This window comes from Podarcis cretensis, assembly GCF_951804945.1.
Source record: "Podarcis cretensis genome assembly, chromosome: 13".
NCBI classification, from domain to species: domain Eukaryota; kingdom Metazoa; phylum Chordata; class Lepidosauria; order Squamata; family Lacertidae; genus Podarcis; species Podarcis cretensis.
The window spans coordinates 6814450-6886538 of NC_137182.1; the positions used below are offsets into that span (position 1 = coordinate 6814450).

General features: G+C 44.0%; 1 long non-coding RNA gene across 3 annotated transcripts; it reads right to left on the bottom strand.

The window, feature by feature from the left end:
• Nucleotides 1-16613: 16613 nt before the first annotated feature.
• Nucleotides 16614-24997, bottom strand: LOC307201186. 3 transcript variants are annotated; one of them, XR_013832625.1, is made up of 4 exons: nt 24897-24997; nt 21186-21349; nt 20423-20653; nt 16614-17139 (listed from the first exon to the last, which is right to left on the bottom strand). It is a non-coding gene; the product is annotated as an uncharacterized lncRNA (long non-coding RNA). The 3 variants fall into 3 exon arrangements; XR_013832626.1 differs by lacking the exon at nt 16614-17139 and adding an exon at nt 19371-19419; XR_013832627.1 differs by lacking the exon at nt 16614-17139 and having other exon boundaries at nt 19911-20653.
• Nucleotides 24998-72089: the final 47092 nt, after the last annotated feature.

Below are 72089 nucleotides of genomic sequence, written 5' to 3' on the forward strand. Positions count from 1 at the left end.
CTATAGGTGGAATAAACCAGGTGCCTGGCCCAGAGGCAGGCCCCGGAAGGCCGGGGGGGGGAACCCACCCTCAGGCCTAATGTTTCGGGTTTAAAAATTAAAAGAAAATTAAAAGGAGGGAAAGAATATTAAAACTGGAGGCAGGGGAAAGGAACAGGGTAATGGAAGGCAGAAAACTGAAGGCAAGGCGAGGGGGAAAAAAGGGGGAGGAAGAAATCAATAGAGGCCGGATAATGACTAGGGAAAAAGGGGGATTTTAAGATAGGCCCGAAGCAAGAGGCAGAATACAACCGTCTCAGCAGCTCCTGATCCGATGCCAAACGGCCAAGAGGACGTCCCTACGTCTGGCCCTACTATTTATAACTTCTAACTCCTCCTCCGAATTGGTAACAATCAATGTTCCCCAGCAACCCAATTAACCCTTAAGGCTAGGTTGCTGATCAATTTTGCCTAGTCATGCCGGGGCGGCCTGCTCCCCAACCGCAACACGTGCTCTCAGTTAGGGAGAACACGCTTTATAATGTTGAATTTATCTTAATTATTTTTTCTTTGGGTCATTGGCCCTTAATATATAAAGGAGGTTTCCTGGCCCTCTTCCAAATCAGTGTTCTTTCACCAGCCACCACTCTGCAGAGACCAGTGGGCCCCAAGTTCTCATGACTTATTTCAGCCTTAAACCTTTAATTTGAAATGTGGAAGAAGAGGCTGAAGACAGACTTTGACGAATGACATCAATTCATCTCCAAATCCCAAGTTGCGTGACATGGCGTGTGGCTGCGGCTGTTTCATTCTGTTTCTAATCCCTTTTATAAAAATTCCTGCCTGATATTCACAGGCTTTGGTTTGTATCAAGAAGCTCTAGATTGCAGAGAGAAGGTCAAAGAGCTCTTGCTGAACACTGTGAAGCTCTTTATAAAGACTTGGAAAGGTCAAAGTAATTTTGTTGGCTATTTTGTTTTGAGCTGTGGGGAGAATGGTGTTTGCTCTGGAGGAGTATTAGTTCTGTAGTCAAGGGGTGAGAGGCTGACTCAAGTACATGATGATGGTATGTCAGTGGAAGTCACAAAAATAAAGTGATGGGCACTTTCTGGCACCCACATTCGCTAGCATTGGCTTCAGATATTCTGTTGTGTTTTAGATGTTTTAACCATTTTAAACGCTTAAAATGTGTTTTCGTTTTATTTTAAATTTTACTTTAATGACTTGAAGTGTTTGCCACCCTGGACTCCTTTGTGAGGGAAAGGTGAGATATAATTCTAATAAAGCAGATAACCAAAAATTCCATTCTTGTTGGAGTTGAGATGAATCCCTCTTTGAAATTGATCCAACTCTTCTGAAAAGTTTGATAACAAGTAAAGTTGAGTTAAGGGACGCAGAGGATAGGACTTGCTGATCAGAAGCTTGGTGGTTCGAATCCCCGCAATGGGGTGAGCTCCTGTTGCTCGGTCCCAGCTCCTGCCAACCTAGCAGTTCGAAAGCACGTCAAAGTGCAAGTAGATAAATAGGTACCGCTCCAGTGGGAAGGTAAACGGTGTTTCCTTGTGCTGCTCTGGTTCGCCAGAAGCAGCTTGGTCATGCTGGCCACATGACCCGGAAGCTGTACACCGGCTCGCTCGGCCAGTAACACGAGATGAGCGCCGCAACCCCAGAGTCGGCCATGACTGGACATAATGGTCAGGGGTCCCTTTACCTTTACCTAAAGTTGGGTTGAGTATGTATCCGTTGTTGGCATCTGTCTGCCTCAAGAGACAATGGAGTGCGCCTCTGGTGCAGTGGCGGACCATATGCTCGCGCTGCCCAGGCTGGGCGCGCTCCCAAGGGGGGCGTGGTGTGGAGAGTGCCCTCCCAGCGTAGGATAGCCACTCGGATGCCCGGAGTGGCGCACGCACCCTACAGCCGGGGGTGGAGCGAGCTGCCCACAGGGGTGGTGCAAGCCCCTCACGGGGGTGGAGCGAACCACTCATGGTGGACATTCAGTGCACTGCCTGCCTGCGACTCCCTAGCCTCCCCCAAGCTGTCAAAATGAAGGGGGGAGGGGGGAATGCCACTGGCAAAGCAGCGCAGCTCTCCCCTTTACCCCAATGGCTTGGGGAGGCTTGGGAGTCACGGGTGGACGGCACGCCAAATGTCATCCCCCCCCCTCAGTGAGGGCACCTGGGGGGGCCACCACCCCCTATAATCATAGAATCATAGAGTTGGAAGAGACCACAAGGGCCATCGAGTCCAACCCCCTGCCAAGCAGGAAACACCATCAGAGCACTCCTGACATATGGTTGTCAAGCCTCTGCTTAAAGACCTCCAAAGAAGGAGACTCCACCACACTCCTTGGCAGCAAATTCCACTGCCAAACAGCTCTTACTGTCAGGAAGTTCTTCCTAATGTTTAGGTGGAATCTTCTTTCTTGTAGTTTGGATCCACTGCTCCGTGTCCGCTTCTCTGGAGCAGCAGAAAACAACCTTTCTCCCTCCTCTATGTGACATCCTTTTATATATTTGAACATGGCTATCATATCACCCCTTAACCTCCTCTTCTCCAGGCTAAACATGCCCAGCTCCCTTAGCCGTTCCTCATAAGGCATCGTTTCCAGGCCTTTGACCATTTTGGTTGCCCTCCTCTGGACACGTTCCAGTTTGTCAGTGTCCTTCTTGAACTGTGGTGCCCAGAACTGGACACAGTACTCCAGGTGAGGTCTGACCAGAGCAGAATACAGTGGCACTATTACTTCCCTTGATCTAGATGCTATACTCCTATTGATGCAGCCCAGAATTGCATTGGCTTTTTAAGCTGCCGCGTCACACTGTTGGCTCATGTCAAGTTTGTGGTCAACCAAGACTCCTAGATCCTTTTCACATGTACTGCTCTCAAGCCAGGTGTCACCCATCTTGTATTTGTGCCTCTCATTTTTTTTGCCCAAGTGCAATACTTTACATTTCTCCCTGTTAAAATTCCTCTTGTTTGTTTTGGCCCAGTTCTCCAATCTGTCAAGGTCGTTTGGCCCTGAAATATACTCGTAGTCGAGAGTGGATTTCATGCTCTTTATTCAGCTCATAGTGGGAGGAGGAATGAAAGTTCCCCCAAAGTATCTGCTTTATATACATTATTTACACAAAGGGCTGCATATGATTGGCTAATTCTGGAATTCTCCTGTAGGCCAGTCAGGTTGTGGATTCACTTCCATCTGGAGCTGGATTGGATGGCTCCTGCAGACCAATCCTACTGCTGCATTGTTCTAGGACCAATCAGACTGCTGCATTCTGAATCCTATTGTTCTAGGACCAATCAGACTGCTGCATTTTGGATCCTATTCAACTCAGTACATAACACCCCCCTTCCTATGCCCCTGCTCTGGGGTGAAGTCAAACCATTGCATTAGCAGCAAGTGACCTCCCTGAGGACTAACCCCAGGCAGTATGTATGGCTCTAGGCTTTCCAGATGATAAAGCCCCGCTCTCGACCTCGCTGACGTGGTCCAAAGGAAAGCAGAGCAATACATTTGGCACCAGCTTGGCTGCAGGAGTTGCCATACAGCTTGCCATCCAATTGTCTTAGACACTCCACTCCGAAATTGTGTAGGGTTTACTCCTTATCCTTTTCTTATCTGGAAGTTATCCTGCAAGCAGCAGAGGTTCAGGATCAGAATCTTCCTTCTCCCAGATTGACAAGCTGCATCTCCGCCTCACTGCATAAACAGAAACTGCCTTCTTGACCGTTGGATCCACTCTTGGTCTCATTTACTTAATCTTCTGGAGCCTGTCTGTATCTGGGCTGATATAGCACAGTAACTCAGAGACTGAGCTTTGAGTAAGGATGTCCTTGGTTTGATTCTTGCCTCTAGCTGGATTTTAGGCAGGTGGTTCTTCCATTTAAGGATTACAATAAGGAGTTTTCTGAACATGCCAAAGAGCTGTATAACTGCTAAGTGTTGCCACTGATAGTAATAGAAGAGAAGAAGAGTTTGGATTTGATATCCCGCCTTTCACTCCCTTTAAGGAGTCTCCAAGCGGCTAACAATCTCCTTTCCCTTCCTCCCCCACAACAAACACTCTGTGAGGTGAGTGGGGCTGAGAGACTTCAAGAAGTGTGACTGGCCCAAGGTCACCCAGCAGCTGCCTTTGGAGGAGCGGAGACGCAAACCCGGTTCCCCAGATTACAAGACTACCGCTCTTAACCACTACACCACACTGGCTCTCTAATACCACTGTTTTTAAACCCATATTGCTTCACAAAGGCAGCTTAAAAATATCAATGGTTACAATGTCATCAAATAATAAATAAGAACAGCATTAAAAACATCAAAAACATAAAACATAAATGAAAGGGGTGCCTTGCTTTTGTGGATAGTGCCATAGCTGTCAACTTTTCCCTTTTCTTGCGACGAATCCTATTCAGAATAAGGGAATTTCCCTTAAAAAAAGGGAATCGTTGACAGCTATGGATAGTGCTTCCACTCATATCTAGTTTTCCGCCATTTTCTCCTGCCTACTTAGGTCCCCCTCCACATCCCCTCCAAAAAGCTGCTCTCAGAGGGCTGTGGAGATAGGGAGCACAACTTAGTGAAACTTTCTTCTCCCTTTCACACACATTTGTGTATTTTACACTCACTTTCCATGGACATTCTATTGACCTACTTTTAACAATATCCGTTGGCAGAGAATCTTGAATTATTGACTATGGGAATGTTTCCATGTTCAGACAGTCAGGGGAAAAAATATGTTACAAAATTAGGTAAACTATCTCACTAGATGCAAATGAGGAACCTGATTTAATTCAGAATGTTTGTGATCAAGCCATCAAGGAAAACAGGCTGTGAGAGACTAACTGAATACATTTAAATAATGAATAATTTAGAAGAAATCACTGGTAGAAGTAGATACATTGGTTAATTGGCTTTTAAAAAAAGATAGACAGTCCCCCAAATTAGGTACAACATGCAAATATGATGAAAGATTGTCTTTTTAAAAAAATAAATAAATAAATGATATTTTCTTTACATTGAATAAATGATATTTGGAGCTTGATGCAGTCCAGTGTAGTTACAATGCCTATGTATGGGGTTTTTTTTTTCATAAACTAATATCACCTTTTCCTCATTCCTTATACAGTAGTACCTCGGGTTACAAACGCTTCAGAAGTAGTTGCTCTGGGTTGCAAACTTTGCCCCAGGATGAGAACAGAAATCACGAACTGGTGGTGCGGCGGCAGCAGCGGGAGGCCCCATTAGCGAAAGTGCGCCTCATATTAAGAACAGTTTTGGGTTAAGAATGGACCTCTGGAATGAATTGAGTATGTAACCCGAGGTACCACTGTATTTGGAATGGGAGGTCTGCAAACATTTCCCATACAGTGGTACCTCTGCTTATGAACGCGATCCGTTCGCACCCCAGAAAGTCCGTAAGTAGAGTGCCACTACTGCACATGCACGGGGCACAATAGATTGCTTCTGCACATGCGCGAAGCATGCCGATAGCTTCTGTGCACGCATGCGCGCCAAACCCGGAAGTAAACACTCCCGTTTTGCCGCATTCGTAACCTGAAAAGCCGCAACATGAAGCCAATGTAACATGAGGTATGGCTGTACTTGCATCTCAGTCAAAAAATATGGACTCTATGGTGCAGTGGTCAAAGTGTCAGACTATGAGTGTCAGACATAAGGGGATCAAATCTCCACTCAGACAAGAAACTTTCTGTGTGACACTTGTGCCAGTTACAGTCTTTCAGCTTAGCCTACCTCTTAGGGTTGTTGTAAGGATAAATGGAGAGAGAGGAAAACCATGCCTATTAGCTTGGCTCCTTTACTTGGAGGTAAAATGGGATATAAATATGTCTTTTATATTTGGCTTCACTTAGCAACATTTTCTATTGGAATGTTTAAGATGTTTGGTTAACTTTGTTTGTGTTAAATATGTATTCCGTAGTTGACTTCCTTTGTAATGCTTTATTTAAATCTTTAAGATAATATTTTAGTTTCCTGTTAATTACATTGCTTTGGCTGTATACTTTACATTTGATTTTCTTCGGTAATGTTTTATTCTGGATTGTTTTCTGGATGTTTCAGTGTGCTGTAAACTGCTTTGACCAAACTGCGGGAGGCAGTGGAAGACCAGCGTGCTCTGGTCCATGGGGTCACAAAGAGTCAGACACGACTAAACAACAACAACAACAAAATGACTTTGAGATTTTTCTTAAAAATCTAAAGCGGTATAGAAATGAAAATACCGTATTTTTCGCTCTATAGGACGCACTTTTTCCCCTCCAAAAATTAAGGGGAAATGTGTGTGCGTCCTATAGAGCGAATGCAGGCTGCGGAGCACTCCGTCTCCCTGTTCTAGCTTGCGGACGGCTGCGCAAAGCCTCCACAAGGCAGCAGGGTTCCTTCACCCCGCTGCCCTGCGGAGGCTACGAAGGCTGTACAAAGGTGGGGGGAAGGCTGCAACGCCAGTCCCACAAGCTCGGAGGGCAGCGAGAAGGCGCACGACGCCTTCGCGCTGCTCCCTGACCTGGTTTTGAGGCTGGCAGTGGGGGAAAGCAGCGCTTCCCCCCCATCGTCAGCCCCACAAGTTCAGGGGGCAGCGGGAAGGCGCGCAACGCCTTCGCGTTGCTCCCCGACCTGGTTTTGAGGCTGGTGGAGGGGGAAAGCAGCTCTTCCCCCCGCCAGCCCCAAAGAGCAGGTCGAAAGGAACCCACCTTTGAATTTGCATAATTGATTGGCTTTCTTCTTTGTCACATCTCGTCAGAAGGTCAGTGGTGGAGGAAGACCAATTTAGAGGAAAGACACGGAGCAGGAAGGGTAGGTTAGGACAGTTAGATGAGCTCACTTGGCTCTGAGATACAGGATGGCTGTGTTGATGTGGCTCCTGGGGAGAATCAGTGGGACAACCAGCCCCCAGGGGCATAATGACATTGGCTCTCCTCCATCACTGGCCAAAGAACTGTTACTGCAATTACTAAAAGTTTGTACATGTTTGTTGGCCTCTTTGATAAAATTGTGACTTATTTAATTTCACTTATTGTGTCATTCTCTTCATTGCAATCAAAACTGAAAGCAGCAGCAAGAGCACATGGGTGGTACTTTGCTAGTCACAAGAACCCCAGGTTATTATCTTGCAACCTTCTTTAGCCAGATTAGCTAAGCTTGTATTGATTGATACATGATTAGGAAGGACTTCAATTGCCTGGAGAAAGCAGCACGTAAATTCTGCTTTAATGCTGTTCAGAGGACTTAAGGGATTTGACTTTCTTGTAGACTGCACACTATTAAACCCGAGTGTTGCTAAAGAGCAGTTTAGACATTCATAGTCTAAAGTCTGAGGCCTACATTTATTGTTGAATGAAGCCAAATTATTCTGTGGGCCAAATCAGACACAATGAAGGAGATATTTCTCAACAGTTTCTCTCTTTCTTCCTCCATTTTTTTTTTTTTTTTTGCTTTAATACACCTGTACAGACTCTTCAGTTTGATCAGAAGCTGCTTAACCCAATCACGAGAATCTCCCATAAATTGTCTTTCTCCTGAAAAGAGGAAACATACGTTAACCTGTAATCCTTCCTCACTGGGAGAGAAACAGCAGGACAGCTGGGAGATACACAGGAAAAGGACTGAGCACTCCTCATGCTGTTGCTTCAATCATAGTCAGAATCTCATTATTATTGTTTAATTGTCAGTGGACACTTCACATGTCTTTTGCACCTAGTCTAGTTCAGTCAGGAGTTTCAGTCGCCTCATCAAAGACCATTAAATTCTCCCTGTTCATTATCGTAAGTTGAGAGGGAAATCTAATCAAACAATCCCCAGTAACATTTGGTGAACACATACAGACATAGTCAAGTCCCTGTCCCCGAGATAAGCCAGTGTTCCTCCTTGCATGGAAGAAAACTTTGCTTATATGCATGCAGGACCCCTTAACACAACTGCCAAAAGGTGGGATCACCAAACACGCAATCAATCAAAGCACCAGTTCTGGGCATGTGCTCATGTATTCACCGAATTTGATGTGATGGACACAACCCTCCTAGTTGGCACATATCAAAATACTGTAACTAGTTTCTGGGATTGTCTATCACAGGGGTCAGGAAACTTTTTCAGCAGGGGGCCTGTCCACTGTCCCTCAGACCTTGTGGGGGGCTGGACTATATTTTGAAGGGGGAAATAATGAACGAATTCCTATGCCCCACAAATAACCCAGAGATGCATTTTAAATAAAAGGACACATTCTACTCATGTAAAAACACGCTGATTCCCTGACTGTCTGCAGGCCAGATTTAGAAAGCGACTGGGCCGTATCCAGCCCCTGGCCTTAGTTTGCCTAAGGTAAAGGTAAAGGTAAAGGTACCCCTGCCCATACGGGCCAGTCTTGACAGACTCTGGGGTTGTGCGCCCATCTCACTTAAGAGGCCAGGGGCCAGCGCTGTCCGGAGACACTTCCGGGTCACGTGGCCAGCGTGACAAAGCCGCATCTGGCGAGCCAGAGCCGCACACGGAAACGCCGTTTACCTTCCCGCTGGTAAGCGGTCCCTATTTATCTACTTGCACCCGGAGGTGCTTTCGAACTGCTAGGTTGGCAGGCGCTGGGACCGAGCAGCGGGAGCGCACCCCGCCGCAGGGATTCGAACCGCCGACCTTTCGATCGGCAAGCCCTAGGCGCTGAGGCTTTAACCCACAGCGCCACCTGCGTCCCGTTAGTTTGCCTACCCATGGTCTATTACATACACATTTGGGTGCAGAAATGGAAACAGTAAAGAAACTAAAATTATCCAGCTGATGCTGACTGGTGGCTTAGTTTCCCCTGAAATGTGTTTCGCTATCACAGCAAGTCTTTGGTTTTGATCATCGTACCTGTTTTCTTTTCCTCTTCTTCCATATGGTAAACGAAGTGACACATTGCACTGATACATGCTGCCACTAGTGCCAGAACATTAAAACAGGGGATATTATGTGTTTGTCTTCCATAAAATGTCCTAATTAGTTGACATTTTAAAGCGAACAGCTAAAAGAACAAATGCTTCCTGCTTAATTCAGTCTCACAGCTACTCATTCATTATTTTTTGCAATGACACAAATGTCAAAAATGCAAAAATAAAAATAAAGTACAGTAAAGTTACTGTATTTTAAATGTGTTTATCTTCCTTTATTTATTATTACAATTTTCAAAAAAACACACACACCAAATCCACAGAAGCGTAACATAGATATGTGTAAAGGCACATTTGCAGACAATGTTTTCACATTAGAAAATAACAAAGGGTCAGTTAATAACCTAACATACAAATACAAGAATTCAGTATAAGATTGGCATATTAGATTCATCAAAATGGGAAATTCTAGGATTTTCTATAGGTCAACAGTTGGAAATAAAAATAAGTGTGTTATTTCTAATAGAGGAAGAAAAATGGAGCACAAGCAGTGCTTGCTGTTTAAGGAACATCATATGAAATATTGTACGGGAATTATTAAAACCTGGCCCACCCTCTGGAGTATATTTTGGGTGCATGGGGGAGGGGGCGCTTCTGAAGAGAAGGTGGGTCTGTTACACCAAGAGTGCAGAGATTGTTGGATTTTACTCATTAACTTTGATTTACCGATTAACAAAGCTAAGTTGGGTGTGAAGAATGAGCACTCACACTTTACATTGTGGGTGCCCTTTGCGGGATCGCGCTTGGTGCTACAATTCCCAGGGAACTTACTGGCAAAACAGGGACTGGCCTGCCTCTCAGTGTTAATTTTTGGAGGTTCACACCCAGCCCCAGTAGTCAAGCTTCATTGCTGGGAGGGGGGGCAGTCCCATATAGCAATCACTTGTGTGATCCTTGGGTTCTCGCCAAACCATGGGAACCCCAAAAGGCATACTCTTCCGTTTTCCTTTTGTCCAGTCTCTAAGCATTTCCTCACAATTGTGACAAACAATATGCGGAGCCCATTTCTTGTCTTGGTCGCCCAGGGGAATTTCAAAACAGCTTTTATAGGTACGCCTCACAAATGCTGTTATATTGCGTCTTTGACAAGGAAATGTGTAGCAGCCACATACATAACAAAAGGCATCAGGCTTGCTTACACATTTTTGTCTACTTGAAGAAGCCATAGTCCCATCTGAAAAATGCAAATATTTAGGTTACAAAACTATAAAAATAAAGAAAAAATAAGTTTGCAAAACAATAATTACCATGTGTTTAGGGTAGATCAACGTGTCAGTGTCCACTTATTCCCAGTGTAAATATGACATATCGGCAAAAGTCAAAAATTGAAAGATAACTGTAGCATGCACACGAAAATTGATTTCAGATTTGAAATCAGCATTGAAAGAACATATAAGAACTGTTGAAAAATCTCATGCAACAGAAAATGAAAAAAAAAAAGATCTTCCCCAGTGTAATGGGTGTCACTGACCATACACCGAAAGGTTGTCAGTGAACTACCCTGCGTGTGGGGATAAGGTCTGGGCTGGGCTTGCTATACTTACATCTTGCAGAGCACGCCCATATCCCATTTACCCTGATGAGCCCCAGTTGCCACGGCTGGGGGGCTGGGAGAGGTACACGCCCAAGGCCTAAGCCAAGGTCTTCCTACATTCGGAAGTTTAATAAAGTTGTGACCTAATTTTAATTCCACATAGCGTTGTTAGAGTCTTTATTCCTTCCTTATGATCCCTGGGAGCTGGGGCTGTCGCCGCCTGGTCACACAAATGGTCACAGGAGAAATGGCACTGGTTTGTGTGCATTGCAACAGATAAAATAAATGTCTTCGCAGGAATATTATTTCTATTTTTGTCAATACCCTTAAAAATTCCACCAAGGATAATAATAATAATAATAATAATAATAATAATAATAATAATAAGCTTTTATTTGTATCCTGCTCTCCCCAGCCAAAACCGGGGAAATTCTGCAAGGTAATATTAGCAAACTTGTTTCTAACAGTGAGGTTTTCAGATTTACATTTAAAGCTACTCAACTGAAAATAAAAGATGATGGAATGGCCATACCTAAAATTAGGCAGTAATGTTAACTGCCGTGGTTCAATGGTCTGACCATTTTAGCTCTCACTGGGCAAGGGGTCAACAAGGAGTTCCAGCACTGCTAAATGAATGGATGTGGAATAAAAGGGGAGAATCCAATAGTTCAACCTAATGTAATTAGGGATTCAATAAATGAAGACTAAGGGCACAGTTAAAATGCCCTTAGGTCCAGGAGTCTCACCCCTCCTGCTCATTCCTTTAATAAATTCTTTTTGGCAAGCTAGGACGTACGGCTATAAAAAAGATTAACATGAATATATGTTTTCTTCAAACTGGTAAATTTAACTGAATGTGACAATCTGACTCACTCTCTCCGTATTTGATATTTTATGTATTAAAAGCTTCCTTACAAGAATTCTAAGATAAGGTGGCATATCAGCTCACTCAAAAGTATATTAATTAACTGGAATTCTCAAAATGGCCTGCAATCTAATATACACAATAGGTGGAGTATGAGAATGTTCAAAATATCATATTGATGTTGCAGCTAAGAAATTTTTTAAATAAGATCTTATATTTAAGGCATTGGTCTTCAACTGTGGAACACCCTCCCATCAGATGTTAAGGAAATAAAGAACTATCTGACTTCTAGAAGACACCTGAAGGCAACCCTGTATTGGGAAATTTTTAATGTCTAATGTTTTACATTTTTTTATGTGCTGTAAGCCGCCCAGAGTGGCTGGGGAAACCCAGCCAGATGGACGGGGTAGAAATATTATTGTTATTATTATTATTATTATTATTAGTGGGTCATGGCCTGATCCAAGGTGGGTCAAAACAGGAGCACTACAATCATGCAAATTTATTATTATTATTAGTAGTAGTAGTAGTATTCCCCTTTTTACTTCTGACAGAACTCAAGGCAGTTTACAGATAAAAACAGAACCACAAAAAGTGTGTGTGTGTGTGTGTGTGTGTGTGTGTAGTAGGGTCTGAAAAGGTTGAACACTACTGATTTAAGGTATTGTAAAGGTAAAAGTAAAGGGACCCCTGACCATTAGGTCCAGTCATGACCAACTCTGGGGTTGCGGCGCTCATCTCGCTTTATTGGCCGAGGGAGCCGGCATACAGCTTCCGGGTCATGTGGCCAGCAGGACTAAGCCACTTCTAGCGAACCAGAGCAGTGCATGGAAATGCTGTTTACCTTCCCGCCAGAGCGGTACCTATTTACCTACTTGCACTTTGACGTGCTTTTGAACTGCTAGGTGGGCAGGAGCAGGGACCGAGAAACGGGAGCTCACCCCATTGCGGGGATTCGAACCGCGACCTTCTGATCAGCAAGTCCTAGGCTCTGTGGTTTAACCCACAGCGCCACCTGCGTCCCTTAAGGTATTGTACACCACTTAAATTGCAAAAATGTATAAGTTCACAAACAGTGCACTCATATGAAAATGTGAAGCTGCCTTATCCCATTGGTTCGTCTAGCTCAGCCTTGTCTGTGCCCTAACTGGATGTTGCTCTCCAGGGATACAGATGGGGATATTCACAGCTTCACCTGCATATGCAATTCAATAAATTCAATAAATATGCAAGGAACTGAACCAAGGACCTTCTGCATGCAAAGATTATTGTGAGTGGAGGACCCGCCACCATATTCACCCAGTGCTTTTCCAGCTGCACTGGCTCCCGGTGGAGTACAGGGTCAGATTTAAGGTGCTGCTTTTGACCTTTAAAGCCCTTCCCGGCCTAGGACCCTCGTACCTACGGGACCGCCTCTCCCGGTATGCCCCACGGAGAGCCTCAAGGTCCATAAATAGCAACACCCTAGAGGTCCCTAGCCCTAAGGAAGTCAGATTAGCTTCAACCAGAGCCAGGGCCTTTTCAACACTGAACGCTAGTGGAACACTCTGCCTCATGAAACCAGGATCTGATTTCTTTCCGCAGGACCTGTAAGACAGAGTTGTTCCACCTGGCCTTTGGCTTAGAATCAATTTCATTCTCTCTCTCTCTCTCTCTCTCTCTCTTTCTTTTCCTTCTCCTCCTGCGATGAGGCTACATTATAATAATTTAAAGTTCCATTATTTTAATGTTGTATTTTATTTTTGTTTTTAAGTTGTAATCATTCTTCTTGTTTTTATTATTGTTTGTAAGCCGCTGGGGAGGGCGGGGTATAAATAAAAAAATATTATTATTATTATTATTATTATTATTATTAGAAAGACACAAGGACGCAGTATATTAGGTTAATGGGCTAAAAAAAGGCCACAACTTTATTGATTACAGCATGTGAGTGGTATTGGCTTAGGCACTGGATAAAACACACCCCCTCAGGAAGGGGTGAGTCTATCAAGGGTTAACCACCAGTAGGAGGAGCCTGTTGATGCAAATACAACTGTAAGCTCCCCCTGATGTCACCGGGGGAAGCCAATGAAACACAGCAGCGCAATGAGAGGGCAGCACTGCCGCGGCCGCATTTGAGCGGCTAAACCCCGCCCCCAAGCCTCCGCCTGATTGGTTGGCTGCCAGGGGGCGCAGCGCAGCTGCCGGGACAGCTGAGCAGGGGCCGAAACGCCCCCTTCCAAGGTGGGAAACGGCTCCTGTTCACAACTCCTCCCCTCTGAAAGGAGGAGAGGCTTTGCCTAATGTCTCTTCCCTGTGCATGCCTACTCAGAAGTAAGTCCCACTGAATTTAATTGGGTTCTGTCAGTGCTTTTTTTTCTGGGGGGATGCAGGGGGATGCATAACCCTAAACACTTTGTGAATCCAAGTTTGGCCTCGTTTTGGGGCAGTATTTCAATATGAGTAAAAATATGAGAGTACCCCTAAACATTTTTTTTTTTTTTGGAAAAAAAATCTGGGTTCTGTTGAGTTTATTCCCAGGTAAGTGAGAATCCAAACAGAGCAGTTCTGTGTTGAGCTACTCAGAAATTAGTCCCCATTTAGTGCAATGGAACTTACTCTCACAGACTTGCCCATTTAATTGGCGATCTGAATGAAATTATGCAACTTTTAGCATATTGGGTGGGATTGTACATTCCAAAAAATATTCTGGAGTGATGTGATCCATAAAATTTTTAAAATTACACAGAGCGGTTGTATCATTAGGGAGACAGAATACGGCACTACATAATAATAACAGAAAAGAATGGTTGGGAATATGTCGGCAGTCACCCGGATATTGATAGCTAAATATTGGAAGAGACAACCTACTCCTTCTTTAGATATCTGGCATAGAATACAAATGCATAAAATATCGTAGAATAAGAAACACTTGGAAGGTACTGCAATGAAAACAACTCATTAAAGTGTTAGTATAAATATAACTGGTTCTAGAATAAAACAGTTCAATATAAAAACATTACGCACAAAGTCCTGCAAGTGTTATAGGTTATAAGAAAGTAAATGAGAGCTGTGGTTATTATACAAACAAGCAACTGTAATTGTATCATTGATTATTGAAGAAATTATGGCATTACAGAAACACATAGTTGGATAAATAAAATTAGCTTCAATTTGCAATTGTGTAAATCCTCTGAAGGAATCTCGATATGAACTATGGAGAAAAAGGAAACTAGAGAAATCCTTCTATAGCAGGTCTGTTCAAGCTGTGAAATGGAGTAACTTGTGCAAAAGGTGGGGAAATGAAACTGGAGAGCTCATTTGACAACGGGTTTGCATAACTTGTGACCAACAAAGCACAATACCTCATCTTAACCATGTACATCACTGTCTCCCATGTGCAAGGCAACCCACATGTTTCTGTAATCATAGCAGAAATTGGTGGGCTGTTTTGTTTGATCACAGACGGGTGCTACAGCTTAGAGAAACTGTGGTTTATGCATTATTTATTATAGTGTCCTAGATTTAATCTCTGACTTCTGTAGTGAAAACATCTCAGGTAGCAAACTGGGGTGGGGGTGGGGGGTGTTGCAATGTTGCTAAGGCTTCCGTTGCCAAAGATATGAGTCTCAGGATTCATAATGCTCACATCAAAAAAAAGGTGAGCATTACAAACCTCGAACTCTTTCTTGGATCAGAGCTTAATCCAAACTGGGAAAGACTTCCCTGCTTCAATTTGCCCCCAACACCCATCAAATAACTGAACCTTTTGACAGAGTGCTGTCAAAGATGTTCATTAAAAAAAAAAACCAGTACAAGGATTTTGGCTTAGCCTTGTACATAATATATAAAGATAAGTCCCAGCTGTATTCATCTGTAACATCAGTACTTCTTTGAAAGATCTGTGTCAAATGGCAATACATTCTGGCTTAATATCCATTTTCATCTCTAGACTCACTGCCTTCATCATCTATCATCGTACAGAAACTGTCATTGACACTGGTGTCAGAACAAAGAGTGGAATCTCTAGGAACGTCACCCATCCTCAGGGAAAACACAAAACATTGTTGGGCAGTGGGAAGGGGCCAGTAATCCCATCAGCTGCAATCTCTTTCATGAGTTTTGATGACACAACCTGTTGGCAGGCCCTGTACTGAATCCTGATAGGAAGAAGAGGTGCAAATCCTGGGACCAATGTAAGAGATTTAAAAGCCTTCCCAAAACCTTGCCAGGCAGAAAGCAACAGCTTCTTGTCAAGTTAAAGAGCTTTGTCACACATGTCCTGAACCCCCAGCCTACCCAGCGGCAAGTGTCAGCATGGTGTAGTGGTTAAGAGCAGTGGACTTGTAATCTGGTGAACCGGGTTCGTTTCCGCGCTCCTCCACATGCAGCTGTTGGGTGACCTTGGGCTAGTCACACATCTCTGAAGTCTCTCAGCCTCACCTCACAGAGTGTTTGTTGTGGGGGAAGAAGGGAAAGGAGATTGTTGGCCGCTTTGAGACTCCTTAAAAGGTAAAGGGACCCATGACCGTTAGGTCCAGTTGCGGACGACTCTAGGGTTGCGGAGCTCATCTCGCTTTACTGGCCGAGGGAGCCGGCGTACAGCTTCCGGGGTCATGTGGCTAGCATGACTAAGCCGTTTCTAGAGAACTAGAGCAACACATGGAAATGCTGTTTACCTTCCTGCTGGAGCAGTACCTATTTATCTACTTGCACTTCGTGCTTTCGAACTGCTAGGTTGGCAGGAGCAGGGACCAAGCAACGGGAACTCACCCCGTCGCGGGGATTCGAACCGCTGACCTTCTGACCGGCAAGCCCTAGGCTCTGTGGTTTAACCCACAGCACCACCCAACTCCTTAGGGTAGTGATAAAGTGGGATATCAAATCCAAACTCTTCTTCTTCTTCTTCATATGCAGTATGTCAAGCCCAAAGCTCAACGACCAGGAAGCACAATCTCTTAGAGGTTCTGGAGCATCCAAGCCAAGGTCCATCAACACGGGCAGTTGAGCAGATACAGCACCTCAACTTTGCTTCCCTTTTATACCTTGCATGTTGACTGCAGAAAGCCCCACCTGGGTTGTGGGCCCTCGCCTGCCTCAGTCTCCCAGAGCGTACCTCCCACTGCTCCCTATGCCTCAGAGGCTGCCTAGTTTGTGGAGATGGGGAGCCTCTCTCTGGCTCTGATGAGCGGTCCTGCTCTTCCGGTCCCTGCACACTGATCCCCATCCCCTCGCTGTCCTCTGTCGTCCCGTGTGTACTTTCTACCACCCCAGCCTCTCCTTTCCCACCCCCGGTTTACCCCAGTAGGTCCCAGTTGTGGCTACACCCCTTGTCGGAATCCCCTTCCTCCTCCCCATTGTCCTGCCAATTCGTGACAGCACCCCGGCCTCCACCAGATGTTCGCCTCTGCAAGTGCCTGACACCCACATTCGATTGCCATTAAACATGTTCAGTACCCACTGGTACAAAGTTATGCACCAAAGAAAATCCCCTCTGTTGCAAAACAGAACACTCTGAACAACAACAAGCAACACGGCGGCTAATAATATACTGACAATATTTTTATAACACTATACTGTTTCAAAATTTATAAACAGAAGACATATAATATGTGCATGGAGTCACAAACTAATAAGAATCAAATAAATGTTCTATGAACAGGAATGGTAGGAGTGGTAAGTCACTGTTGAAGATCACTGGAATGGAGGCAGACTGCCTTTCCACAGTCAATATCCTACAAATGTGAGATGATGGGTGCTCCAAATGTTGCAATGGGGTGCTCCGAGCACAGCAGCAGACAGTATCCTTCTTCCAGGATAATGAACTGTTTCAATGATAAATCTTCATCAGCTAGCAATAATATGAAATGAAAACCATTACATTCAAATACAGTCCAGTGAAAGAAATGACAGGCCTGCATGTTAACTAACCAATAATAAATATAAATACATACCAAATTAATAGACCTCAAAGGTACATCAAATGGCCATGGATCAGCTATCACTAAAAAGTGTAGTAGGCTGGTGCTGCTGGCAAAACCTAGTGGAATTATAAAGGTTCTCAACAGGTACAATGAATCACATAGAATTACAGGAAATGTAAAGTTACAGTCTCCAAAATATAGCAAAGAACAGGCATAGGCAAACTCCGGCCCTCCAGATGTTTTGAGACTACAATTCCCATCATCCCTGACCACTGGTCCTGTTAGCTAGGGATGGTGGGAATTGTAGTTCCAAAACATCTGGAGGACCGGAGTTTGCCTATGCCTGGCAAAGAACATACAAACAATAGCCATCTTGACAGAAAACTTAAACAAAACAATTAAAATCTAATTCAGTATTTAGACCCCTGGAGTGCAGAGATTTAAACAGATAGCTCAATCTGGTTTCTTGTTGGTGCAGTAATTTGACATAATCTCTCCTCATCCCAACTTTTTTTCTGATTAACCCATAAGACTGTGTAGAGTAGATCTGTATCTGCATGATGGTGTTCTACAAAGTGCTCAACTAGAGGTGCCTCCATCTTTACCATCTGCTTCTTATTCAATATTTACAGAGAGAGGCTTGGGAATGCAGCCTGTTGGAATAATGGCGTTGTCCCAAGTAAATCTCCACACACCCCTTCTCTCCCACTTCCTCATTCGTCAATAGCACCACCCCCTCTAAGGTTGCCACTTAGGGCCATCTGTCTCGGAGGTCTTTGCTCTCCTACTTTTAAGGCTTGCTGGGTTCTGGGAGATGGTGGATTTGGAATGCTTCCTAGTGATAACATGTCAACCAGCTGCTCTGGCTCTGCCTCCTCCTCTCCCATTATTTCCCAGCTTTCCCCCTCATCTTCCTCTGAGCTGTGACCTGCCTTAAACCCCTGTTGTAATTCTGAACTGTCTTCTTCTTCCCTGGATGGGTCAGGCTGGGTTTTTTTTTATTATTGTTGTTGTTGTTGTTGTTGTTTGTTTATACCCCGCCCATCTGGCTGGGTTTCCCCAGCCACTCTGGGCGGCTTCTAGCAGAATATTAAAATGCAATGATTCATCAAATATTAAAAGCTTCCCTAAACAGGGCTGCCTACAGATGTCTTCTAAAAGTCCGATAGTTGTTTAAGTCTTTGACATCTGGTGGGAGGGCGTTCCACAGGGCGGGCTCCTCTACCAAGAAGGCCCTCTGCCTGATTCCCTGTAACTTCGCTTTTCACAGAGGGAACTGCCAGAAGACCTCAGTGTCCCCGCAGAACGATGGAGGTGGAGATGCTCCTTCAGGATAGGTGGTCTCTCCTATTCCTCCTCTGCCTAGTCCCTGACAACTGGGTCCTTTCCAGGGTTGCTGTTTAGACCTAAACTCTTTTTCACATCTGCAAACCTTGGGGTTCTGCTGAGCAGGCTAATACTTCCTCCTTGTTCCTCAAAGATGCTGTTTTGGCTGCAGACTTGTTGACACTCACCAGCAGATTTTGCTCTCGGGGAAGCGATCGGTTCAAGAACCCAGGTATAGCAACAAATCTGCCTTCCCAACTGCCATGATATTATTAGGAAGGCAAATACTGTGCAGTGCTGTTGGCTATTACTTTCTCAGATGCTCATCTGTATCGTATCTGTATCCAACCTCTGCTTCCAGTCTAGAACTTCCAGTCTAGAACTGGAATCATGCTCACAGCTGTTGACGGCTGAAATGTTCACTTCTATGCATATTAAAGATTCTAGTTGCATATTAAAGATTCTTGACCCAGCAATTTATCTTCATGCAGGTCCTGTTTCTGCTTGATGCTTCACATGTTGCTAATGTGATCACTTTCTACCTTTGAGTAATGTGGCAATTCTGTACTCATGTACCACTCTCAGTTTATTGTGTGTTTATTTGTTTTTTTCACGTGGAAAATTCGATAAATATTTAATTAAAACTAATGAATGCAGTGCTGTAAAACTAGACTAGAAGCAGAAGTGCAATCTCAGGGATGCTCATATTTTCTAAATGGGTATTGAAATGATTTATAATTAAGTCAAGAAAACTATAATAAAGTTGGGAGTTATGAAATACGATGCTATCTGAAAATGAAGTACTTACATTAATTCACCAACTGGCAACAGAGAGCTGTAGCAGTAAGTGATATCATGAAAGATTCAAAAATTGAACTTACCTAAGGAAGAAAAAATAGAATTATTAGATAAAAGTGGCTGTAGCATAAATTATTCTATTCCCAAACCAACCCCCCCATAAGCCATCTGAATTTTTATGATGCAAGTACCGTGAAAGGGCATAATTGGAGCTGAAGGGGTCAAATAATTTGCCAAGTGATTAAACTGTTGCAATTTATTAGAGTTTTAATGCAATATTTCCCTGGGATATATATAAAAAGTTTTATAATGTGTAATATAGCAATTTTATAACTAGTGATCAATACAACCCTAATGGTAATAACCTGTTCTGAAATTTATAATCTCATTTCACATTGTGTTTACATTCCAATGTTGGGGAGATAAAAAAGCTTGAATATCCTTGCTTAGAGAAATGTCTTTAAGAAACCAATGTTTTCTTCATTGGTACCGGTATATTATTTTCATAATGCATTGGCCTATGTATTTGGAGGAGGGGAAGTATACAGAGGAAAGTTGTCATGCCTAGGCCCCACTGAAATGAACAGAAGTTGCACAAAATCAGGGCACAGCCCAATGGGGTTTTAGTTCGAAGTACTTATTGTGCTATTACACCAAGAACATTTAAACAATTATGCCTGTGCTAGCAAAAATCTGGAAGTTTTATGGCACACAATCCAAATGCAACTGTTTCCTGAGTAACTATTAATCTGTGCAAGAAAAAAAAGTTCACCCAAATGGTGCCTAATAAAAGCTAGGTGACTCACAGAGAAAGCACAGGCATATTAACCTCATTGGGTCTAGCTCAGACCTGTATAAATTTTAAATTACCCAGACTCACTTCCATAGCATGCCCAACACTCAAGCCTGGCAGACCTTCATCTTGGTATTGGACGTTAACATCACATACTCCCATCCTGGCAAGGCAAGCCATTGCCATAGCTGCCTTGCCAATACGTTTGTCCAGCACACCATCGATGGAGAGGTTGCTGGTCATGGTGGAACCCAGGTAGACAAAAACCTCTACCACCTCACGCATGTGTTTACCTATGCTGATGCATGGAGGGCTGGTGACATCCAGACCCAGGATATTGGTCTTTGTCAGATTGGTGGTAAGGCCGAACTCCCTGGAGGATTGGGCAAGACAGTTGATGGGTCTCTGCAGAGCTTCCTCAAAGTGTGTGGTCAAGGCTGCATTATCTGCAAACAACATCCATTGGATGAGGACCTTCCACATTTTTGACTTGGCATGCCAGGTTGAACAGATGTCCGTTGCTCCTTGAAGGCATGAGAGAACAGCAGAGAGAGAAATATGCCAAAGAGAGTTGAAGTGAGAACATATCAGTCTCTACAGCCACAGCAGGCACCATAACCTTCGAACGGTTTGACTTCATACTCAAAGGTCTCCCAAGACAGATGGATGGCAACAACAATCAGGTTAAATGCAGCCACCAGAGGTTAAGTAAGGCTGCAGGCCTAATCTCACTGACCTGGGAGCAAGACCCATTGAATTCAACAGGGCTAAATTTCTAATAGACACGGTTTGGGCTGTACTGTGAATCTGCTTTTGTTGCCTATTTGGGGTTATAAAAAACAGATGGGTTACAGACTACCTATATGAATGGTGAGCTGCACTATGGTCTTGGAGTGTAACCAGTTGTACAGGCTTGGTCTTGTCATGGGTGATACAGGGAGGAGAATCTTTATAGAAAGATGGTTGCCAGGATCAGATCTGGAAAAGATAACAAAACACACACACACCATATATATATATATATATATATATATATATATATGGAGGAATATTCACCATATTGAAACTTTAACTTCTCTTGAAAATCCAACATCTCATTTGAACCTTCCAAATGTACCTTAAATTTTGGAACATTGCTGTAGGAAAGATTCAGCAGATGCAGACACAACACAAAATCATCACCACCACACGTGCTTTTTTGCTGTATCCCTGGTTAGGATCTGAAGTACAGTGGTGCCTCACAAGACGAAATTAATCCGTTCCACGAGTCTCTTCGTCTTGCGAAGCACGGCTATTAGCGGCTTAGCGGATTAGCACTATTAGTGGTTTAGCGGCTTAGCGGCTATTAGCGGCTTAACGGCTTAGAAAAAGGGGGGAGGGAGGGAAAAAACTCACAAGAACTCACAAGACGTTTTGTCTTGCGAAGCAAGCCCATAGGGAAATTCGTCTTGCGAAGTGCCTCAAAAGACGGAAAACTCTTTCGTCTAGCGAGTTTTTCGTCTTGCCAGGCATTCGTCTTGCGGGGCACCACTGTACAGAATGAAACCATGCATTAGTTTCTCATGGTATGTCTTGTTCCCTGGGATCATGTATGTATATGGAGACATAGAGGCAAGGTAATCTTCTAGAAAGCGTGCCTTTGTGGTGATGACCCTATTTTCTGGAATTCCTTGCACAAAGCAGCTTATCAGATCCATGCTATTGACCTTTTTAGAAGGACAGTTGTTATTTTCTAAAAAGGTAAAAGTCCCTAGACCTTCCTGAGCTGAGTTTTTTTCTGCTAGTTCTGTGTTCTTCCTTTATTATTCCTGCTTAACTGCTCTCTTTTTTTCTTTGTGCAATATCGTTGATTTAAGTGTTCTAATTCATAATGCCAACAAAGGTTCGTATAGTTAAAGCTATTGTTTTCCCAGTAGTGATATATGGAAGTGAGAGCTGGACCATAAAGAAGGCTGATCGCTGAAGAATTGATGCTTTTGAATTATGATGCTGGAGGAGACTCTTGAGAGTCCCATGGACTGCAAGAAGATCAAACCTATCCAATCTTAAGAAAATCAGCCCTGAGTGCTCACTGGAAGGACAGATCGTGAAGCTGAGGCTCCAATACTTTGGCCACCTCATGAGAAGAGAAGACTCCCTAGAAAAGACCCTGATGTTGGGAAAGATTGAGGGCACAAGGAGAAGGGGACGACAGAGGACAAGATGGTGGGACAGTATTCTCGAAGCTACCAGCATGAGTTTGACCAAACTGCGGGAGGCAGTAGAAGACAGGAGTGCCTGGCGTGCTCTGGTCCATGGGCTCACGAAGAGTCGGACACGACTAAACGACTAAACAACAATTCATACAGGGTGAGTCTTTTAAAAGAGGCCCCATGGAACACGTGTACTCTGTATCCACGGGGCCTCTTTTAAAGGACTCACCCTGTATTTTAATATTTTCATTTTTCTGCTCTCAGTTATTGTTGGTCATTGTGTGGACCACTAAAGGAATAACATTCTAGGCTGACTTAGATTGCTTGGAGATGGGGCATAATATCATTAGCATCATTATGCACAATAATTTAATCATGCAGTAGTAGGCGTAATTCCATCTGTTTCAACGAGCCACTGAAGAGGCACTTTTTATACTTATCTAGATTCATGCGGGAGTCTTATGACAAGCTTTCAGTGTGTGATTCAAGTGGGTGTTAAAAAGTCATCCTTATCATCACTGCCTGTTCTGTCACCAAATGATATCTGTCCCGAGACTGAAAAATGGGTGGGGAAAAGGAATCAGCTTTACTATGTCTGCAAGACTCTTGCAAGACTGAAATCATCTATTATATTGCTTCATGAACCCCACATTAAGAAAACCAAGAAAATAAATTATCTAGATCCCTTTCAATCTGGCTTCTGATTTGGATTTAGCTGCTGCAGCTGATAACTTCAACTAGGAGCTAGGTTGGGAATCTGCATCCTTGTTAACAGCTCTTGTTAACAACAGAGTACCATTCTGGGACACCTTGCTGGGATGGAACTGGTTTTAGTCCTCCCTGTTGGTCTGATCTCAGAAGGTGGTGCTGGGGGGCTGCTTCTGAACTGCTTGGTCTGGAAACCAAGCCATATGAAGAACAGTTGAGGGAGCTGAAGCTGAAGCAGGAGAGCAGGATGAGGGAGACACCCAAGATTCTTCACCACCCTGACTCATCTCTGCTTCTTGGTCTCTCTCATCCTGCTCTCCTGTTCCAACTTCAGGTTCTACCTCTGATTCTTGGCTTCTCTCTGCCACAGCCTCTCCCAACTCACTAAGCTCTAGTACCTCTTCAGCTTCTGACATCTCCTCCTCCCAGTCTGCTCCCTCTTCTCCCTCTGACCACTCATTATTGTCCCACCACCACTCCCTGGGCTCTGAGTCTTCTTCTGTTGGTGCTTCTCCAGTTGGTTCCTTCCACCATTAAAGGTTAAAGGTGGAAGGTGTGTGTCTTATTAGAATTGCTTTTATTATGATGCTGTCAATTACTATGCTTTGTTTTATGTTTGTATTGTTATGCCCTGTAAAACATGTTGTTGATTCTGTATGCCACCCTGAGATCTTTTGATAAAGGGTGGTATTTAAATTGAATAAATAATCATCATCATAACATAATCCACACAAAGGATCACCAATGTGATTTCAAGGCAGGAAAAAAGGGAACTGAATCAAGTGACATCACTTTACCTCAAATAAACTCTGAGCTGCAGAGAGGAGCCAGAAGGGAAAGATGAGCAACCACTATTCACTCATAGAGTCATAGAATTGTAGATTTGGAATTGATCCCAAGATTCATCTAGTCCAATCCCCTGCAAAGCAGGAACTCAAAAACATCCACTACAGGTGGCCATACAACCTCTGTTTAAAAACCTCCAAGGAATGAGAGAGCCCACAACCTCCCGAGTGAGACTTTTCCACTGTCAAACAGCTCCTACTGCCAGAAAGTTTTTCCTGATGTTCAGTTGAAATTGCTTTTCTTGTAACTTGAAGCCATTGGTTTGAGTCCTACCCTCCAGGAAGAAACAAGCATGCTCCATGTCACAACCCTTGAGATATTTGAAGATGGCTATCATATCTCCTCTCAGTCTCCTCTTTTCCAGGTTAAACACACCCAGCTCCTTCAACCGTTCCTCATAAGGCCTGGCTTCTGGACCCTTGATCATCTTAGTGGCCCTCTTCTGCACTCGTTCCAGCTTGTCAACATCCTTCCTAAATTGTGCTACCCAAAATCGGACACAATATTCTAGGTGTGATATGACCAAGGCAGAATAGAGTGGGACTATTACTTCCCTTGATCAGGACACTACACTTCTGTTGATGCAGCCTAGAATAGCATTAGCTTTTCTTTTTTATTTTCTTTTTTTGCTGCTGCAGGTAAGTGAGTCATCAAAAGAATGTTTTCAGACTGTAATCTTATGTGTGCTTACTTGGGAGTAAGCCACGGGTGGATTAACTGCTGGTGTGGCAGGAGAAGTAGGATCTGCTGAAATTCTTCCTTTTTACCCAACTAAGGTTGCAGTTCTATTCTCACACAACTGGGAGTAAGTCCCATTCAACCCAGTGGAACACAGTTAGACATGCATAGGAATGTGCCATAAGGCTGCAATCCTAGGCATTCTCCCCTATGAAGCAAGTCCTAGTGGCAATGGTAGGGGTTATTTTTAACTAAATATGCATAGGATTATGCATAGAATCCTGTAAAATAACCAGGGGAGGAAGGGCGAGTATTTTAGGGGAGTGACAAAGAATAAACTTACCTTGGACATTTTCAGCCAAGGTCCTCCCAGTGTTTTGGATGACAAGCAGCAGAATAGCAATGAATGTGTTGGGTGAAAAGTGAGAATGCGAAGATCTTCTTATGCCAATTGTGCACATAGAGAAAAATCAGATTTAAATGACTTGTTGGCAAGATAGTGCCCTCATCTGGACACAGCCTGGATCCTGCCAGGAAAGTCTCTCTCTCTCTCTCTCTCTCCTTCCCTCCCTCCCTCCCCAACCCCTCTCTCTTAGTCTTGCCTTGGAGATTTTTTCTTTTTAAACCTCATGGAATCTTAGCTGACAATTTTCTTTTTCTAACTGTCTGTGTGTGATGGCAGCTTCAAAAGTTTGACAACTGCTGTTCAATTTTTTCTGAAGTTCCAGCTCTTTCATTCTAATTATCTTCCCTCTGAGCCACTGAAAAACAAGCAAACCCAAACCCAAAGTCAGAACCCCTGCTGAGAAACAGAACAGCCTTTCTCGATGCTAGAAATATCTTAAATCTTATTTATTTTTCTGGAAGTTTACAGTAATGAAACAATGCAAACCGCTTTTTTACCTTGCTTTCCCCTGAGATATTTTCTGAAGCTCTCGGGTAAACGCAGTCTGATTTGTATGATAATATTACTTTCCAGTTTTCCTGTGCTTCCCTCCCCCCTCTTCCTCCTTCAGATATGACTTTGGGGTATTTCAATCCTTGCCTCCGCATTTTGAATCAAAATGAAAATTTATATAGAAGGAGGGAGACCAACGTCTGAACAGTTTCAGGGTGGTGATAAATATTTTACGAAATGTATCACTATGGTGGAATGACTGGGCTTTAGATTTAAAACAGAGAATTCAAGTCACTTCTCAAAGCTATTTCCCATATTATGTGGCAGCAAACCCAGGTTTATTACTTGACTTTGAGAGACTCAAGAAAGAACTGCAGCCAATCCTGAATCTTTAATGCAGGCCCAGGGCCCAAATGTGGCCCTCCAGGAGTCTCTATGTGGCCCTCTCTCCCCTGACCACACTCCCTCTCTGCAGGCCATGTTGGGAATCCTAGGGGAGATACCCAAATAGTGGAAGTTGTTTCCAGTACTAGGCAAGCACATGGAAGCAGTGAAAGGTTCAGATAGTTTATTGCTGCAGAAGATAAGGCTCCTTCAAGCAGTTCTGGGCGTAGATACAGTATATATAGATTGTAGACTTTTGCAGATACTTTGTACTTGAATGTATCTATATGCCTCTGTATCTCCGCTGCTTTAAATTTTGGAAATTTAGGATGTAACACTTGACAACGAACACCAACAGACTGATGACTCACTAACTAACTGAGCTGACATACATTAATCACATATATAGTTGGGGCACTGGGCTGCTTTACCATAGGAACTGGTTTGGCTGATCTTGCACCTGTGATTAGCTCATCCATGGGTGGTTTAGGCTCATGAAGGAAATTAACCACTTCTCATGTGCAGTTACTCCAACAAGCCATGCCTCTTACACTCTGAGTGTTTTTTGGCTGCCTGGAATGTTCTCTTAAACTCTTATTAATGCCACTTGCTTTCTTAGATGGAGGATAGAGATAGGGGTGTGTGAGCGTGCAGAGAAACTACCCGACTGTACAGAGTTGACCTCATTCATACATTGTTGTTGTTTAGTCATTTAGTTATGTCCGCCTCTTTGTGACCCCATGGACCAGAGCACACCAGGCACTCCTGTCTTCCACTGCCTCCCACAGTTTGGTCAGACTCATGTTTGTAGCTTCGAGAACACTGTCTAACCATCTCGTCCTCTGTCGTCCCCTTCTCCTTGTACCCTCCATCTTCCCCAACATCAGGGTCTTTTCCAGGGAGTCTTCTCTTCTCATGAGGTGGCCAAAGTATTGGAGCCTCAGCTTCAGGATCTGTCCTTCCAGTGAGCACTCAGGGCTGATTTCCTTCAGAATGGAGAGGTTTGATCTTCTTGCAGTCCATGGGACTCTCAAGAGTCTCCTCCAGCACCATAATTCAAAAGCACCAATTCTTCGGCGATCAGTCTTCTTTATGGTCCAGCTCTCACTTCCATACATCACTACTGGGAAAACCATGGCTTTAACTAATGTAATTCATACATTACATTTCTACATTTTAAAAGATACCCTGAGGAGGAGGAGGAGGAGTTGACTTGTTTGATAATTTTGAGGGAGCAGCAAAATGAGGAATGCTTCCTTATCTACCTTGTTGCTATTAAATGTAGTTACTATTCCCCATTATCACTTGCTCTTTTCCATTGCAACACAAAGGACAATGTCTGTCACCACTGGATGTCTGATTGAACATAGCTGCATGAATTGTGCACACCAGTGAGAGGGAGGCGCTCTCAGAAAAAATTAGAAAAGTAATTTCTGAAAACAAAGGTTACAGTGGAAGAATGGTTGCTCAACAACGGTGCACCTGGCATTATGTACACATTAGGAACTAGCTTCCATTATGAATTACTATTGCACTCAGTTATTAGTTTCAATGGTCTCCAGTTGTCAAAGAGGGCAATTTTCAAGCAGGAATTGGATGGAGGGGAGGGGATCTTTGAGATTTTAATACAGGAAATGAACATGTTGCTCCACTCCATTAGAAGCACGGAGCCTTTCAAAATGTACAATATTGCTTTTATTTAATTAAAATAAGTTGCTATGGATAGCTTTTATCGCTCAATGGCTTTCCCCTCCCTTTCTGTTGATACACTCTGTCCCTGCAGCTTAAAATAGAATGCTCTTCAAGATATTCCATGCCTTAAGTGACTCCCAGAATTATATAGATACCCACTCTCCCATTCTCAGTCTTCAGGCATTGTTAAAAGAATAAAATATTTAGGACTCAGTGTTGAGAATTTGGGGGCGTTTATACAAACCAGCCTCAGCCACCACCATCCAACTTGAAATATTAACACTGGACTAAATGGCAAGGTTGTGGTGTGCTTGTCTCTTAGCCTCAGCCTGCCTTCCAAACCACATTATGTATATAAGAGCACTGGTCCACACTGAAGGGTTGTGGTAAACCACTCTTAGGCTCCGTCCAATCCCAACTTGGATGCATATTAAGACCAAACCAAATTGCAGAGCTGTAGCAACTAATTCCCTCTCAGCCGCAAGCTTCCTCCAAACTGCAATATGGGAATTGCATCCTGAATTGGCACTGGAATTTACAAAAGGACTATCCCCCCTCCCACAATGTTTTGAAATGCACAAAGAATTAAAAGTTTCACACTAAACAAGACCTCAGTTAGAAACAGCAGGAACTCTCCGCAACCCAATATTATTTGATATTCTACAGCCTCACTGTGAATCGAACACAAAGAATATAATACGTAAAACCATTCAGGGTGGTGTGGTGCTGAAAATGGGTAGCATGAGACTTTGTGTAACAGAGGCAGATTTCACCACATGGATGGACACTGTTAGAATTCCTGCTCCGTGACTGCAGTCATAGGATAGTTATCTATCACATAGAATCATAGAGTTGAAATAGACCACAAGGGCCATCGAGTCCAACTCCCTGCCAAGCAGGAAACGGTATATGTTTTGACTCCACGCAGTGGGAAGTGACGGAGACAGGATGTTTGTGTTACTGTATTCCGCGAAGTGGGACTATTGTCCTTTGTTCTTTTTTTCTTTGGTGTCTGATGCTGGAGAGAGAGGGAGCCATGTTGCAGTGCTCCATGTGTCTTTATATGTAAATAAAGTAGATTAGCCAAAATGCTGAGTTGCTGAGGTCTGTCATGGGCATGATGTGCAAACTCTGTGGATCCCTAAGTGTTCCGGTGTTGGTTGGCATCAGTCGCTGTGATGTTCAGGCTGAAGAAAGCTTATGAAGCTCCCGAACGATTGACCAGGAGGGAGAGAACATGCCAGTCAGGCATGTGTCTCTTCCAGGGTCCTACTTGAGTGTAGGCTGAGCTCCTGACACATGGCACAATGTATCCCATTTTAAAGGAATAACACATGAAGTGACCTAAAATGGAGTTAATCTTGGCATATTTATTTTTACGCAAGAGGAGGTGGAGTCATTTGTAGGGGGCATTCAAATGTGAAATACCCCTCCTAGACTTGAAGGCCTGAAGAAGCCCAGTTTAACTTTTACCACTTGATCTTGCTGATTGCATAAATGGGCCTCTTTTTTTCCTTCTTGTGACAACCTCTCTGAGGGGAAAAAGAATGTGATTGGCCTCAAATTTAGAAGGTCCCATGGATCCCATTTAGATTTCAATTACTCGTAAGTACTTAATGTCAATTAGTTTATAATTTTATGTTGAAGAGTCTCTGCTGTAGTCCTTCAGAGAAATTAAATGTGATTCACAAGTGCTGAGTTGCACAGAAAGAATTATGTTGAAAACCTAGGGAAGAAAAAATCTACGCGGTGATATATCCTATTTTCATTCCAGATTATGTGATCTAGAATAACAGGCTTGGGTTGCATTTAATTTCCCTCACTTATTGTTATTATCAAGCTGTATACAGCAAGAAATTCAGTTGTATATATCAATATACATCAATCTTCAGACCAATCCTCAGACTCCTGGACTACTGTAAATCAAAAGTGTCTCTTTAAGAAGCAATGCCAGGACCAGAAAGGTCCAGAACAAAGACTTCACACTTCTCATAACCTTCATTCACTGTCTAAGACATAAAACTTGTTCCTGAGTGTTCTGAAGTTACCTTCTCTTCCACTTTGCAGTTGGTTAGACTAATCTTTCTACTTCAGTGTTTGAGGGGAGGCAACTTGTTTTGATTTATAATGGATCCCAGCTTTGGAAATGTGGTCTGGGTCTCTGATTTCCCTGCTGCCGCCTTCTCCTCTCCTCAGAAGGACTCTCACTCGCTGGATCATCACCTTGTTGTGGTGAGTGGGCTTGAACGTTCCTATGACCCTTGTGAGCAAAGCTGTCGGGAATCTTGTACTCCCAGCAGAGTCACCCAAGGCGGTAAGGTCAAGGGGAAGGAGCTAGACAAAGAATGATCCAAGAAGTCCTCAACAGCAGAACAGGTGGATGATAATAAGCGGTATGTTACAACGGCTGTGAAGGTCCATAAATAGTAACACCCTAGAGGTCCCGGGCCCTAAGGAAGTCAGATTAGCCTCAACTAGAGCCAGGGCCTTTTCAGCTCTGGCTCCGGCCTGGTGGAACGCTCTGTCTCATGAGACTAGGGCCCTGCAGGATCTGATTTCTTTCCATAGGGCCTGTAAGACAGAGTTGTTCCGCCTGGCCTTTGACTTGGAATCAACTTGATCCCCTCCCCTCCCCTCCCCCTCTTTCCTTTTTCCTTTCTCTTTCTGTGATGGAACTCCTATCTGGGGACTTCCCTGGCTTTTTTTCTGGCCCATGTAGGACAAGTCTGGATAGTTGACCTTGTTGAAGACTTGACGTTTTCATCCCCAAAAAAGTTTTGGATTTGAGATCCTACTGAAATGAGGCTTCATTTTAATGTTTTAATGTTGTATTTTAATCTTGCTTTTAAGTTGTATTTCAATCAATTGCTTTTATACCTGGTGTCAGCCACCCTGAGCCCGGTCTTGGCTGGGTATAAAGAAGAAGAAGAAGGAGAAGAAGAAGAAGAATTAGAAGGCTGCAGCAGATAATAATCTACTGGTTGTCGTGATTACTCATGCCATTGGAACAGAGCCTTACTGTGAAGACTGTGCATTGTTCAGAGTGCACTGATCTACACACACAAAACAAATTCACACACAGGCACCTTCCAAAAACCCATCCCAAACCCAATCCCCAAAAGTCCCATGGCGATCAACAAATGGTAACAGGGGCAGGATCGTGAAATCTGGAAGCCTGGTCAGGAGTGCAGCTATATGGGGAAACCTTAAACATAGTGGTGTGCAGTGAAATTCTTCATAGGGGAACAGTTAGGGCCAGAGACACCAGCTTGTGAGCCTGCTTGGGGAGAGGGGCGATGCTAATGTGATGTCATGATGTTCTGCTGCAGGAGGGCCAAGGCGAACAAGACCCCACAGAAAGCAATCAGGGGACAGGGCACAGCCAGCACCTCACAATGTGCAGGAACATCACCCAATACTGCTGTGAATGCAAGGGGTTGTAGTCGGTGGGCTTTATAAGATCTGGAAACCTCATGAATCTTTGCACCTGGAAGAAAGCACATCTCCTGGGACATCATGCTACTTTTGCACACTGCTGCCTCTGTCCCCCTCACAGGGAATCACTTACCACCAGGAAGCTTCTCTTCCTCCTCTGCAGAGTGGCAGAAATCATTTTAGACCAGGGATGTCCAACAGGTTGATCGCGATCTACCGGTCAATCATGGGGTGTCCCTGGTCAATCCTGGTTGTTCACATGATCCTGATCGATCGCCCAAGGGAAATAAAAATACAATGGGTAGATCACTGCCAGATTTTTTTTAGTGGGAGTAGATTGCAGTCAGTGCTGGATTTACGTATAAGCTAAACAAGCTATAGCTTAGGGCCCCACTCTCTTGGGGGCCCCAAAAAAAATTAAAGGGGAAAAAACGGGATGTACATTTCCAATATATAAGATAAAAAAACAAATAAAATAAAACCTACATACAGCAACAGTGTTTTGTGTTGTATAGGCTCCTATGATGTAAGCAATGGGCCCCGCCTGCTAGCCTGCTCCCTAATATATCACTGGTTTGCTCATTTCTATATATAGGGTGCCTACATTCTGCATGTGCAAATGGCTTTAGATACCCATTAGGTCCATGAATTACCATATAGCATATATTCAACACAGAAAAAAGTGACAATTTGTTGTTGACAAAGGTCAGCTGGACATATAAAGGGCCCCAGTACCTTCAGTAGCTCAGGGCCTCATCAGACCTAAATCCGGCCTCAATCACAGTCTCTTGGAAGTTGGACATCGCTCTTCTAGACCTATGAAATTTTATGTAAAGCAAAATCTGAAGTGAGTTTGCTGAGTCATTTACATGTGGATGATCTGGGACATTTTGAGGCACCAACTGCTAAGGAAATACATTGGGTTAATTTGAACTAAAGTTGTGTCCTTTTGTATTCCTGCATTTCATTTCTGCTATGTTGTAAGCTGGGAGATTTTAACTTTTATAGTATTCTATTGATATAATAGAGCGTATTATTTGTCATGGCCTTTGACTGGAATAGTAGAATTTATTGAGGATGGGCTTGTGGTTCATTCTCAGGAAAAAAATAATCTGCAGTATTTTAAGACTAGTGAAATTCTAACGAAGGGGAGGGTTGTCCATCAATAGTGCCCAGTAATTGCCTAGTGAGTGTATTCAGGAAGGCAGAAAATGCTCATGTCACACTTCAAAAGGAACAATGTGTTTTCCAACACAAAGATGAATACATAGGAAAATGGAAACACATGAACCTGCATAATGTTTCTGGCCTTTGTAAGAAATAAAACTTGTCCCTCTCCACCCCCCCAAGTTAATGTAATTCTCGGTACATCTTTTTTTCCAGAAAAGTCATTAATTTTTAACACTCGAGTGCACATACATTTTTCTCTTGCATAATACTTGGAATCTACTCCATAGAAGCACCACAATATTATTCTCCCCTGTTACTGATGCAATCTGTTACAAAATTCTGAAGCAAAAGCAAATGGAAAAGTACAGAGGCCTACAGATCATGTTAATGAGTCTCACACACTGGAGAGTGGGAGTGATGTTCATGAAAAGGGAGCTTAGTATTTATGCCATATGTTAATTCCAGCTCCAGTGAATGATAGTCTGGAATAGTGCTGTGCCAAATGTCCAACCCACAAACAATACTGAAGCAATAAGTGTGCTTGAAAGGAGGTGAGAAGCATGCAAAAATCCATACCTTTCATTTTCCCTCTACAAAGCTTTTCAGGCCCGTTAGCAGACAATCAGAATCATGCACGGAACACAAGGACATGACTGAGAAATGGAGCCAACTAATTTGGGCATATGATGATGTGAGGCCAACGAAAACACATGGCCCTCAGTCTGCATTGCGCAACCAGCTTCAACCACACCAGAATGCTCACCAGAATATATATTTTAATGTGCATTGAGACTCACATTCAGGCTGATCCTTCCTGTTTTGCTATGCTATGGTGTAATGGCTCAATTGCCATGGTACAGACAGATGGGGAGAATTTAGTATGGTCCACATTTTAAAATGAACTGACGTTATTCACACCTCCCCGAACTATCACATAGACTGAAACGTAACTGGCAGTTTTTGCACTTTTCTGAATTTTGCAATCAATGGAGCTCTGGCTCAAAAAAATACACCAAAACGCATTATAAATGTTCGCGTTAGGACAAGATGCATTTAGAAACTCATATATTGAGTTAAAAATGTGAATTCAAATATTATTGAGTGATAAAATATGGGTTGTAATGCCATTTTATTGAAACTATCACAGATCAATGTGGAAACAGATCCTCATCACAAAAAGCAAAAGCAAAACAAAACCTAAACCCAGAGAGCATCAGTCCAGTTACTGAATTATTTGTACACTCAATTTCCCTCACAGATATTTCTATATTCCTCTGAGTGTCTCCCTCCTCCAACAACAGTAAAAAAACTGAGGTACTTTTAAAGTGGTATGAAAATGATCTTGAAGCTCTCCCCGTTTGGTTCTAGTCTAAGACTTGAAAAAAGGAAAATAGGAGCACATTATTTTGATGCTTTAATAATAGTTTCCACCATTTTTATGAAAGCCAGCCCACATCAGCATTCACACACGCCTTCTCCTTTGACTGCAGTTGACAAGCTCTTTCTACACCATTCCCAAAAGCGTTGTAAAGGTAAAGGACACCTAACGGTTGAGTCCAGTCGTGAACGACTCTGGGGTTGCGGCGCTCATCTCGCTTTACTGGCTGAGGGAGCAGGTGTTTGTCCGCCGACAGTTTTTCCAGCCAGCATGACTAAGCCACTTCTGGCGAAACCAGAGCAGCACATGGAAACGCCGTTTACCTTCCCGCCGGAGCGGTACCTATTTATCTACTTGCACTTTGATGTGCTTTCAAACTGCTAGGTTGACAGGAGCAGGGACGTCACAACGGGATCTCACCCCGTCCCGGGGATTCAAACCACTGACCTTCCGATTGGCAAGTCCAAGGCTCAGTGGTTTACACCACAGCACCACCTGCATCCCAGCGCCACCCGCGTCCCAAAAAAGCATTGTAATTGGAAGTAATAAGGGGGGTCCTGGTACAGAGGTACCTCGGGTTACAGACGCTTCAGGTTACAGACTCCGTTAACCCAGAAATAGTACCTCGGGTTAAGAACTTTGCTTCAGGATGAGAACAGAAATTGTGTAGCAGCAGCGCAGCGGCAGCAGGAGGCCCCCATTAGCTAAAGTGGTGCTTCAGGTTAAGAACAGTTTCAGGTAAAGAACGGACCTCCAGAATGAATTATGTTCTTAACCCAAGGTACCACTGTACTGCCTTCTCTGCTTGGAAGCAAGACCTGTCAGTCATAAAACCTCCCGCCTCCTGCCTGCAGGGATGCTGCCACATATGATTCCATCACATGGGGTGGAACGTTTCACTCTGCCTTATGTGTGGGCCAGCCCTGGGTGCAACGGTACCACCGAGGTCTTAGTAACTGCCAGCTGATGCCACAGGCCAATCCTTGCTCCCTGAATCCTATCAAGCCTAGCCCCCCAGCCTCAGAGATAGTTCATCATTCAGGGCAGCTCTTCCGTATAAGTAGAAATAGCAGTTTCCTGGTGCCTCTTCTACCTCTGAGTCGGGCACTCCATCTTGTGGGACAGAAGTGGAATGGCCCCAGCACAGCTTTGCTATCTCAATGAAAGCTAAGGTAAAGGTAAAGGTACCCCTGCCCGTACGGGCCAGTCTTGACAGACTCTGGGGTTGTGCGCCCATCTCACTTAAGAGGCCAGGGGCCAGCGCTGTCCGGAGACACTTCCGGGTCACGTGGCCAACGTGACATCGCTGCTCTGGCGAGCCAGAGCCGCACACGGAAACGCCGTTTACCTTCCCGCTGGTAAGCGGTCCCTATTTATCTACTTGCACCCGGAGGTGCTTTCGAACTGCTAGGTTGGCAGGCGCTGGGACCGAGCAGCGGGAGCGCACCCTGCCGCAGGGATTCGAACCGCCGACCTTTCGATCGGCAAGTCCTAGGCGCTGAGGCTTTAACCCACAGCGCCACCTGCGTCCCCAATGAAAGCTACCATTAGACAATAAGCTCTCAGTGGCACAGGTATATTGTGATCCCTCTGAAGGACCCGCACAACCAAATATAGTACAACAGCAATAAATAGATCAATTTATAATTTTCAAAATGTTAACGGTAGGTAGGGGCACGAGGGACGGAATCGTAATTGTGACTGGACAAATACATTAGAATGATACTCTCCACCACAAATGTCACCAAATCTTGTTTAACTTACCCAAGCATAAATTCCTGAAACCTCCATATTGCTGGCCTTCTGTTTTTATTGATTACCTCTCGGAGGAACAGTCTCCTGGGGCAAAAAGTCAGTCACAACTCGAACAATAAAGCCACAGAAGCCAACAGTGTTAAATTATTGCAAATGGAATCTGGGATTTATCTGAGTTTTTTCTTGTCCTGCTGGAGCCAGCTTCAAACCTGCATGTGCCTAGTGTGAGATAGCCTTTCCTCAAAACAAATGCAAGTTCTATGGTGTTCTCCAAGGAACTCACAATAATTTACAGAACTCCCCTGCCAATGTTTATCCATACAACAAAACCCTATGAGATATCGGGTTAAGAAATATCCCTCCAATGTTATCTACTGGATTAATTTCCACATTTCAGACTGTGCTTAAAAAGGACTGTGCAACAATATTGCAATGTAGTTCCTGGTACAATGTAGACTCTTGAGAGTCCCATGGACTGCAAGAAGATCAAACGTATCCATTCTTAAGGAAATCAGCCCTGAGTGCTCACTGGAAGGTCAGATCGTGAAGCTGAGGCTCCAAGACTTTGGCCACCTCATGAGAAGAGAAGACTCCCTGGAAAAGACCCTGATGTTGGGAAAGATGGAGGGCACAAGGAGAAGGGGACGACAGAGGACGAGATGGTTGGACAGTGTTCTCGAAGCTACAAACATGAGTTTGACCAAACTGCGGGAGGCAGTGGAAGACAGGAGTGCCTGGCGTGCTCTGGTCCATGGGGTCACGAAGAGTCGGACACGACTAAACGACTAAACAACAACACAACAACAAGTTCCTGGTTATAACCCTCCTGCCAGGTTTGGAGGACGCATTGTTTGGTGTCTGGTGCCTCGGAAATAAGCTGAAATGGAAAGCTGAGGGCTGTTTAACCCACATCGCTTCGCACGAGGGAAGCCCTTCATTTGCTGCCTGCCGAGTCCTGTGGCAATCCCCACCTTTTACATCTGATACATATTGAACAGCACCTTTGAATACGAGCCCCAGGAGCAAACCTCTGTTCACCATTCATATCAGCAAATAAGCAGATAAATCGCCAGCAAAATATGGCAGGAACACACCTGTCATTTCCCTTTGATTAAATGTATCCTGAAATGGCCACAATCTGCATAAATATACTGTAACTGTCAAAGGGTAAAGTATAGTGCAACACAAATAACACCAACTCATGCAAACCTAATTAATATTTGAGATTTATCTGTAACTGTAAATATAACACAAAATCCTTCATTTTGCAATAAGGCGATTGCGGATCATGAAGAATGTGTGTGTGTGTGTCTGTGTGGAATGGTTTTTCATACTGGGTTGCTGCTGCTATGCTTATTAGTCTACAGCTGTTTGGGTTGTTTGTGACCCAATTTCACTGGATTTCATTTCAATATCTCCAGTTTGAACTATATCCACCCTGAAATGGACCTGAAATCCAGCTGTCCAGATATTCTTGAAATAAGATGCACAACTCCTGATGGCTTGAATTTGAGATCATTCTTTCTGACCACACCAGCTGTATAAAAGCCAGTTCCCAACTTTTGTGCTTCCCAATATTTCATCACATTCTTCTGTGACCAGCACTGGCGCCAACTCCAGGGAGCATTGGTACCCAATTTTTTTCCTTGTTGTGGGTGCTCAGAACCCATTCCATGGGACCTTGGACATGACTTCCAGGTCCTATCTGAGACCGGGGGGGAGGGGGGGTTGGAGGTAGCAAAAATTGGATGCAGAGTAGCTATTTCCCCCTGAGATCCTATGTAAACTAGAGAAACTGGGGGCTGAACTTGGAATATTCAGCATTCAAAATGTACTCCTCTATTGAACAATTGCCTTAAGAGAGTTCTGGTTTTAGATCCTTTATCATTGGCACTGATCCTACCTGAAAAAAGGGGGGAAAACATTATATTCTTGGTTTGCAGCATTGCAGGTTTTTCTTATCAGGGGAAAAAAAAAGCTTCAGTAATTGCTTTTCCAACTTGTACCATAAACATCTTTTTAAACAACATGCCCCCCCCCTTTTATGGCTTTAATTATTTACCATGTATTTACTGCCTTCCCTCTCTCTCTCTCTCTGCAATATGAAGCTTTTAAAATAATTTTTCTAACAGGTTTTGTAGTGAACTACCTAATATCTAGAATATACTCCAAGGACATGCTCCTGTAGATAGCATAGAAAAGAAGTTTCTTTCACCCCTAGAAGGGCAAGTGGAGAATCTAATACTCAGTATTTTATCTACAAAAGAACATTCACCTAATCCACTCTTAATGCATGTTGATTTAGGAATGACTTGAAAATATAAACTCTCTGAACAACTCCCACAAGAACCTCCCAGCAACTTTATTATATTTCAAGGGATGATTTAAAATCAAAGAAACACACACACACACACACACACACATAATCATGAAAATCTTTAGTTTTATGTACTGCATAAACAGTCTGTCAGCTCTGAGCTACCTGTCAAAGGGTTATCTCAAAACTGCTTTTGATTAAAGGGCCTTGTCCATGCTTTCCAAAGTGGAGATATTATACGAACAATGATGCAAAACATGGCTGCAAAATAACACGACAGTGCTTCACTCTTAGAAAAGAAGAATACAGTGGTACCTCAGGTTAAGTACTTAATTTGTTCTGGAGGTCCGTTCTTAACCTGAAACTGTTCTTAACCTGAAGCACCACTTTAGCTAATGGGGCCTCCTGCTGCCGCCGCACCGCCAGAGCACAATTTCTGTTCTCATCCTGAAGCAAAGTTCTTAACCCGAGGTACTATTTCTTGAGAGTCCCATGGACTTGCAAGAAGATCAAACCTATCCATTCTTAAGGAAATCAACCCTGAGTGCTCACTGGAAGGACAGATCCTGAAGCTGAGGCTCCAGTACTTTGGCCACCTCATGAGTAGAGAAGACTCCCTGGAAAAGACCCTGATGTTGGGAAAGATGGAGGGCACAAGGAGAAGGGGACGGCAGAGGACGAGATGGTTGGACAGTGTTCTCGAAGCTACCAGCATGAGTTTGACCAAACTGTGGGAGGCAGTGGAAGACAGGCGTACCTGGCATGCTCTGGTCCATGGGATCACGAAGAGTAGGACACAACTAAACGACTAAACAACAACAACAACAACAACTATTTCTGGGTTAGTGGAGTCTGTAACCTGAAGCATATGTAACCCAAGGTACCACTGTATATGATGATTCAGCACAGGGGGCCATCTGGCCAGCAAACAATGGCCAGCAAAATCGCTCTGGGAAAGACCTAAGTAGAGCCTTCTTGCAAAAGTCTTTCCTTGAGATTTAATTCCAGCAACTCGTATTCGGAAGTAGGCTAGCTCTGAACAAGGAGGTGGGGGTTGTCACTGGCATCATGCCAAACAGATGTGAATTTGTTGAGTTTCAAGTCATCTTATGCAGCGCCCATCGACGCATCTTTCCCCCTTCCCCCAGAACCTCTTTAATCAGTGGTTTCCAACTAATGCACTATGGCACCCTGGGGTGCCTTGACTGATGGTCGGGGGTGCCGCAGGCAGCACTGGCCTCTGTCCCTCTTTCCTTCCTTCTGATGCCCTCTCAGCACAGCTGTTTGTTACAGCAACCCTGGCTACAAGATCCCCAGATGAATGGTGCCTCAGGCTGGTCTAGGGGTGCTGGTGGCCAGGAACTGAGGCAGTCTCAGAGTAAGCAGGCAAGTGGGTGAGGAAGCCCAGCCAGCCAGTCTGCCAGCCCTTGCTGTTGGGAATGGACAGACAAGTGGGAGGCTGGCAGGCGCTGCACTGGCCTTTCTTGTGCTTGCTGTGTGCAAGGCCCGCCTGGGAGCTGAGTGCCCAGTGATGAAGATGAGCCTTTCTGCCATACAGGCCTGGCAGTGCCCACTGCTGCCTCCCAAGGTAAGGTGCTGGCCTCACCTTTGGCCAGTCTTGGTTGGGCCACTAAGGCTGGGGGCATCCTCTTCCCAGGCCCCTGGGAGGCAGTGTGAGGCGGTACCTCTCTTTGGGGGAAGGGAGGCGCAGCTGACAGACCAGGGGCAGCAGCAGCAGCTGCCCAGAGGACTCCCAAGGAGAGGAGAGAAGGCTGAGGAAACACTCCACAATGGAGGGTATTCGAAAAAGAGTGAGAGGCTTACAGCTCTGCAGGCGACACCATCTTTCAGACAAACTTGCCTTACAGAAGGGCTGTTGCAAGGATAGAATTAAGAAAGCTATCCTGAGTTGTTGGAGGAAGGGTACAAATTTCTTAATAAATGTACTAAGAAATAAAGGCAACAAGTGGGGATGGAGTAATAATAATAATAATAATAATAATAATAATAATAATAATAATTTATTTATACCCCTCCCATCTGGCTGGGTTTCCCAATCGAGTGTTATATGGTCTCAGTGGCCACTCCCAGTCACCAGTCTAGCTGCCGCATTCTGGATTAATTGCAGTTTCTGGGTCACCTTCAAAGGTAGCCCCACATAGAGAGCATTGCAGTAGTCCAAGTGGGAGATAACGAGAGCATGCACCACTCTGGCGAGACAGTCCGCAGGCAGGTAGGGTCTCAGCCTGCGTACCAGAAGGAGCTGGTAGGCAGCCGCCCTGGATACAGAATTGACCTGCACCTCCATGGACAGCTGTGAGTCCAAAATGACTCCCAGGCTGCGCACCTGGTCCTTCAGGGGCACAATTACCCCACTCAGGATCAGGGAATCCCCCACACCCGCTCGCCCCCTGTCCCCCCAAAGCAGTACTTCTGTCTTGTCAGGATTCAACCTTAATCTGTTAGCTGCCATCCATCCTCCAACCGCCTCCAGGCACTCACACAGGACCTTCACCGCCTTCACTGGTTCTGACTGAAAAGAGAGGTAGAGCTGGAGATGAGTTGGACCCCGATAAAGAAGGATTCTCAACTGCACAAAGCATTCTATTTGTGTTCAAGTGAATGTGACTTGTATGTGTGCCCTTGGCCACACTGAGTGTTCATGTGCTCAGGCAAAGGCCTGAGTGCACTTTTACTCACCCATCTTATTCAACATCTTATTCAACATCTTTATCAACGACTTGGATGATGGACTCAAGGGCATCCTGATCAAATTTGCAGACTGGGAGGGGTGGCTAACACCCAGAGGGCAGGATCACACTTCAAAACGACCTTGACAGATTAGAGAACTGGGCCAAAACAAACAAGATGAATTTTAATAGGGAGAAATGTAAAGTATTGCACTTGGGCAAAAAAAATGAGAGGCACAAATACAAGATGGGTGACACCTGGCTTGAGAGCAGTACATGTGAAAAGGATCTAGGAGTCTTGGTTGACCACAAACTTGACATGAGCCAACAGTGTGATGCGGCAGCTAAAAAAGCCAATGCAATTCTGGGCTGCATCAATAGGAGTATAGCATCTAGATCAAGGGAAGTAATAGTGCCACTGTATTCTGCTCTGGTCAGACCTCACCTGGAGTACTGTGTCCAGTTCTGGGCACCACAGTTCAAGAAGGACACTGACAAACTGGAACGTGTCCAGAGGAGGGCAACCAAAATGGTCAAAGGCCTGGAAACGATGCCTTATGAGGAACGGCTAAGGGAGCTGGGCATGTTTAGCCTGGAGAAGAGGAGGTTAAGGGGTGATATGACAGCCATGTTCAAATATATAAAAGGATGTCACATAGAGGAGGGAGAAAGGTTGTTCTGCTGCTCCAGAGAAGCGGACACGGAGCAATGGTTCCAAACTACAAGAAAAAAGATTCCACCTAAACATTAGGAAGAACTTCCTGACAGTAAGAGCTGTTTGACAGTGGAATTTGCTGCCAAGGAGAGTGGTGGAGTCTCCTTCTTTGGAGGTCTTTAAGCAGAGGCTTGACAACCATATGTCAGGAGTGCTCTGATGGTGTTTCCTGCTTGGCAGGGGGTTGGACTCGATGGCCCTTGTGGTCTCTTCCAACTCTATGATTCTATGATTCTATTTCTATTTTGCCACATTTTCTCCCACCCCTCTCTCTCCTTCAGTCCCTCTCCCCTGATTTGTATGCTTTTTGTTTAAGCCTTCACCTCCACAAGCTCTTACACTGTGCTTAAATATAACATTTAAAACTGCCTTGCTAATATCCAGAGGGGCTCAAAAAAATAAAATACTGTACGTAAATAATTTCCCCCACCCCCACCGTCATAGCTATGTGATATACTGATGCTTTAAGTCATTCTGCAAGCTGGATTGCTGCAAGTCTGCTGGGATGATGTAATAGTCAGGCTAAATAGAATGAATTTAAAAGGAGCATAAAGAAGACTTCAAATACAGAGTTGCTTCAGTGAATTCGTGCTTATGTATTGATTGCATATTGTATTTTCCCCCACAGTTTTAAAAGATGTGTTGGCAGTTCGTATCCAGATTATTGTAGGGGTATGCAATAAGTTGTCAACAAATCAAAGAATCCTGCTTCTGAAGCCACAATACACATTAACTCTCTTTGTTTAGATTACAGCTAATTTCAGGTAGCTTTCAGCTGCGTGGAGATTTTGCTCTTGGTTAGTAAGCTCCAAGGGACGCAGGTGGCGCTGTGGGTTAAAGCCTCAGCACCTAGGGCTTGCCGATCGAAAGGTCGGCGGTTCGAATCCCTGCGGCGGGGTGCGCTCCCGCTGCTCGGTCCCAGCGCCTGCCAACCTAGCAGTTCGAAAGCACCTCCGGGTGCAAGTAGATAAATAGGGACCGCTTACCAGCGGGAAGGTAAACGGCGTTTCCGTGTGCGGCTCTGGCTGGCCAGAGCAGCGATGTCACGCTGGCCACGTGACCCGGAAGTGTCTCCGGACAGCGCTGGCCCCTGGCCTCTTGAGTGAGATGGGCGCACAACCCCAGAGTCTGTCAAGACTGGCCCGTACGGGCAGGGGTACCTTTACCTTTACCTTTAGTAAGCTCCAAAGAAGTTAGGAAAAGAACGAGATGGCACAGAAGTATAGGAAAAAGTAACAATCAGAGATCTTATGGTTTTCTTCTGCTTAGGCTGTTATTTTAGTTCCGGGTCAGTCAATAGTCATTCATACAAAAATGCTGGGGGCATTTTTCTCAATTTTTGTTTGTGAATATCCACAATGTAATCACAATGCAAATGTTAAGAAGTCCAGGCAAATTGTATTGAATGCGCAGAACCCCAGAGATAGACTACACCCTGCATCTGAAAGTGGAAAATCAAGGCTTATGTGATTGAAGTTGGGGCTTACGCCAAGACACTTGGAAGTGGCATAATGCTCTAGGCCAGGGTGGTCCAACATGCAGTCTGAGGACCCCATGAGACCCTCAGGGCCTTTTTGGCAGTCCTCAGCAACGTGTGACGCTCCCCTCCCCCGGCCCCAGTCCTCGCACTGCCTTCCCAAAGCTGGGTAAGTGAGATGCTGGGCTTTGAGAAGGTAGTGGGGGGGGGGCTCTGACAGGGTCCTAGAGTCCTCTTCCCCCCTCGCCAAAGCCTAGTTAGTGCTTTTCCAGCTTTGGGAAAGAGGTGGGGAGGCTCTAGGGTCCTGTCTTGTACCCCACAGCGCACAACAAGGCAGTGTGCAGCCCATGGGTTTTGTGTCAAAGCACTCTAGCAGCCCACTTGGTATTAAATGTTGGACTACATAGGCACATGTTTAGGGAAGTTTTTAATGTTTGGTGTTTTATCACTTTAAAAAAAAAAACCAGCCAGATGGGCAGGGTATAAATTATTATTATTATTATTATTATTATTATTATTATTAGCATCACAGTACATACCAACAGAGGGACGCGGGTGGCGCTGTGGGTTAAACCATAGAATCTTGGGCTTGCCGATCGGAAGGTCGGTAGTTCGAATCCCCGTGACAGGGTGAGCTCCCGTTGCTCGGTCCCTGCTCCTGCCAACCTAGCAGTTTGAAAGCACGTTAAAGTGCAAGTAGATAAATAGGTACCACTCTGATGGGAAGGTAAACGGCATTTCCTTGCATTGCCCTGGTTCTCCAGAAGCGGCTTAGTCATGCTGGCCACATGACCCGGAAGCTGTACGCCTGCTCCCTCGGCCGATAAAGCGAGATGAACGCTGGAACCCCAGAGTGGGTCACGACTGGACCTAATGGTCAGGGGTCCTTTTACCTTTACCTTACATACCAACAGTGCTTTTTTCAGGGGGTTACTCAAGGAAATGCAGTACCAGCACTGTTTGTTTGTTTGTTTGTTTGTTTGTTTGTTTGCTTGCTAAAAAGTGTGACACTTTCTGTGCCGACTTCATAGTGAGTACCAGCACCTATTTTTCTAGAAAAAAAAAGAACTGCATACCAAGTTGCACAGTAAAAGTTTCTCTCAGGCAGAGCAAGGAGAGGAAGCAAATGGAAGCCATGATATTCTGTTTTAAGAGGCCAGTGAGGCACCAGTAGAGAGTATGCCTCCTGTTTGACCTGAGGCTAATTGTTGCCTGAAGAAAAGTATGTGTGAATGATCCAACAATCATCATGCACGCCCCCTCCCATAATGTGTTGGCGTTTCGCACACAAAACATTGCATGGGCTCTGTGCAAACCATAAATAATTATTTTGCAGTCAATGAATACCTCTTTCTCCATAGTGTATATAAACATAATTTGGCAAGATTTATTCGTATCCAATTAACCAGATATCAAGTGCGTCATGTGGGGCGTGCAATTAAAAAAAAAGTAATTAATTAAATGTGCCTGAAACTGAACAAAAACAATATTTATTTGAACAATATTCCACTTGTTCCTTTCAATTAGATTCTACATTCTTTGACCTCAACAGAGTATATTTTTAGTGATGTGTCATTTGTAAGAAAAGAAAAGCAAAAGATTTATTGTGTGTCTGACTTTTAAGAACTGGAAAACATCCAATTAACAGCAACACTGGAAAGTATAAAATATAATTTTATTTGAAAGGATGTTACCGGGGTTGTTTTGATATATGCTCTGTTGGGAAAGAAAAGCACAGTAGTGACAAATAAATTCATAATGCAGGAACTGTAACTAGTATTACTGTGAACACAGATTTGATTGAACACCTATATAAAGCAGCTAACCCAGTGGATATTTCTTTTCTTCCAGTACATCTCTAAAATAAACCATGTAGCAATACCTCAAAACCCCCAGTACATTTCAGTCTCCTTGAAATAGTAGAGTGGAGAGATCTTTTTCTTCAACAGAAATTGTCCTCACCATATATTATGCATCTCCGCTAGAGGTAACGTGAACAGTTCATCCTTTGATGTTGAGGGCACTTTTAGCATCAAAGTATACACCAGCTTTTCATCACTAGTCAAGCTCAGTACACAACCCAAGGAGTTGTTTGACCTTGCTTGAAATAAATACTGCAAGTGTTGACGCAACCTCATATAAACAGTTGTCACCGTTCCTACACTTTCCGTTACAGAATTTATCTTCATAGGTGACTAAAAGTAATCTGCAGCTATTGCAGCCTTGCATAGAAGGGAACGGGGAACCAAAATTAAGGCCAGGTTTGGACCATGTTCTTCATTCCGGGGAGAAGCTTAGGCTAGCTCAATGTGATGTCTGGATGTAGCTCTGGGCTTCGTTGTTTGCTTGTGGGAGAGACCTGCTGTATGAACAACACAATGAGAGGAACAAGATTAATGACGGGCCAACACAAACTTGTTTGATTCAGAAAATTATTTGGAGTAACTGAATTACTGTCCTGGATAGCTGGAAAAATTATCTGGACTCTGGATTTGATTACACCCCTAGACAATTACCTCAATGTGGCTCTTTGTCCCTGTCACGGTCTCAATCCGTATTGTATGGGACCTCCTTGTATTGTTTGGGACTTGGGGGGGGGGGGACAAAGGATAAAAGTATTTTGTGTCTCCCATGATCCTAATTCAGATTGCTCTCCCCTACAACACACCTGCTATTTAGTTTAACAAACCATTTGTGCAATTGCTTCTTTCAAGAATAAAGTTGCAGGTAGTTTGGCCCTTACAGCAACTCTTTCAGCTCCTTTTGCCTATGCAGAAATGTACAAATTGGTCTTTTAAAGTCGAATCCAATGACTACCAAAGATGTTCTGCTGCTTATTGGGGGCTGGGATAGGGAGAGACAAGAAAAAAAGAGTGTGGGGGGGGGGAAACCCACGGACTGTGTTGTAGGTTCTATTAAGTACTTATTTGTGGAGGAATAGCTACTGAAATGCTGTACATTTCACTGTGAATTTCATATGTATTCATACCCTTAGTGGGATAAGTGATCATTGTCTCTGATGTGATTCTGTCTTTACTTTAAGGAAATGTACGATTAAAAATAAATAAATAGGTGGTTTGCCTCTTGAAATTCAGGTCCTAGCACTTGATAAGCAAGTCATATTCACATGTGCTATTAAAAGAAACTGAAAAATTGAGGCCATTTATCTTGATAATTGAAGTTCAGAAAGCTCAGTTCTAAATCCGTTGCCCAGTGGCACAGTTTCAGCAGTAGTTGCCACACACCCTGGAAGATGAGCCAAGTGAGAGAGAAGCAGGAATCAGAAGAGGTCTGTTCACATAACCCAATCACCACACATGGTGTGTGTGTAACTTAGTTTTCTAAAAAGAAAGTTTTCTAAAAGAAAAAAGAAAAGAGGGAGAGAATAAATGAACAAAGTATGGTGGGGACGCTCCCTCTGCAAATTGGGAAAATAATTCCCCCTTCCATGTGATCTGTTGTACATGAAACCTAATCAGATTTCAGGTTCCACAACCCCATAACCCTTTCTTTTAACAAATAGGTGTTGGGCAGAAACTGGCATAAGGTAACATACCGACTTCTGAGCTCACTCCACCCTGGAACTGAATTTATTAAAATGCCTCAGAGCTTCGTGTGGGCATGGCCTTGTCAAAATAAAATATCTACTGCAATTAAAAGCCAATTTAAAATGCCGGGGTGAAGCAGCAACGCATGGAAGGCAAACTGAACGTCTCATTTTGCAATAAGAACTCCTAGTCTAGTTATTTATTTAAACAGTATTAACTATAAACCAGTCACACCACAAAGTCCAGGCTGTCTAACACTCCAGACTATCTGGAGTGCTAGACAGTCAAGCACTAGTAAGATTAAAACTATACTAAATTCGTGAAAACTGCAACATTTTGTTGTTAGCCCCACCCCCAAATCAAGAATTATTGCGCTCCACTTTTCGTCTCGCCCACGGCAAGCCCTGAGCTTAATGGTGGCGGCAGTGGCAGGGGAAATAATGACATTCTGGAATCAAATCAGAAGCTGGGGTAGCTTTCATAATTCCAGGACTGTCTGTGGAAAATTGGGACACTTGGAGGTATGCCTTAAAGGTAAAGGTAAAGGGACCCCTGACCATTAGGTCCTGTCGTGGCCGACTCTGGGGTTGCGGCGCTCATCTCGCTTTATTGGCTGAGGGAGCCGGCGTACAGCTTTTGGGTCATGTGGACAGCATGACTAAGCCGCTTCTGGAGAACCAGAGCAGCACACGGAAACACCGTTTACCTTCCCGCCGGAGTGGTACCTATTTATCTACTTGCACTTTGACGTGCTTTCGAACTGCTAGGTTGGCAGGAGCTGGGACCAAGCAACAGGAGCTCACCCCGTCGCGGGGATTCGAACCGCCGACCTTCTGATCGGCAAGTCCTAGGCTTTGTGGTTTAACCCACAGTGCCACCCAGTATGCCTTACCCCTCTGCTATATTGGGGCCTCACCCCAGCTAACCGGGGGCAGGGTGCAGCATGCACCTGTGAACTGACATTTCAAAGTCCCTCACAGTAGCCCAGAGAACTTGACGTAGTATTGTTTGAGGCATTGTGGGAAATTTAAAGGGTGACGCACTGTCAGGCTTCGGGGCAGGGAATCAGATCCCTCCCCCAGTGGCAGTAATTAAGCAGATCAAATGAAAGGTGCATGCTTACCAGTTAGTCCCTTAATCATCACAGTGAGAGACAAAGGAATGCATATCTCTGTAAAAATGGTGTTGCTCCCAGTAAAAGGTTTATCCCCTCCATCCCCATTAATCTACATCACTCCTAAAACGGGTAATCTGAGCTTGTTGCCTCTGAGCTCTCTGTTCTATCACTCTCAAAGCCCGTTTAGTCTTAGGTGAGGGGGGGGGGCAGGAATGCTCTCCAAGGACACTGAATCTGCCAGCTGTCTCTCTCCTGGCGTTTCCTCTTCTAGCTGTTCCTCACTCAGTATACCCCAGCTTTCCCCTTCTGGACTATGCCCTTCTGCAAACCACTGTTCTAAATCAATACTGCCCTCCTGCCCTTGGGAAGGTTCAGCAGAAGGAGGGGGGGCTCCCACCATTCCTCCTCAGTCCAGCCCCTGACACGCACCAGCCCATCCATCCAGAGAAAGTGCCGACACACAGGGGCCCTGGCACCTGGACCTCTGGACCGGAGTGAATCTGCATAAGGTTGTTGCCAGGACTTTAGATAATAAGCACCCCCAAATCTAGACCTAGGGGACACCAGCTCCATCTTAGAACCCTGTGGTTAGCTGCTCAAGATTGAAGGTGGCAGCAAAGAGCTGTTTGCAGAATTCGGTTCGTTTGGAGCACAGCATGTGGGTAGCCTACACAAAGAATTTCAAAGTACTTCTGAGTATGGAGCAAACACACTCTTGCCTTTAACTAATTTAAATTTAATTTTGTGTCTGGAGGAGAGTGGGTGGATAAGTGACTATCCTGGGATTCAGAGGCATTCGCCAGCTCCCTGACGACCACTTTTGTTGCATGGGGGGGGGGGAAGCAATCTGAATCTACTCCCTGTCACTTTCTGTACTGAAATGGTTGCAGCTGCTCATAAAAAAGCAAAATAATAATCTCGCCGCTCACAAGCATGCATTGGACAAGTCCAAAGGAAGGGAATGAATGCCTCAGATGTGTGGCGTTGAGAGTCAGAGAAAGGAGCAGATCCCTTTGTATGCAGGAGCTATAACAGGACGAGAAAGACGAATGGAGATCAAGAAGCATTGTTCTGCAAATTACACATTAGTATCGCAACCGGGAATGACACAGTGAATCCCAAGAGGAATGCATTTCAGAATGTGTGCTAGGGCAGAGGTTCCCAAAGGCCTTTCAAAGCAAGGAGCAAATATCTTTAAGTCTCTTGGAGGTGAGGAAAAAAGTGCCAGGTACCAAACACCTTAAACTTTAATCCCTGAGGAGCAGAAAGTGCTTATGGTACCCTGGTAGCATAATGTAGCCAGGAAAGTCAAGGATTTCAACCCAGTCAGAAAGTCTGGCTGAAATGCAGGGCGCCAGCTGTGCTTGCTTAGGAAGTGAGGTGATGGCAAAGCTCAACAACACATCACCTCATTTTGCGAAATAATATTCTGCCCTTTGGCTCGGCGAGAACTCTCAGGACAGCTTATGATTCTGACATAAACGAACAATGAAAACAACGAATCACGGTGCGATGCAATCTAAAATAGACTAAAACAGCTGGGGAAAAGCAGAGATAAAGACTCAACTGCCTCAAAATTGGCTGGGGGTGTTGGGTATTTCTAAGCATTCTCTTCCCCCTCCCCACCAGCACAAGGTATTTGCAAAACTTTTCAAAACGCTCGAAGGAAATGCTCACAAAACCTGGCCTTTGTTTTGACTGTTTTCATCTTCCGCTGTTAGCCTCTTTAGTTTAAACAAATATGGAAACACTTTAGGAACATTGTAAAGTGCCATACGTAATATGGTGATACTAATTTTCTAAAAAAGGCGAGGCATGAGCCATCGAGCATTAACCACTTTTATTGTGGATAACTAACAAAAAAGAGTCTAGTATTGCTCCCCACAGAGACGTAGGTGGGGCTGTGGTCTAAACCACTAAGCCTAGGGCTTGCCGATCGGAAGGTCGGCGGTTCGAATCCCCGCAACGGGGTGAGCTCCCATTGCTCAGTCCCTGCTCCTGCCAACCTAGCAGTTCAAAAGCACGTCAAAATGCAAGTAGATAAATAGTTACTGCTCCGGTGGAAAGGTAAACGGCTGCTGCTCTGGTTCGCCAGAAATGGCTTAGTCATGCTGGCCACATGACCTGGAAAAACTGTCTGCGGACAAACGTTGGCTCACTTGGCCAGTAAAACAAGATGAGCGCCGCAACCCCAGAGTCATTCGCAACTGGAGTTAACTGTCAGGGGTCACAACTGTACTTAACTGGAAGTAGAAAGAAACCAGGCAGGTGATTTTTTGGTACACCAATCTCAGAAAATTGCTGATGTATTGACCAGGTTGAATTTGGTTAATGCAAATCCTGTAGACACACCGATGGTAACAGGTTTCCAGGTAGACTATACTGGTGAAGCATTTTCTGACACTACATTGTGGGGGATGTACCCCTAGCTGACTGCATAGGCCCGGAATAGAAAATTTTTCAGCAGGCATTGGCACAGAAGGCACCTGCTGAATTTTATTGGCAGAGTGTTCCAGAGGACTGGGCCGATGAAACTAGAAGTTCCATTTCTCAGTGTCGTCAAATGAGCCTCACCAACTTGCAGAAGGACCAAAGATGCTCCTGCAAATGATCTGAGTGATCAAGCTGGGATATAAGGGTTCAGGTGATTCTTGAAGTATCCAGGGCTCCATAAATCAATCCAAGAACCTTGAATGTGGCTTGGTAGCAGATGGGCAACCAGTGCAGCTGCTGTAATGATGGTGTTGCATGTTCTCAACTAGAAGCTCCCATCAGCAATCTGGCCACAGAGTTCTGCACCAGCTGGACCTTCCAAACCAAACTCAAGGGCAGCCCCCACATATGGTGCATTACAGTAATCTAGCTTTGAGGTTACTAATGCATGGACTACAGTGCTCAGGCTATCCCTGTCCTGGAATGGCCATAGTTGGTGAAGCAGACAGAACTGGTAAAAGGCACTCGTAGCCACAGAGGACCTCTGGTGCCAATGATATATCCAGGAGTACCCCCAAACTGCACACTTGCTCCTTCACAGGGAGTGCAGCCCATCCAGAACAGGTAACTTGCCAATTTCCTGAACATGGGAACCACCCACCCCAAGAGCTCTCGTCTTCCCAGGGTTCTTCCCTCTCCTGATTCAGATGTTCTGGAAAAGTAGATTTCCTAATGATCACATGCAATGGCTTCATATAGGTATTAAATAGCACCAGGGAGAAAATAGTACCCTGCAAAACTATTTATTACATTTTAATACCATTCTTCATGGCTCTTCCACCCCCACCAACACAAGTTTTATCTTCACAGTATCTCAGTGAGTTAGTTTAGCAGTTAAGCTGAGAGAGAAGCATTTGTTAATTCAAACGTTTATGTCTTGCCTTTCTCTTAGAGACTCTTAAGGCAACACAAAGCAAAATTGAAGAATAGTAAAAAAAAAAAAAGAGCATTAAATATTATTAATATAAAACAGCTACAAGAGAAAACTTAAAAGAGCAGAGCCGAAATATAATTTAAAAGATATGTTGCAAGCAGTGAGGTAGCCACGTGAGGCTCTGGGGAGGGCAAATGCATATTTTCCCAGTGAAAGTGTTAAGACAAATATAAAAAAATAAAACTGCTCCGCCCTTGAAAGCCTAGGCCTATGCCTAGAAAGCATGTAGCAAAGTTAAGTGTGGATGAACCCTTATAGTGAAGATTTGTCTTCAAAAGGAATGTTTTCATGGTCTCATATAACCAACATGCTTAAGTCTAATTAATGCACGAAAGGGTTAAGACCATAGAGTAAGCTGTCCTGCCAGGTTTAGCTAGGTCACTCCCCCTCACTTTGAAAGTAAGATAATCAAGGCCTTTGTTCATCTTTAGTCTACTGGAGAAGCTCAGCATGCAGAGATCAGAGCTGGTTGTTGCAGCTCAGATTGCATGACCCTAATAATCCTCTCTTGAGTTCCTGTACCAATAATTCAGGAACTTTCACCACTGTAACTAAGCCAAGCTTTACTGCCTGTGTTTTCTGACTGATGTATGGAAAAGCACATGAAGCTGACCTTTGGAGAGTTTGTAAGTAAACCATTTTTAACCTACCAAAAGTGTGGTATTTTTCTATGAAGTTTTGGAATTCACAAGGGCATATATTAAAGGCCGAACAGCCTATGTTTCCACACTTTGCTGCATGTTTTGTGACTTTAAATTTCTCTCACCAAAGACTACGGTACTTTCCTCAAACTTAGATCCTGGCACAGGGCAATTCTTCTTTTTAATACTTATTTCCAGTGCTATTTTTCTAGAAAAAGAGGTTCTGGAACTCACCATGAATGCCTCTCCTGTTCTCTTATACAGTGGTACCTCTGGTTAGGAACTTAATTCGTTCTGGAGGTCCGTTCTTAACCTGAAACTGTTCTTCACCTGAGTTACCACTCTAGCTAATGCTGCCGCCGTGCCACCGCCATGCAATTTCTGTTCTCATCCTGAAGCAAAGTTCTTAACCCGAGGTACTATTTCTGGGTGAGCGGAGTCTGTATAGAGATACCACTGTAATAGCAATGGCGCCTACCTGAGAGGTGCCAGAACTGAGTCCCAGCTGAAAAAAGCCCTCCTTATTTTTTCCTTGCCAACCAACAAGAATCACCTATAAATACAAAATGTTTGCCTACACGGCAGGTTTGCCTCATTCTCTTGAATTTTTGCATCATACAGCCAACATCTTCCATTAGAAAGTGCTTGCAACTTTTGCCTTGGATTCATTTTCCATTTCCAGTGGCTGCTCAGTATTGTATCTTTTTATGGTTACTCCCTTAATGCACAGTTCCTGATGTGAATCACCCCTAGACTAGTTTTCCCCATTATCCAAGTCTATTCACCTGTAATGGAAAGGTAATCGTTCCAATCCTTCTTTTTCCTGTGCTGACTGCTTGTGCATCCTGTGGAAAGACACAAGGGAAGAATTCACTCTTCATTTTGGAGGGAAGTTGTGAATTTTCAGATATACTCATTTTTTCCATGGTAATCTGGAGGGCATGGAGAGCCCAGGGAATCATTGCCGTGTACCATATTTCCAAATAACTGAAGACAGTAAAAAAAATGAAGAACAGAAGTGCAAAATAGGCCCCGGTACCACCTGAGCAAAACGAAAAGAGTCAGAAAAGAATTTTCTGACAACTATTAAAAACTTCATTTTTCAAGCTGCTTCTGAATGAAGGATTTCAGTCCTTGCCTGGAGCACTTTTCATGAAATGGCCTCCCCAGTTCTTCCATCCGTTAATTTTGGGCACTATTGTAGATCTAGTTAATATTGTTTAATATCATTTAAATATTGTTGATGGAGAAAATGGGGGTGGCCTCTCTTCTCTCCCTTCCAGTCCTTCGCTGTCAGCTCATCGCTTCTTTCACTGACCAATCCGGACTAAGAAAAGATTGTTTCGGACAACATTAAAAGAGCCAAAATTTCTCAGAAGAATTTCTTTTAAGAATAATTGGCAAAATGGACCACCCACAAATAGCACTGAGAACATGAGAGATTGTTTGCATTCAGCCTTATTCAGCTTTTAAAGAAGCATTTGAAATGCATCCTCCTTTTGGAGGAGAAGAACATGGACTTTAGTAAAAGGCAAACAGAACAGAAAGCTTCTTTTAAGAAATAAAAATTAAAAAAACAGGCCACCCACAATGTTTCAGGTCTTACAGATTATTAAAGGAAATAAAACATTAACAAAACAAAACAAATTCAGGTCACCTCTAACAGTTATAGTCCTAACCTGGAACATGGAATGACTCGAAAAGCTGGAACAGAGCAATTAGCTGGCACAGATGTATCATGGCTTGCAATAAAAGTCAACCTACAGTAAAATACTTCGGCACTAAATTGACCACCCCATAATAAAGCTCCACAAGGAAATTACACTTCCCAACTCACTCTGTCACTTCCTTGAATCACTGCAGGGCCTGCCACAGCTATAAAGATTCCAAGTCAAATGGCAGCTGGATTCCTCGGATGCACCTCAGCTATATTAAACAAGCGAAATACTCATCAGTGTGGCCTGGGAGTGTGTACCTGAGAAGGGAGAGTTTCTTTATTTCAAGGACAACTTGTGGGGTAAGATACATTGCGTGGACAGGCGGAGTCCCCCAAACCCTGGGCGGCCCCCATGTGGAATAATGACTCAAGACAACATGCTATGGGATTAAAATTGGCCACAACTTTATTATGTTTCAGATGTGGGTAGACCTTGGCTCAGGCATTGGGCGTTTATCCCTCCCAGTCCCCCGCCAGTGATCTGGGGAACATCAGGGTTATCCAGTGGGGGGCGATGGGCTGGCTTTGGAGAACATATGTTCAAGCAGAGAGAGCCCACCCCCGTTACGCCGCCGTCACAGGGGAGAGCAATGACAACCTCTAGGTATACGACCAAAGCCTCCCCTGAAAACAACCCCTTTAACAGGGAACCCTGGTATCGCCGCCTCCAAAGAGGGGGGTCACCGCTGCACGCTCCCCCCATTTAGAGAAGATAGGCTAAAGGATTCCGCCCAAGGCCTGATACCGCCAAAGTTGTGACGTTTTGCTACAGGAAAGGCAAACCTGCCAATGCAGGAGAATTCCTTTCTGGCCCTTCAACAGCGACCTTGACGTAGCAGCGCCCGTGTACCTGTGGAGAACAGGTTAACCTGCAAAAGAAGTCTTAACCGAGGGTGGGTAGGGTGGGAGAAGCTCTGGAACCAACTGACGCTTGCCAGGTAAGATCCTCCCCCTATTGTGTGGGCAGGTGGTCCCTCCCCCTACCTGGCCTGATCACCTTGGCAACGCCTCCGCAGGCGGGATTGGGCAACTGGCTGAGGTAGGCAGAGACCTCCAGGTATCCCACCTGGGGAAGGCGAAGCCAAGCCTGTGCTAATGGGGCCACATAGGGTCCAGGGGGCTGTGTGCAACCACGCATAGGGCGCCTCCCCCATTTAAAGAGAGGAGCGGTCATTGTGCCCTCCGGTGGGATCTCTGTCAAAAGCAACCAGAGGTTTCCTCACTGGAAAAACAGCTGATGGAAGGGACAAGTGTTGGGGAAGGAGGGCTGGCTGTTCACCAGCTGCAGCAGTGTCCCCGAGTTCAGTGTTTTGCTTCCTCCAATAGGCCTGAACAGCAAGTACAGTGGTGCCTCGCAAGACGAAAAGAATCCGTTCCGCGAGTCTCTTCGTCTTGCGGTTTTTTCATCTTGCGAAGCAAGCCCATTAGCGCCTTAGCGGATTAGCGCTATTAGCGGCTTAGCGGATCAGCTGATAAGCGGCTTAGCGGCTTAGCGGATAAGCGGATAAGCGGCTTAGCGGCTTAGAAAAAGGGGGGGGGGAGAAAAAAAAACCCGCAGGAACTCGCAAGACATTTTCGTCTTGCGAAGCAAGCCCATAGGAAATTCGTTTTGTGAAGCACCTCCAAAACGGAAAACCCTTTCGTCTAGCGGGTTTTCCGTCTTGCGAGGCATTCGTCTTGCGGGGCACCACTGTATCTGCAAATAAGGGGGAAATAAAAGGAATGGTGTAATATTAGGCATAGTGTGGAAAAAGTAGAGAGGGAGAAGTCCCCCCCCCATAATAGTAGAATATGGGGCCAGCAAACTGAGTTGGAGATGCAGAACAGACAGAAGCACATCTTCCTTCCCCGCCCCCCAGTAATGAGTGTTGTAATAATTTAGATTGTTGTTACTCGTTACTCAGAGTGAAATGCAAGTTCATTGGGCAAAATGGAGTCCCACAGTCTTTGGATGTAGAAGTCAACAATCCAAATGCAGTTGGTGTAATGACTCTGGACTAACAGATAGAGGAGGAAGAGTTATTCTGGATGTTTGCTGTGTTGAGAAATAAATACCCCTTATTGGAGATGGCCCAATGGCAATATTTGCAATGGCTTTAAAAAATAAAAATAACCCTGTTTGAACCAGCAGCCATTACAGAATCTAAGACAGTGGTGTCCAAACTTTTTACAAAGAGGGCCAGATTTGATGAAGTGAAGGGCTGTGAGGGCAGACTAAAGGGGTAACCAAAGTTGCGTGTGGAGGTCCCCAAGCCACCCCTCAATTTACAAATCACACGTAATTTTAGTTTAAGGTTTTTGGCACTATTTTGGCCACAACTTTATTAAAATACATAATCTGTAAGTGGTTGTTTAGGCATTGGCTATAACTATCTGTCCTCCCACCTGGGACAGAACTGACTTTCCAAACTCCCTTGGAAGCCAGTGAAGGGAAAACAATGTTGGGGATCAGTTAAGCTGAGTGACAGTCCCTCACCGCTCACCCAACCAGCTCCCCATGGCTTGCCAGCCCTGGTCCCATTTCAGGGATAGGACGAAATCATGGCAAGCCCCAGGATTCCTTTAACGGAATTCCCTTCAGCGCAATAGGAGGGGCAGGCACAGCCTATCCTGACCCCTCCTCCACCAATTTTTATAACCAATGCCTAACCGCAACCTTACAAGTTGTGACAAATTGCTAAGTAGTAGGCGAAAACCAAATGGCACCAGCCAATCAGCCAAATGGACAAAATTCCTACTAAACCCCTGCCCCAACAGCAGACGACCCCATGACAGGCATAGCAAGGTCAACCGGAACACAGGGCGGGCGGGCGGGTGATCCGATGCACTCTGTGAAAGAGAAAGCAAAAGCAGACGGCCCCCGATATTTAAAGCCTTTGGTCCCACCCACCCAATTCGCAACATGCAATTTGCCCCAGCAACCCGGTCAGCCAATCGTTGCTTCAGGCAATAACCATTAACCTGCCTGGCAACAGAGGGTTGACCTGGCAGACCCCACTGCAACACATGCTCTCATTTTAGGGAGAACACGCTTTGTTAATCTTTTTTTAGGACTGAAGTTGTTGAGCCTTTTATAGGATTGATTAGGCCCCCAAAACGAACTTTGGACATACCTGATCTAAGACACCAGAGATATTGGAACAATTGGCTAAACCCTTTGAGACTAAAAATCTAGTGACTATTTTTTTATAGATATAAGGAATTGAAGGTTCCTATATTATTCAGACAACGGGATAATGTTTTAGCTTCTGTAGCAAAGATGTCAGTTGATTTTAAATTGTATCTTACACAACAACAACAAAAATATTTATAATTTATTGGACTCTGTTATCTTTATATAGAAAGGGACTATCTATGACAACGTATTGTTGGAGATGCATTGCAGGGGTTGGGCTAGATGATCACTGGGTACCTTCCAGCTCTAGGATAATTCTTCTTTGAATCATGTTCATGCAATGCAGTTTTAGGATAAAGTACTAAGGTGTATGAGTATTACTTTGAGGGGAAAGCTAGCATTGTCATTCTTTTAAAATATCTACCTGCTGCATGGAATTTGACAACTGGTCAGTGTAAATTGATTTTTTATCCCCTCACTACGGCTAAAACTCTGATATTGATCCACTGGAAAGATAAATCTATGACTCCCTTTAATCAATGGATAGAAGACATGACATATGTCTTGCAACATATGAACAGATTGCTTATAGGCATGGACTGTGTATGGACAACAACAATAACAGTTTATTACTTATACCCCACCCATCTGGCTGAGCCTCCCCAGCCACTCTGGGCGGCTTCCAACAGGATATTAAAAACACAATAGAACATCAAAAATTAAAAACTTCCCTAAAAAGGGTTGCCTTCAGATGTCTTCTAAAAGTCAGATACCTGTAGTTGTTTATTTCCTTGACATCTAATGGGAGGGTGTTCCACAGGGCGGGTGCCACCACCAAGAAGGCCCTCTGCTTGGTTCCCTGTAACCTCACTTCTTGCAGTGAGGGAACTGCCAGAAGGCCCTCAGAGCTGGACCTCAGGGTCCGGGCAGAACGATGGGGGTGGAGACGCTCCTTCAGATATACTGATAGATAGTATGATAGCTGGAAAGCATTTATACAAAATATAGTAGGTTACAAATAATTGTATATGTATTAGAATAAAAATGTCATTTGTATACCATAGTGTTAGATAAGTATGTGTAGAATTATAATGCTTTCCTCCTTTTTATATATATTTTTAATGCATGTTTTTGTTTCTTTTTTGTTGGTTTTTGTTTAACTGAAATATTATATTTTTTTAAATAAATAAATAAATAAAAATTCAAATGCAGTTACTTGCATTTGCATTGGCCAGCCTTAGAGTACATGCAAAAGGTTGATTGTTATGAATCTTGCTTTCCAGTTAATGCTGCTCTGCAATAACGACTGCCAACACCAGAATTTGGAAATGTTCACCTTTAACACTTAACATCTGTATAGTGCTTTCAGGTCTTCAAAGTTTTCCACATGTATCATGCAGTTATAATCCTTACAACAGCTTTAGTAAGTCAGGTTATGCAGAGGAGTGTGTTTAAGGAGAGAGACTTGCATAGTAAGTGTTTTCTCTTTTGCCAATTTAGTTATATCAGAATATTAATGAAGATTAGCAACTTTTGACTGTGGCTGTTTCAGAAGTAATTGACAGCGCAATTATTTCAGCCTTCTTTTTATAATTCCCTTTTTCTCTTTTTGGAAAAAGGAATTAACTTCTGCTAGGGGGAAATTATGTTCCCTGGGCAAAGGCACAGCAGAGGGTTTTCACTAGCAACTTATTGAACTTCCATTGCGAATCTTCTCAAGTGTTGGGGGTTTTTTATTTCCATTTTCTGCAGTGCTTTATTTTAAGAAAATACATAGGATTTCTATTGTGAAGCATTTTAAATGCTGGGGATTATAGTGATATGCAATATCAGCATTGCAAACAGTGATATATAAGCTGCACTCCTATATATATGTACGTGGGGCTTACTTCTTAGTAAATATGCTGTAGATTCTTTTTTTTAAATATATATATATATATTTATAAATTTTTCAAATAAAACAATAAAGGAAAAACATTCGATTCAAAATATACATCCAATTCTAATCTTTCCACCTTCAGACTTCCTTCAGTCTATCTGGAAATTTTCCATGTTATCACAATTATTCACATTTCTTCCATCTGTATTGTTTTTTTGTTTTAACCAAATTAATCTTAACAATTATTATAAAACAATATTTCTTTCCATTATTATCACAGAGCTTCTTGAAAGCCTACAAACGTTAATTGTCCTTCACATATATTTTTGATATACTCTGTAAAATTATTCCAGTCTTCGGCAAATCTTTGGTCTCACCGGTTCCGAATTCTCCCCGTTAGTTTGTCTAGTTCTGTGTATTCCATCAACTTCATTCTCCATTCTTCTTTCGTTGGGGTTTCTTCCTGTTTCCATTTTTGTGCCACCAAAATTCTTGCCGCTGTTACTGCATATAAAAACAACTTCTCATCCTTCCTTTTTATGTCATTTCTTAGTATTCCTAACAGAAAAGCTTCTGGTTTCTTAACAAAAGTATATTTCAATTCATTGTAAATCATTTCCCAGAAACCTTTCATTTTTTTACATTCCCACCACATATGATAGAATGTTCCTTCTTTCTCCTGACATTTCCAACATTTATTGCTAACTTTATACATCTTTCCAAGTTTTACTGGTGTAACATACCATCTATATAACATTTTCATAACATTTTCTTTTATTGTAGTACATGCAGTAAATTTCATTCCTTCTTTCCACAATCTTATCCAATCATCAAATTGAATATTATAACCAAAATCTTTGGCCCGATTCTTTATATGTTTAGATTCATACATCTTATTCCTTACAATCTCAGTAATGACTAGTGAACAAATCGGCTCCCAAATGCCACAAAGTGAGTGTTCCGGTTTGTGAATGTTTTTTGGAAGCCAAACATCCGACGTGGTTTCCGACTGAGTGAAGGAAGCTCCTGCAGCCAATTGGAAGCCGTGTCTTGGTTTTCGAACCATTTTGGGAGTCGAACGGACTCCTGGAACGGATTAAATTCGAGAAGCAAGGTACCACTGCATTCCTCACCCAAGTAGGGATACGTGTGTGAAAACCTGTTTCAGTCTGCATGTATCAGCTAGTAAGATCGAGGTTGGCATCTGTCTGTCTTGGGAGACAATGGAGGAGTAAACCTTTGGGGATGAAGTCAAACCATGGAGAGTTACAGCACCTGTTGTGGCTGTGGAGACCAATAAGGGAGAGACATGTTTTGTTGCAGCTGGGGCAGATGAAGGCATTTGGTTGTGCTGATTCTTGTGTGCCATGGTGTTTCTTCTCTCTGGGCTCCTCCTAGTGGTCATTCCTCCAATAACTTATTTTCAATAAATGCAGGGTCCTGCAGTATCTCCTAAGTGCCACTGACATATTTTTGGTGACCAAAAAATTGATAGATTAAAGCCCGCTTTTTCTGATGCATGGAAAGTTATCCTCAGTTAGCTAACGCTGGGCTCTCATCCATTAAAGTTTGTCACAACAAATACAGTGGTCTTTAAATTAAAACAAGATTCTTTGCTTTTTTGTATTTTCTGTTTCAAGGATCAGGAAGAAAATTGTCACTTCTTTGGTGGCAAAATTCATTCAGCCTTGGAAGAGAATAAGATGAACACATCACACACACACACACACACACACACACACACAATTAAAACTCTTCAAAATGACAAAAGGCAGTGATGGTTTTTTTGTGTGTTTTTAATACTACTGGTGTCTTTTGTGATGACTAACAATCACTGTTTCATGGCACCAAGTGAAATCTTCATTAGCAGGAAGCGATAACAGCAGGCCTGAATATCCGCCAAAAAGAGATCTTTATCAAACATACTGAGAAGGTCAGAAATAGATGCTCCTCTTGTTGGTTTTCCATTGCTTGAGTCAAGAGTGTCACATCAAATTAGGTTCAACCTGAAGCTGTTGCTTCCTTGTTCTAATGAGAGGCATCTTAGTCAAATAATGCATTACATGATAAATTGCTCCTAGGCTCTTACAGTTCAGTATCAGGATTTTATGTTTTCCCATGATGGGAAAGTCCTGCACATAGAAAACTGTGTCAGGCAGAAGGCCATACTCTCCCACATTTCTCCGATTTAAATAGGGACATTGTATTCCATAATAATAGTTTCACTATTTATACCCTACCCATTTGGCGGAATTACCCCAGCCACTCTGGGAGGCTTCCAACACATATAAAAAAAATATAATTCAACATTCAACATTAAAAAAAACCTTCCCTATACAGGGTTGCTTTCAGATAGCTCAAGGGTCAGATAACTCTAAACCCTCCAACATTTCTCTGATGAAAATAGGGACATCCTACCATACCCTCGGGACACGGGTGGCGCTGTGGGTTAAACCACAGAGCCTAGGACTTGCCGATCAGAAGGTCGGCGGTTCACATCCCCGCGACGGGGTGAGCTCCCATTGCTCGGTCCCTGCTACTGCCAACCTAGCAGTTCGAAAGCACGTCAAAGTGCAAGCAGATAAATAGGTACCGCTCTGGCGGGAAGCTAAACAGAGTTTCCGTGTGCTGCTCTGGTTTGCCAGAAGCGGCTTAGTCATGCTGGCCACATGACCCGGAAGCTGTATGCCGGCTCCCTTGGCCAATAAAGCGAGATGAGCACAGCAACCCCAGAGTCGGCCATGACTGGACCTAATGGTCAGGGGTCCCTTTACCTTTTATGGCCTTTTAAACTGTGGAGGTACTGTTTTGCTTGTTAGTATGCAGTGCTTTCATATGGGCAGTATATAAATGAAACAAACAAACCAACCAACTTTTCACCCTTGAAATTTGAGGGAAGGGCAACAGGTCAGTTGGAAGTTCAATGCCTATTACCATCACAATGTATGCCCCTTCCTTCCTTCCTTCCTTCCTTCCTTCCTTCCTTCCTTCCTTCTCCTCAAAAGGAATCACAGGGTGGGAGACTTGCCTGAGAAGATTTTCACCCTTCCCTTTTCCACAGCTGTCTGAGGTTACATCTTCTCCCTCACTGATGCTTCTTCAACTGCCATTTTTACTGAATTTTTATTTTTATCCTGCAATGGGTACCGGGGCTGTGCCATATTTGCAAAAGCCCAAATCCTGAACCAAAATCAGGCTAATTTGGGAAGGATCCTGGCTTTAGCAGAGTAAGGTAGTGACAGCTCTGGGTCATCGTGGCTTGGGTCAGGCTGCTCAGAGTGATCTGGAGCTGTCAAGTGTTCTGCTCAGATGCTGAGATTCAGCGCTGAGGGCCTTCTGGCGGTTCCCTCATTGCGAGAAGCAAAGCTACAGGGAACCAGGCAGAGGGCTTTCTCAGTAGTGGTGCCCGCCCTGTGGAACGCCCTCCCATCAGATGTCAAAGAGACATCTACCTGACATTTAGAAGACATCTGAAGGGAAGTTTTTAATGTGTGACATTTTAATGTATTTTTAATCTTTGTTGGAAGCCGCCCAGAGTGGCTGGGGAAACCCAGCCAGATGGGCAGAGTGCAAAGAATAAATTATTATTATTATTATTATTATTATTATTATTGGGCATCAGGCAGGATACAGCAGCAGACCCCAGCAGGATTGATTCCTCTGCTCAACAGCGGGTGACTGGAAGATTCCTGGAGGGTGCTCTTTTGCACGCTCCTTCCCCACAGGGTGTAGGGTTTAAAACGCACTAATAAAGCATTAGACATGTCTCTCAAATTGTTTCAGGTGGTCCTGGGGCAGTTCAGCTCTACTGGTTACATGTGAGCAATGCTATTTTTCTAGAAAAAAAAGGTGCCAGAACTCACCCTGAACTCACCTCATTCTCCCTTGTTCTGGCCCACCTGAGAGGTGACAGAACTGTGTTCCAGAGAGTTTCAGCTGAAAAAAAAAAAAAGTCCTGCATGTTAGACACTTAAAAAAACACAAACAAAACATTCCTGTTCATAATTGGAAAGAGAAGTTGAAGCAGACGTTTTAAACATCCAAATAACAAATGTGCTACATTTATATGTTCATCCAATATTTATGCTTTAGGGGAATTAAAATTATTTATTTTCTGTTTATTTTCCTTTGATGTTGGAAACTAATTTATTACTGATGTGAGCCCACCCTATCAGTATGAATCACAATTTTTTTCATTCACTTCCACACAAGCTTTCAAAAAGACTACATCCAGCTAAAACTTGGAGATATGAAGCTTATGAGACTTCTAATCTTCCCTCGTAGTTTGGCCTTCTTATTCCACTGAGGGTTTTGCTTCTGAAATCTGGGGAAGCTTTGCTGTTTCCTAAGCAAATATATTTGTGTTATGTATTTGATGTCTCCGGGAAAGTTTCTGTCAGCCTTCTGATGTAGCACATGATACTTGCTGGACAGACTAGTGATGATATCAGACTTAAATTTGTCTCTGCACTATTGAATATCATCAAAGCTGTTTCATGCCATGGTTCCCCTTCAGGTGCTTTGTACTACAGCTTCCAACCAGCTCATTACAGGTGTCTGATTTGGCCACAGTGATGCCCGCCTTAGTTGAATGTCATTTGGATAACACACGTGACAAGGGGCTCCCTTTGAAAAGGGCTCAGAAACTTCAACTGGCTCAAAGAGACGCAGCCAGATTGTTGACAGGGAGGACATGACTTCCTTCCTAGAACAGTTTCACTGCCTATGACTTATAAAGCCCTACATGGCTGAGGTCTAACCTATCTGAAAAATCATATTCTCTGGGTTCTGAGATCTTTGGAAGAGGTTTTTCTCAGCCCTGCCACCATTCCAAACATGTTTGGTGGGAAAATTGGAGAAGGCCTTCTTGGTGGCTGCTCCCATACTTTGGAACTCCTTCCCTAGAAGAGTGAGACTGGCTCCCTCCTTGTCCTTCTGCTGGCAGGTGAAGAAGACCTACTTGATCCAAGAGGCTTTTTGAGGAACTGACTGCTTTTAATGAGGGGGCTGGTGCATGCTCATTGGAGCCCCTTCCCTATGAAAAAGACACATTAAACTAAAACATTTAGGATGTTTAGCCTAGAACAACCTTTCTCAACCTTGGGTCCCCAGATGTTCTTGAACTACAAATCCCATCATCCCTGGCCACTGGCCATGATGTCTTGGAATGATGGGATTTGTAGTCTCACAATATATAGAGACCCAAGGTTGAGAAAGTGTGGTCTACAGAAATAGAAAAACAGATGTGGGTATGAGACAGGATTATAACATTACGAATACTGTTGCATGTTAAGGATGGATATATAGAATTATCTTTCCTCTGTAATACTTGAACGTTGGGCCATTCAATGAAATTGTTTTGCTATAGATTCAGTAGACACAGGGAAAATAAAATATGTATTCACATAACACATAATTAACTTGTTGGAATCCACAGATGCATGGTGTGGTGGCCACTGGTTTAGCTGGTCTGAAAAAGAGATTTTCAAGAATGACACATTTATCAAGGGATATTAGCTAGAATGGGGGACGCAGGTGGCACTGTGGTCTAAACCACAGAAACTAGAGCTTGCCGATCAGAAGGTCGGCGGTTCAAACCCCCATGATGGGGTGAGCTCCCGTTGCTCGGTCCCTGCTCCTGCCAACCTAGCAGTTTGAAAGCACGTCAAAGTGCAAGTAGATAACTAGGTACCACTCCAGCAGGAAGGTAAACGGCGTTTCCGTGTGCTGCTCTGGTTCGCCAGAAGCGGCTTAGTCATGCTGGCCACATGACCCGGAAGCTGTACTCCGGCTCCCTCGGCCAATAAAGCGAGATAAGCGCCGCAAGTCCAGAGTCGTTCGCGACTGGAGCTAACATTCAGGGGTTCCCTTTACCTTTTCCTATTAGCTAGAATAGCTAAATGGAGCCTCCTTTCTCGGAGGCAGTGTACCTCTGAATTACAGGTGCTGGGTACAAACAATAAAGAAAGGCTGCTTTCAAGATTCCTAGAAACACCTGGCCACCCTGAGCTTAGTGGACAGATTGGCAGATTGAAGCAGGTCTGTTGTTTGATGCAACAGGTCACTGTTTTTGAACTTATGATGTAATAGATACACTTGGTCTTCCCAGAAAGGATGAATGCTGTTCAAAAAGTGGTTAAAAAATTAAAAATGAGTCACATCCCTCCCACTGCAAGTAACTGTTCAAATGCATTAGCTAATCAATTTAATAGATTGCTTGTCATGAGCATTTGATCTTCCTATTCTGACAAAGCCATTTCTGAGCTTGGGAGGAGAGGGTTTGCGGGCAATCCCCTCCCACACACGCGGGGGCTGGCCTTTTGCCCCCACGAGAACAGGGAATCCCCGGGTGTGCCTTTGACCCAGCCCGCCAATCGGCGGGCTGGGGAGGCGGGGCCTAGCCTATTTAAGGCCAGGCACGCCCAGGGACCGCCCTCTTTCCCCTTTCCAACTGAGCGGTTTTCCCATCCCACCCACCCTTTAGGCTTAGCTAGCTATGACCTTGCTATGGACTCCGGTTGGTCGCTGCAAGGGGCCTGGTAGGAATTTTTCCAATTTGGCGCACTTCTAGCCTTTTGGTTTTTTCGCCTACCTCGTAGCAAACGTCACAACTTCCGTGGTATTGGCGGTTAGGCATTGGCAGGGGGTTAATTGTTATGCAAATGAAGGGGGGAAGGAAGTGCCATCACCTTCCCCCAATGAAAAGGGTAGTCCGGTAGAGAACTCCGGGGGGCGTTGCCTTGTCCAAAACCTAGGGAGGTAAGGGCCTCCGGCACGCCCCTGAGCAGTGACAGCCGTGGGATCCTAGTTGGTAATCAATAAAGTTGTGGCCTTTTTATGCCCATTAACCTTAAATAATGTGTCCAGTGTCTTCATTTCACATGGGGGAGGGGACTTGCCACACAATTATGCTTTGATGTCGGGGTGGCAAGGAGTGCTCACAAAGTTTGCTTTCCCACAAACATTATAGTTGCATACAGCTGATATGCAACTTTGTTTAATAACTTCTGCACCAGTCCTAAGCTTGAGTAGAGATACTAAGAATGAGCGCAGCAGTCTTCAGCAGTAAGTATTTTTAGGAAGCAATTTATCCAGCCAGTCAAGGAAACTTAATTGTTTACTATTGCAAGGAAAATATCACCACAAAATAAATATATACTTTTAAAGTTTTCTGACCTGTAGATGACACTTTGAAGTAAATGCTGTAGGTACCCGCTCACTAAGCCAGAAATGCAATCCCATCTCTTTTCATTATAATTAAAAGAATTAGTTTTGCATTCACGGGCACTGGAGTAGAATAAATGTTAGCAGTCGTTGTTGAAGTGCCTGGATGTCCTTTCAGCCTTTGTGAAAAACAATTAAAGGGCCCTAAAAGGAAAGTTGAATTTGGAGCACTGTCAACTATGACACGTAAGAGACCATCATGTGACTGCAGTGCTTATTTATAGCTGCAACAACAAATGCAATCTCTTTTGAAGCATTTGCTCTGCATGACATCTCAAATATACCCACTGCATAACTGGCTGTGTTTAACTATATAAATTCTTTATACATCATATAAACATAACTCTTTTCACATTATCTAATGTGAATTCTAGAAGCAATTAAGGACCAACATTTAGAAAAGGAAATAAAAATAGATCAGTTCTTATATACGTAACGTCCAAATAAAAGCTTTTTGTGTTCCATGTATGTCTTAGCGAATACAAGTGTCAAACATAACAACTTTAAGGAGCAGTAAGCTACCAGCATGAGTTTGACCAAACTGCGGGAGGCAGTGGAAGACAGGAGTGCCTGGCGTGCTCTGGTCCATGGGGTCATGAAGAGTCAGACACAACTAAACGACTACACAACAACAACCCCTCCTACCTGTTCAGTGACCCTGGTAGCATCACTTGCGTCCCAACTGTTGATGGGCACTATTTATTTTTCGACCATGTGGGTTCCAGAATGAGGGTAGAAGGCATTATCCTCACTCTGATTTTTCTTCAGATGCCACAGTATGGCTCTAGGGATGATGCACAATTCAAACAAAAACAGAAAAGAGTGCAGAAATTGCAAATATTCACATATTCAGCCCACGCAAATCAATTCCAACAATTGGGAATGGTATTCACTGTGGTTTTCTTTGTTGGCTTTCAGTCTGTAAATTATTACATTTCTCTCCATCTACATTGTGTTTCCTTTGCGTGGAAATGAATGGGGTAGAACAGGGTGAGGACAATGTATGTTACGTAATTAATTACTTTAATTATGTAAAGTTAGATAATTTGACCACAGCAGTCAATAAGACGAATAACAGTTGTGGGTTTGCTTGGTTTGGTTTTGTATTTGAAAAAGACAAACTGCAGAGGAATGGAAACAGTGTTACAGGCAGCAAATCAAAGGCCTTCTTTGCAACCTTTTATGGCACCCAGGAATGTGACTGGAGCCACTAAGCTGATGCACGCTCTATCAGCAGAATTCGCACAGCGAAAGATGCACGCAGGAGAGAATTATTTAGAAGTTTATTCAGCGTTGGTCAGAACAAAGAAAAAACACGCCTGTTTGCGTGTTCAGGCACAGAGAGAAAATGAAAGCATAGACACAACAGAAACATCCTGTGAACAGGAAATATGCAGGCTGTGACACAAACATCCTGCTCCCTTTTAAGGTGGAACGGAAATATCCTAACAGAGATTTCACAAAGAAAGCTCGACAACTTTTGTGTCCAGATTTTTTGAAATATGGCGACCCTACTCTAAAGCACAGTGCTTCCTTGCTAAAAACCCACTGAAATAAGTCATTATTCGTTCCCATTCCACAGCTTCTGTGAATTTTAATCCAGCTTTTAAAAACTGAGATTTAATGGTCCACTCACTAGAAAGTAGGCCACAGATTTATTGGGTGGGATGACCAAGCTAGTGATTCCTTTAACAACCAAGATCTTTCATCTCTTCCAACATTCAGACCATGCAAAATCTCTAATTTCTTCCTGTGGTTTCCTACCCATCTCACATCTGATCCATGCTGTGTTCCTTGCCTTTATTTTCAATGACATGCTCCCCTTATCTCTTGACTCTCGTATGTCCACTCTGCCCATGACTCTCCCTCAACCACCTGAATGTCTCCTGCTCCCTCACATGATTCTGCTTATTCTCTATAGTTGCTCCTTTTTGCTGGGAACTGTTAGGAAATCTGCCATATCAGGAGAAACTGGCCACTCTCCAGGCACCCGGCACGATCTCCTGGTGACCTTCCTGTCTGCATTCCCGGCAGATGCAGGCTAGGTCGCGATCGGCGATCCTCCTCCACGTGAGAAGAACACACCGCTCTTCCCCCCCCCTCCCAGGTAGGGGGAAAGAGAGAGAGACAGAAATGTATTTACATGCCTTTATTTCTGTCTTTGCAGCATTACAGAGAAAACATGTCTGCTCTCATCAGAGTCCATCAGAAGAGAGTAAAACTCCACCTCCTGTACTTCCTGTACAGGTCATATTACACTCAGAGCTAATTCTGGTGCTTTGCACTGAAAATAGACCCTCCCTCTGTTCCCACGGAACAGAACCAACATTCCCATTATGTTTTGCTTCCAAGCCACCTGCTGCTCGCGGTCGCATTGCATCCGTATCATAACAGGAACACCCTTCAAGGATATGCCAGAACATTTCTCTAACCACCCCAGTTTCCACTTTCCCCTCGGAATCTACCTATCTGCAGATGGAGATGACTTGGAAATTTCAAGTGAAGTGGTGTTTGGAAATATTGAGTCTAAAACTGCAGTTCGAACCCTACTGACCTGGGAGTAAGCCTCATTGGGACTTAATTTTGAGTGGACATGGTTATAACTGCAATGTAAATCCCTAAGAACCTTGACCCTGTATGAAGTATGACGTTATTCAAATTGCTCCTTTCATTTTCTCGCAAGCCAACTTCCCATGAGTATGCAGGCCTTCATTAGCACCTAAAAGCCTTGTCAGTCAGAATGGTCCAGTGCAAATTTCACTGACTGTTGTAGCTTGCAAGGATTCCCTGCCTTTTATTAAGAATGTGGAAGCCCTGGCAAATTACAGTTTTCACAAATTTTTGCATGTGGAAGCCAAAGCCACCTTCTTTGCACTCTTCTACTGTCAGGCTTTGAGGAATCGTCTTCCTCCCCCATGGCAGTAAATAAGATCAAACAAAAGGAATGTCTTACCAGTTAGATTCTGTAATAATCACAGTGAGAGACAAAAGAACATATCTCCCTAGAAATGGTGGTGCTCCCAATTAAGGCTTACACTCCCTCCGTCCCTATTAACTTACGTCACTCCTACGTCTTGTAGTCTGAGCTTGGAGTCTCTGCGCTTTCTGTTCTGAGACTTTCTGAGCTCTTCTCGACCTTGGGGAGGGTGGTGAAGGAATGCTGTCCAATGACTGTGAATCTGTAATCTCTCTCTCTTCCCGTGCTTTTCTCCTAGCTGTTCCTCACCCAGTTACTCCCATCTTCTGCCTTCTGAACTGTGCCCCTCTGCAAACCACTGTTCCAAATCTATACTGTCCTCCTGCTCCTGTGAAGCTCCAGGATCAGGAGTAGGGGGTGGCTCCCACCATTCCTCCTCAGTGCAGTACTCCTGCATGGTCCCTGACACCTACCTGTCATTGCTGAATGACAATGTGCCTTTTTTCATCCCCCCCCCTACAGACTGGAAAAGCATGTGTATGGTGGGGGAATACTCATGGAAAGTAAGTATGGATGGAAAACATTTCTTTTGAGAAAGGGAAGGGGTGTCAAAAAAACTCACATGGGGAGAGTGATCTGCAAATGCATCTCCTTGTTTTAAAGAACTGGTCAGCACAACTACTTTAAGTAGACAATGAGCTGGTCTTAAAGCACTGGGAAAACAGGAACAAGATGGGTGTTGTATTGGTGTCTATGCCATGCAATTCCAAGAAGGATTGAGCTAATTCTGGGAGCTGCTTTTAAAGATGTCATTAAAGTCAGGAGGGAAACAATCAGGGAGAGAAACTTGTCAATGTCACTTAAACTTCCCAGTTTACAAGTAAAAGCAATTTAAGAGGGTCATCTATAATTAACAAGATACAGTGCAAATTGCAATCAAGCATCTTGTTCAATCAAGAAGTAATTATGATATTCCGGGCTGAGGGAAGGCAGCATTTCTTGTACCCATTTAATGTGATAAGCAGTGAGCACATTTAAAATGCCAATAAAATGAAAGCTGTCAGGAAGCCGTTTTCCCTTCCAAGAACTGCAACAGTTGTCCTAAATAAAGTTAGCTCGCTGGCAAGGCTAACTGGTTCTGTTCATCAAGTGTTGCACCCTTCAGACAAACATGGGAAGGGAGCAGACAACAGCAACCTATTTCTGACAGTCAGAACAACATAAGCTGAGAATTGGTTTTGTTGACTATTTCCAACGTAATTTTTTATATTGACCATTTTTAATGTTTCTCCCCCAACTTTCACCCTCTTTTACTCTCTTTCCCCCCTTCTTCTCCTTGATGCCATCCCCTCCCTTAATATGCAGCAATTAGGCTTTAGAAAAGCTTCCATTAGTGCCAAAGGGAGTTTTGAAAGAAAAAACTAACTGCAGAATGGGGATGCATTGAAGAGGAAAGGGTTAATCCTTTGCTCCACAGTGATTCCACCAAAAACCAGAGACACACACACAGAATGGGAATCAGTGGGGTGTGTGATGGGGTGATGGTGGAGGTTTGCAGCTAGTGTACAAATGATTAGTTCTCCTCTTTCTCTGTGCCAGGAACTCCCAAAAATCACACCATGGAACAATTAGATTTAAGGAGAGTTTGCAGTGGTGCTAATGGTTAATAAGTGGGGAGGCTGCAGCTTAGATAGGGCCTATGACCAGAGTCCCCACCCCCTTGTGACAGAGAATAGCTTGAGTATCACATCTCCCTTTACCATTTTGTTGACAGAGAATGATTAAAAGATTTCTTTGAAAGGTATGCACTGATTTGTATGCATTTAAACCAAACTCTGGCTTCAATGACAGTTGCACAATAAAAGTGTTTGAAAAAGAGTTTTGATCTACTAGCTAGATCCCATTGATTGCATCTTGTATTGTTTTAGTTTAATCTCGTATCCCACTGTGACCACAGCCTTCCTGAACTGCTATCTGGGTTTTCTTATTAGTCTTCTTTCAGATTATTTTGGTAATGGAATTCACATCATGTAAAAAAGATCTGAAAACCTCTCTTGAAAACTTCTGGTTCCTCTGGTGCAATGATTTCCATTTCCTTCTGTATTTTGTTTAGTTTAAATTAGTTTCAAGTTAATTGGAATCTAAGGCACAAAGGCACTATTCGAAGTTAATTCCATTTATCATGCGCCACCTAGCACTTCCCAGTGCTAGTAGCTGCAAATGGTAGCGAAAAGGATCTCAGAAACTTAGTCAGTGTACACACTCCCATTGACTTTGCTGTCAGTGCACTCCCACTGCTGATTTGGGAAGCAGTCAACACAAAATGCTGACCACAATCCATGTCTATCTTGTACCTGCCTTTTGGTCCTTATGAAAAACTGTGTTTTGATGCATTTTCCCTAAAACCAGCTTTGATCTGAATTGAGAAAAGGAATGACCTCACTGCATTTTAGGCTGGTATCTCCTTCTTCTTCTCCTTCTTCTTCTCCTTCTCCCCCCTTCTCTTTTCCTCCTTCTTCTTTTCACAACCTGAATGTAGAAGATGATACTACAGTTTCTGATATCACATCATCATCATCATCATCATCATAATCATTATTATTAATAATAATATTAGAGACTTCTCGCAGAGATGCACATAACTTTTCACTTTATTTTTCTGGACATTTTTGCCTTCCCCAAAATTAGCACCGTTTCCTCTTGGCTTGTTATTTTCCCTATCTCCAAATTGTCATTGTGCACCGTTACGGAGCATAATGTGTCCAGTCGGCTCCAGCGTTCCCAATTTAAAAGCAGGAGAAGTTGTTGCCTGTCTTATGTGTGGGTCCAGGCACAATGAAGCTGCAGGCAGTGGAACCAAAGTATGATAAAGTTGCAGTAAACAGGACAACCGCCTGGGATTCAAAAAGGCCACAACTGTATTGATTACAGAGGTTAGCAGGTTTGGGGTCAGGTGTTGAGTCTGTATCCTATATCAACCAGTCCATCTGCTAGCTGATAACCAAGGTTAACAATCGCCCTATGATGTACATCAGCTTGAGGCGGCCCCTCCAAGATCACCATATTGGGGGCGCTATGGATCATCAGCATCTGGGCATCTGGAGAGAAGCATGACCTCCCCTCGGAGTTAAGGGGATATCCTGATTGCGTGGCAAGTCCCCTCCCCCAAGAGAAATGAAGACACTGGACACATTATGTAAGGTTAATGGGCATAAAAAGGCCACAACTTTATTGATTACAGAATTGAAAGGTATTGGCCTTAGGCATTGGCTCCTAACGACTACCCGGCATGGAAACCGGGAAGGATTGTCCACAAGCCGTGGGAGTCCTGTTGAAGTACGCCAACTAGGATCCCACGGGTGTCACCGCTCAGGGGCGTGCCGGGGGCCCTGACCTCCCTAGGCTTCGGACAAGGCAACGCCCCCCGGAGTTCTCTACCGGACTACCCTTTCCATTGGGGAAGGTGATGGCGCTTCCTTCCCCCCCATTCATTTGCATAACAATTGACCCCTGCCAATGCCTAACCGCCAATACCGAGGAAGTTGTGACGTTTGCTATTAGGTAGGCGAAAAAACCAAAAGGCTCGAAGTGTGCCAAATTGGAAAAATTCCTACCAGGCCCCTTGCGGCGACCAACCGAAGTCCATAGCAAGGCCATAGCTACCTAAACCTAAAGGGTGGGTGGGATGGGAAAACCGCTCAGCCGGGAAAGGTGAAAGAGGGCGGTCCCCGGGCGTGCCTGGCTTTAAATGGGCTAGGCCACACCTCCCCAGCCTGCCGATTGGTGGGTGGGGTGGAAGGCACGCCCGGGGATTCCCTCATTACGCGGGGGCAAGGTCCCGTCCCCGCGTGAGTGGGAGGAGGGTTCTGCCCGCAACCCCCTCTCCTCCCAGTCAGGTCAGAAATGGCTTTACTTGACTGAGACTGAGGCTTGGGCATTGCTGGCTTTTATAGCTAGTGAGCAGACCAGACAGTGACGAAGTGGTCAGCTCCCTGAACCATGTCTTCCAGTTTACCTGTGATTGTCTGCAACTGTGGACA